This window comes from Lathyrus oleraceus, chromosome 2, assembly GCF_024323335.1.
Source record: "Lathyrus oleraceus cultivar Zhongwan6 chromosome 2, CAAS_Psat_ZW6_1.0, whole genome shotgun sequence".
Classification (NCBI taxonomy): domain Eukaryota; kingdom Viridiplantae; phylum Streptophyta; class Magnoliopsida; order Fabales; family Fabaceae; genus Lathyrus; species Lathyrus oleraceus.
This window is the reverse complement of record NC_066580.1, coordinates 107,150,071-107,222,159: the sequence shown is the minus strand read 5'-3', so window position 1 is coordinate 107,222,159 and position 72,089 is coordinate 107,150,071. Positions and strand designations below refer to the sequence as shown.

Genomic DNA, 72,089 nt, shown 5'->3' with positions numbered 1-72,089 from the left:
ATGTGAACAGGTATCACACTCTATATGCAAACAAGCGGCTCATACAAGACTGGGCTTTAGTCAAGGGGTCATATCAACCTCGACAAACAAACCAACAGTGTAGGGGTGTGCTGAGGCACTTAACCACTGACATTGACCGTTAGGGTGAGCAGATGAAAGGTAATGAGGATTAGACCTCATAGCTCTTAACCCTGGCCAGGGTGAGCTTAAATCAAAGAAGGTGTGGGGGTCCAGAAAGAGGGACCCTATTCCACTTGACTGACACTGTACAAGATCTTGGGTTAGGTTCAAGAGCATCAGCACGTAGTGGGAGCATAATGAAAGACACAACGACTAATAGGGGACTGGCTACTAGTCCCTTCTATCTGCCAATTGCCTCTTCACTTAGGAGGACTTAACAAGTCACATGCCTCGACAAGGAGGTCTTCAAAACAAAAGTAAACAATCACAGTCATTGCCTCTTAAGGAGGACTTCAGCCAAATGCCTGCCAAAAGAAACGACAGGGCTTCCAGACTACATGGAGTTAGAAGGCTAAGCTACCTCAGTGGTGTATCAACCACACTCCAAAGCAGAGCAAAGCTAGCTAGCAAGAGCTAAAAGCGGCTAATGTACCTGTACAAAAGCTACCCAGTCAGTATTGTATTCAGAGAAACAAACAGACAATCAACAGTGGGACATTTCCAATATGTACACAAGGATTCAAGTAATTCCATCACACTCAATGAACCTACAACACAATCAAAGTTAGTAAATCAAAGCAAATGACATCTCAAATGATGAGGCCACACCAATCATTAGAACTAGATGCTTGAACCTGAAATACAAAGCTCAAAAGGTGAGTACAAACCACTAGTACCAAGACTATGGTCGAAGGCAAAGCAAATAGTCAAAACAGAAGCTAATATTCCACATGAAGAACAATCAATCAAACAAGAAGAAAGCCTCAAAAGGACCAAAGCCAAATCATTAAGAAAAGCCATCACATAATCAAGATAAGGCAAAGGCAAGCAAGGTGGTCACAATTGGACATTAAACATAGAAAATCTACATTAAAACAGAAAAGCATCCAATGATCATGAAATTTTTTATGTGAGATCCACATGTTAAACACAAGCATCATGCAAAAAATTGGAATCAGAAGAGATCAAATGACATGTGTATGAAAATGAACAAAAGCATCATCCAAATGTGTGACACAAATTCTCACACCATATGTTTATGTGTCCCAAACAGAGATGGAGCGAAAAACAACCGGCGGGAAAAGACACAGAGCCGCCACCGTGCGTTATTTATCCCAAAGGAGGGAAAGGAAACGCTCGAAGTAAACCTGGAAAAGGGAAAGGAATGGTCTTACGACCAGAGATTGCAAGGTACGGGAGTCGGTTACGCAAGGGGAAGGTATTAGCACCCCCTCACGTCCATCGTACTCGACGGGATCCACGCTCAAAAGAATAGAATAAGGTTGCTAAATAACTGCTCAAAAAGAATGCACACACTGGAATCAAACACAGATGGAGAAAACGGAGGAAGCGGACTCGGCAGGATGTCGCATCCTGGGCCTACGTAGTTTGTCAGAAACAAACATCAGAGTCAACGTAGTTCGGGGAAAGGGGAAACATGCTCGCTAGGATATCGCATCCTATGCATACGTATCTTCTCTAACCAGAGAAAGAATCAGAGCACTCGTAGCTCGGCTAACGCACGCCAAAACAAAACACTGAAAAGAGACGCTGAGACGTCACAAGAAACACACAACAGGAAACGGAATGCCAATCAATGGTCTTACATCTAACTCCAAACAAACAAATACAAACAGGAAACCGAATGCCAGTAGATGGACTTACATCAGACTCCAAACACACAAACAAACAAACGGGAACCGAATGCCAATAGATGGACTTACATCAGACTCCGAACAAAGAAAGGGTGTACAAACACAGACACAAAACAAAAGGGTTGAAAAAGAAAAAAGGTGAAAGGGTGGTGAACACACACCAAACAAAACAAAAAGGTTGCCCGGAGAGATCTCGCTCAATCTCCTGCCTACGTATTGAAGGAGAATTGCGACCCAAAGCGCAGCGGAAATTAAAAATTTCTCCTTTAGAGATCCTTACGAATGGTCATGATCAGTGATAGAATATTTACCTCTTGTGACGGTTGAAACCTTTGGTGCAGATCTCTTGTGACAATCAAAAACCTTTGATGCAAATCCACGAGGCGATCACGAACGTTGAACGATGACAACGTCTCTACTCAGTCCACACGAACGGATTCCTTCAATCTCAGTGCTAGCTGGTACGAATGAAGGCTTTGAGTGAGAGAGAGAGAGAGTGAGAAAACGAAAATAATGCAACCGCCAACCAATGCTTTTGCACAAGGGTTCTATTTATAGAACCACTTGTGTGGGCTTCAAGCTAAAAGCCCACTTAAGTGTATTTTGGCCCATATCTTATAATATGCCCAAAATCACTTAAGCCCATGGTACCTTACCATATTTCATATTCTACTCAAGTACACCGTACCTTACGATGTTCTATAACTCACTTAAGGGCACCGTACCTTACGGTATTCCTTAGTTACTCTATCTCTCATCAATCCGTCCTTTGTGTGTGACCCTGTAGGTTTTCGTGACGTTGGCAATTATATTAAATCACACATTTAACATAATAAACAGTGAGCGGTATCTAGCAACACATCACTGCTACCCAAGACACGAAAATGTCATGTGATATGACAATTCCTTCTGTGATAATACTTATGTGTATAATTACCCTTTTGCCCTTATGTCTATATTGAACACAAGGCATAGACCGTGTCATCCTTGTCCAGTTCAATATTGGGCCCGTAGACATTTATCCTGTTATGCAGGATGGGCAAATTCCATCTAGGTCACTCATGTCCCTCAGCATGCTTCGTGGAGTACCCATCGACTGTCTTTATGGTTATCCAGTTACGGACAATGTTGGATCAGCAATAAAGCACTCGACTCTACACCTAGGATCCATAGTGGTTTCAGGTCGAAGAGTGGAATACACTATTATCACCATGAGAATAACTTATGACACTTTGCATAACGTTCTATATAGTATTCTCATAGCGGGTCAATCCGGTATAAATATTACTCTTAATATTCATACCTATGTTTAAGACTTGATAACTCCTTATCCATGATCCATGAGATGTAATCATCAGTCTACAAACATAATAGTCTTAATGCTTTAATGTTATCCCACTTCACACTAAAGCTCGACTACGGATACTTTAAGAATAGCGCCCTTATGTTTAATGTGTTCTCATGATTAAGTCACACTTAATACATTAAACGGACTATCTATTCTAGGGACTTTATTAATCAATCATAATAAAGAAAAAGCCTTTTATTAATTCGATACTAGTACCAAAAAAGTATTGGCCTCTAGGGCTTACACCAACACGTATCTCATCTGGTATGAGAATCAGGGCGACGTAGTTCCCCTTAACAGGGGAGAAACTCTCTCCTAACCAGAGACCGGGGAATAACAAACTAAAAGGGAGACTGACTCGAGCCTAATAGTTGTCATGCAATCCACAATAGCCCTAGGTTGAGGTATCTAAACAGAACCTAACTCGCACAGGAAGCAAGTCAATCACACAGCAAGTAAACATCAATCACATGTGAACAGGTATCACACTCTATATGCAAACAAGCGGCTCATACAAGACTGGGCTTTAGTCAAGGGGTCATATCAACCTCGACAAACAAACCAACATTGTAGGGGTGTGCTGAGGCACTTAACCACTGACATTGACCGTCAGGGTGAGCAGATGAAAGGTAATGAGGATTAGACCTCATAGCTCTTAACCCTGGCCAGGGTGAGCTTAAATCAAAGAAGGTGTGGGGGTCCAGAAAGAGGGACCCTATTCCACTTGACTGACACTGTACAAGATCTTGGGTTAGGTTCAAGAGCATCAGCACGTAGTGCGAGCATAATGAAAGAAACAACGACTAATAGGGGACTGGCTACTAGTCCCTTCTATCTGCCAATTGCCTCTTCACTTAGGAGGACTTAACAAGTCACATGCCTCGACAAGGAGGTCTTCAGCACAAAAGTAAACAATCACAGTCATTGCCTCTTAAGGAGGACTTCAGCCAAATGCCTGCCAAAAGAAACGACAGGGCTTCCAGATTACATGGAGTTAGAAGGCTAAGCTACCTCAGTGGTGTATCAACCACACTCCAAAGCAGAGCAAAGCTAGCTAGCAAGAGCTAAAAGCGGCTAATGTACCTGTACAAAAGCTACCCAGTCAATATTGTATTCAGAGAAACAAACAGACAATCAACAGTGGGACATTTCCAATATGTACACAAGGATTCAAGTAATTCCATCACACTCAATGAACCTACAACACAATCAAAGTTAGTAAATCAAAGCAAATGACATCTCAAATGATGAGGCCACACCAATCATTAGAACTAGATGCTTGAACCTGAAATACAAAGCTCAAAAGGTGAGTACAAACCACTAGTACCAAGACTATGGTCGAAGGCAAAGCAAATAGTCAAAACAGAAGCTAATATTCCACATGAAGAACAATCAATCAAACAAGAAGAAAGCCTCAAAAGGACTAAAGCCAAATCATTAAGAAAAGCCATCACATAATCAAGATAAGGCAAAGGCAAGCAAGGTGGTCACAATTGGACATTAAACATAGAAAATCTACATTAAAACAGAAAAGCATCCAATGATCATGAAATTTTTTATGTGAGATCCACATGTTAAACACAAGCATCATGCAAAAATATGGAATCAGAAGAGATCAAATGACATGTGTATGAAAATGAACAAAAGCATCATCCAAATGTGTGACACAAATTCTCACACCATATGTTTATGTGTCCCAAACAGAGATGGAGCGAAAAACAACCGGCGGGAAAAGACACAGAGCCGCCACCGTGCGTTATTTATCCCAAAGGAGGGAAAGGAAACGCTCGAAGTAAACCTGGAAAAGGGAAAGGAATGGTCTTACGACCAGAGATTGCAAGGTACGGGAGTCGGTTACGCAAGGGGAAGGTATTAGCACCCCCTCACGTCCATCGTACTCGACGGGATCCACGCTCAAAAGAATAGAATAAGGTTGCTAAATAACTGCTCAAAAAGAATGCACACACTGGAATCAAACACAGATGGAGAAAACGGAGGAAGCGGACTCGGCAGGATGTCGCATCCTGGGCCTACGTAGTTTGTCAGAAACAAACATCAGAGTCAACGTAGTTCGGGGAAAGGGGAAACATGCTCGCTAGGATATCGCATCCTATGCATACGTATCTTCTCTAACCAGAGAAAGAATCAGAGCACTCGTAGCTCGGCTAACGCACGCCAAAACAAAACACTGAAAAGAGACGCTGAGACACACCCCAACAAAACAGGTGAAAGGGTGGTGAACACACACCAAACAAAACAAAAAGGTTGCCCGGAGAGATCTCGCTCAATCTCCTGCCTACGTATCTCATCTGGTATGAGAATCAGGGCGACGTAGTTTCCCTTAACAGGGGAGAAACTCTCTCCTAACCAGAGACCGGGGAATAACAAACTAAAAGGGAGACTGACTCGAGCCTAATAGTTGTCATGCAATCCACAATAGCCCTAGGTTGAGGTATCTAAACAGAACCTAACTCGCACAGGAAGCAAGTCAATCACACAGCAAGTAAACATCAATCACATGTGAACAGGTATCACACTCTATATGCAAACAAGCGGCTCATACAAGACTGGGCTTTAGTCAAGGGGTCATATCAACCTCGACAAACAAACCAACACTGTAGGGGTGTGCTGAGGCACTTAACCACTGACATTGACCGTCAGGGTGAGCAGATGAAAGGTAATGAGGATTAGACCTCATAGCTCTTAACCCTGGCCAGGGTGAGCTTAAATCAAAGAAGGTGTGGGGGTCCAGAAAGAGGGACCCTATTCCACTTGACTGACACTGTACAAGATCTTGGGTTAGGTTCCTCCTCTGGGATTGGTTCCTCACAATCTTTCGATTTGAGAAACATGATGTCCTCATCAGGGAACTCAAACTTCATCGGTTGATAATCCTGAATGGGTTGATGGGCGAGGTAATCAGACAATACACTCCCCTTGATTGCCTTTTGAGAGGTATACTGGATATCATATTCAGTCAAAATCATTTTCCATCTCGCAACTCGTCCGGTCAATGCTGGCTTCTCAAATATATACTTGATCGGATCCATCTTGGAAATTAATAAAGTGGTATGAACCTGCATATACTATCTCAGTCGGCGAGCAACCCATACCAAAGCACAACAAGTTTTCTCGAGCAGTGAATATCTTGTTTCACAGTCGGTAAACTTTTTGCTAAGGTAGTAAATTGCATGCTCTTTAAGATCAGACTCGTCATGCTGCCCCAATACACACCCCATAGACCCCTCGAGGACTGTTAAGTACAGAATTAACGGTCGTCCCTCCACAGGAGGCATCAGAATCGGAGGCTCCTGCAAATATTCTTTTATTTTTTCAAATGCCACTTGGCAATCACTATTCCACCAGACCGTTTGATCTTTTCTCAACAACTTGAATATGGGTTCACACGTGGCTGTTAGGTGAGATATGAACCGTGAAATGTAGTTCAATCTACCTAAGAAACCACGAACCTCTTTTTCTGTTCTCGGTTCAGGCATTTCTTGTATAGCTTTTACTTTAGCATGATCAACCTCAATTCTTTTTTCACTTACAATAAACCCCAACAACTTACCGGACCGCACTCCAAAAGTGCACTTATTCGGATTCTCCTCTTCTGGTTGGGACTTTGCTATCATGTCATCAACATAACATTCAATTTCATGATGAATCATATCATGAAACAAAAAGTGCCCCACGGTGTGATGAACGTTGTTTTCTCCATATCATCTCGCGACATTTTGATTTGATTATAGCCAGAAAAGCCATCCATGAAGGAAAACACCGAGAATTAAGCTGTATTATCTACCAACACATCAATGTGAGGTAATGGGAAATCATCTTTCGGGCTAGCTCTGTTCAAATCCTGGTAGTCCATACACATTCTCACCTTTCCATCCTTCTTCGGCACCGGCACAATATTCGCGACCCAAGGCGGATAATTAGTGACAGCTAGGAAACCAGCATCCAACTGCTTCTGTACTTCCTCTTTGATTTTCATGGCCATCTCAGGTCGAGTTCTGCGCAACTTCTGCTTCACTGGAGGACAGGCTGCTCTCAATGGTAACCTGTGCACAACGATATCGGTATCCAACCCTGGCATATCCTGATAAGACCAGGCGAAGATATCAACATACTCTTTCAACAAGGCTACCATTCTGCTCTTGACATTTACCTCCAAAGAGGCCCCAACTTTCACTTCCTTTCTGACCTCCTCGGTACCCAGATTCACAATCTCGACTTGCTCCTCATGCGGTTGAATCACCTTCTCCTCTTGTTTCAACAACCTGGCTAATTCTTCCGGCAGTTCACAATCTTCTTCGCCTTCTTCTTCGGCATGATAGATCAGATTGTTGAAGTCATATGAGGGTGTAACAGGATTGTTATCAATGAGATCCGGAGAATGATCGCATCTGCATGAATGTTGATTCATGCATTGCTTTAGAGTCGAAGCGAAGCAAATCAAACAGATGGAAAATGAAAACAAACATTGCCCTTTTTATTTTTGTTTTTATTAAACTACAAAAATAAATGAAAAACAGGGAACACCGTTTTTAATACAAAAAACATCCATTTATTAATGATGCAAAATGTTGCAAGATGAAACACATGAGGTGGCCCTTACAATGGACCATTATGTTTCGGGCAAAACGTATGGTTTTCATGCAGACAGAATTGAAAAACAGAAATATTACTCTTCACGTAGAGTGACAGTGATGATCTTTTCGGCCTTCCAGTTCTGGATCTCCATTCCTGGTACGCACGGTTTTATCCACGAGTCGAGCTCGCAGTCACTGTCGATCTCTTCACCCACCATACAGATGCAATCTGGATCTAGCATTCTAGCACTGGTGAACGTGAATGGTTGACGGCGTCCTTTATTCTGCCCAGACGAGCCTCGGCTCGGCTGATAGCCAACCACAAACCTGTCTTCTTTGGCGGCGATGTTTATCATCCTTCCCCAACCTGGGGCTTCTCCATTCTTCACCACCTCGGCAGCCTGCTTGTAAGAAGAAATGGACGGCTTCTTCTCTTCCTTAGCAAAAATGGCATTCTCCACCTTAACGGTTTCGAATGCCTGACTTGGTGTTTCAAATATTTCACCGTCCATTTCCACGTACTTGAACGACGACAGTTGGCGGACAAAGATGTCTTCTTCCCCACACACCGTTACGACCTGCCCGTCCCAGATATACTTTAATTTCTGGTGCAAAGTCGAAGTCACTGCTCCAGCAGCGTGTATCCATGGTCGACCCAACAGGCAACTGTATGCCGGCTGAATATCCATGACATAAAATACAAACTTAAAAACCTCGGGCCCGATCTTCACGGGGAGCTCCACTTCCCCAAACACATCCCTTTCAGAGCCATCAAATGCTCTCACCACCAAATCCGTAGGCCTCAGCACTACTCCTTCACAATCCAGCTTCGCCAGGGCCTTCTTAGGCAACACATTGAGTGATGAGCCGGTATCCACCAAGACGTGCGAGAGCACTGCTCCTTTACACTCCATGGAAATGTGTAATGCCTTGTTGTGATTACGCCCATCCACCATAAGATCCAAATCAGTGAAACCCAACCCATGGCTGGCATTAACATTAGACACCACTGTCTCCAGCTGATTGATTGTTATCTCCTGGGGAACATAGGCTCTCTTCAATATTTTCAACAAAGCCTCTCTATGCCCCTTGGAGCTTAACAGCAATGACATGATTGAAATCTTGGATGGAGCCTGCTGCAGATGGTCAACAAGCTTATACTCAGACTTCTTGATGATCCTCAGAAATTCCTCAGCTTCATCATCAAGTTCTTTCTCCGACCCACCAGGCGCCGGCGTCGCCACAGGAATACCCTCACTCACCACCTGCTTCCCTCTTGCCCTGGCTAAAGCCTCAGCCTTATCTTTCTGTTCTTTTTCTCCTTCCCCACTCCTCAATGTGTCGGGTGCAAACAACCTTCCACTACGAGTGAAACCACTGGGTCCGGCATTATCCACCTTTGAAACGGTGGTTTCATCTGCAGTCTGATCTTCCTGCTTCTCCCCATTACAGTATACCTCTCCACCATAATCCCACGGCACAGCATCATCGCTTTCATAAGGAATAGGCCCCGGTACCGTGATGGTAACCGGAGCTGCATCTGCTGGTGCTGACAAATCGATCGGATCAAAGTATATGGTTATGGTGGAGATATCCTCCTTCCCCAAATCAACCTTTTCAAATCTGATGCTTCCCTCATCCATCATCCTCTGGACAACCTCCTTCAATAAAACACACCCATTAGGAGCCACGGTGCAAGCGGCACAACAATCATCACAGCCCGGAAAAACCCCATTCATCAGCAGTTGTCTCTTGACCTCAGCCAATGGAGTTCTCAACTGATCTATATTTATCAGCCCAATTGACCTCCTATCCTCAGAAATTGCATTCACCCCCATCTGACCATGCGTCGGCATGGGATTAGCATTAACATTTGGTGATGGTGCAAAATTGATGGCCTTAGAATCCACCAGGTCCTGGACAACATGCTTAAAACCTTTATAATTCTCAACATTGTGCCCGGAGGCACCAGAGTGGAATTCGCACTTGGCGTTCTCATCATAGTTGGCAGGCCTCTGGTCTGGTCTCAACGGAGCCAATGTCCTCAGCTGAACCAACCCCAAATCTTTCAACTTCTTCAGCAAAAAAGAATATGTCACAGGTGGCCTATCAAATTGACGATCAGTCATTCGTCCTCTTACCTGATACTCGGCCCTCTGCGGTCTCTGTTGAAATGGCTGTCGTTGCTGTGGTTGCGGTTGTGGTTGTTGTTGTTGATTATCAGCAGGAATTGTTACCACAATAGTGTGCTGGTAGTAACGATCCCTACCCTGTCCTCTTTGGGCGTACACAACACTTGTGTCACCCTCCTTCTTTCGCTGGCCATTACCAAAGGGTTTCTTCGGTCCAGACGACGAAGCGTTACCCTGTATCTTTCCCATCTTCAGCCAACTCTCAATTCTCTCCCCAGCCACTATAATGTCTGCAAAGTTGGTAACCGGGCATCCCACCATTCTTTCTGCAAACGTCCCCTGAAGGGTACCCATAAACAGATCAGACATCTCCCGATCTACCAACGGAGGTTGAACTCTGGCAGCCAACTCCCTCCACCTCTGTGCGTATTCTTTAAACCCCTCATTTGGCTTCTGAGACATACCCTGCAACTGGGTACGGCTAGGAGCCATATCAATATTGAATTGGTACTGTTTAAAGAATGCATCTCCAAGATCCTTCCAGCTCTTGATATCCGATGATCTCAGCTTGGTATACCATTCCAGAGACCCACCAGACAAGCTGTCCTGGAAGAAGTACATCTATAGTTTTTGGTCCATGGTATAGGCAGATATTTTTTGGACGAAGGCCTGGAGATGAGTTTCCGGGCAAGAACTCCCATTGTATTTATCAAACGCAGGCGCTTTAAACTTCTGCGGGATCACAATCCCCTCAACTAGCCCCATGTTTGACATGTTGACAACCCCAGGAGTAGCATAGCTTTCTAGAGCCCTGATCTTCTTGGCTAGCACCTGAATTTCCTTGTTTGGTGGTTGAACACCATACTGACCAAATTGCTCATTCAGCACGGAGAACTGGTCTTCTTCTCTATCCTCCTCGGCCCCAAAGAAAGGAGGAAACTGACTATCCTTCAGATTATTGCCTACAGGACCTAGCCCTCCGCCTACAGCAACACCAAAACCACCACCATTATTGATCACTACACTAGAGGTAGTTGCTTTTTTTCTGGGATCACCACCATCCCTAGAACCACCGAGACCATTGTTGGAAACACCCTCCTGATTATTACCACTGTTGGCAGCCGAAGCCCGCTCGAGCTTCTCTACTTTATCGGCAAGCGCCTTATGCCCCAAGGCGAACCCTTGCATGACGTTAATCAATTCGCTCATCTTCTCTTTCAGCTCGAGACTATCTGTGTTGGGTAGATCCATCAGCTTGGATTTGTTACGCCTGGTAGGATATCTGTGCGGGCGAGCTACGTGCAAGGGAATGATTCTGCGTGCGCGAGCAATGATTCCTGAAACAACCAAGCACGTTAGAAACCGACACCTGCAAAATAGAAGACAAGTTATTATGATTCATGCATGAATGCAATGTCTATCCATATGAGGAACACTCTGTCTTTCGATCCTGGTTTCATCGAGACAGATAATAATTTGACAGCAATATTCTGACATCAATCATCTGGTTTTGCCATACAGAGCAGAGAATTATGATTTAGCAAAGATGTCACCCGACCATGTGTGTGCTATGTGAGTGCATACAGGAAAGCAAATAAATCTTGAAGATCAATCACTGAATGATAACAACCACTGTATATCAAAAGTGCACTATATGTGCAAAAGTCATACATCATGTCTGATACAAATCAAATTACAATTCTCCAGAATCAGAAAGAAAATACAAGCGAGTGAATTCCGTCAACATGCCTGACGGTAATCCAACACATGATAATAACTGCAACAAAAGTCTAAACTGAAGAGGGTACCACAGAAGGCTCTGCATCATCAACCAGCCTGGTAAACTTCATAGCAAACCTGAGCTCAGTATTCTCCTGCTGAAGTCTTCCCATCTCCTTCTGGTGAATCTTCATCTGTCGGAAGTAATGATCCCTCTCAGCAAGACAATGATCTCTCTCAGCCATAATCTTCGCGTTCTCTTCTTCCTTAATCTTCAGCTTTGCTTCCCACTCAGCGGTAAGGACTTTGACTCTGGCTTCCCTCTGAGTCTTCACAAGGACCGGTCTCCTCTTCTCATCTTCAATGACTCTCAAATCTCTAGCCAACTTCCCCTTGGGAATGTCGTGCTCCTTCGTGGATGACTCCAAAGCTTGGCTGATCTTCCGATAATAAGCGGTGTCTATCTCAAAGCGCTTCACCTCCATGGCATGTCTCTTATCCTGGTCTTCTATTTTCCCTTTGACTTCCTGATTAGCCATTTGAATCCTAGCAACACTCATCTCCAACTCAGTCTTCTCTGCTTGTAGTTGATCTCTAGCCTTCTTCATCTCAAGAAATTCTTCCATGCTGACAGAAGAACGGGACTCCTCAATCACCGGATACCAAAGATCACCCACAGGAAATGGTAGACGAGTGAGCTCAACCCTCTTTCTGAGCCAATCATCAAATGGAGGAAAAGACCTTCTATTAGCTCTACCAAAAGGAATCTTGCCTTTCCTTTGAATATTACCCCACGCCTTAGACACTATCTCCAACGATGACTGGTTACTCTCAACAGGGAAGTAACAAGAGTCCTGAATCTCATACTCGAGAGGAGGAACCTCCATAGCAAACCCCCTTTGTCTCTTAAGAAGCGTCGGGTTATAATTAGTACACCCTTGAACTCCTATAAGAGGCACATTAGGAAAACTCCCACAACTGCAAATGAAATCTCGTCCAGCCTCATCAATGTGAGTCCAAGCTATGTCCTTGGCTCGCAAACCCATCAACTTGGTTTCCCAATTAATCTTATGGTCAAGAAGAACAAAGGCACCCCTGAAAGGCAGATATCCCATGAACCATTTGTATAACAATTGAGCACAACATCTGATCAATCCTCCACGCCGCTTCTCGTTCCGATTATGGACAGAGTAATAAACATCCCCAACCAAAGTAGGAATAGGATTCCTCTGAGCAAACACCCGGATGGCATTAATGTCTATAAAGTTCTTCTGGTTAGGGAACATGATGATCCCATAAATGCTCCCAGCAAGCAAAGCACAAACGACCTTCTAATTACCCAAAACAGCTGTAACACCTCAAATTTGCCCTCCTCTTCTTGGGACTAGTTTAGCATATTGCATTTCATGTTTTAGGACATTAGGCATTTGCATTTTGCATATCATATAGAATAAGAGAGGTCATCCTCCAAAGTCTTTTTCAGAAGATGGAGAGGTTAAGAGATTCAAGCTTGAGGGTCTCCATAAATTGATCACCAACCATCTGAGGGTTTGTGCTTCAATTAGGGTTTTCTTGGTTCTTCAAGGAGGTTGAGCATTATCTTGATTTCAAGGGTACATCACCTTCATCATGGTTATGTCATCTTTAAGGGCTCCATTGTTCATGCTCAGGTTCCTTTGGATTAGGGTTTTGACCTCTGGTCAACCCTAATCAATTGCATTTTTTTCAACCAGGGTTTCTCAGGGAAATGAGGTATTTGTTGATGATGAAGATCACATGGTTATGTGGAGAAGCTTATATGAGCTAGGGTTCCATTTCTGAGCCATTTCCCTAAGTGGTTGAGGCTCAAGCTGATCAGAGCATGTCAAGGTCATCTGAGGACCTATACAGTCAATTGTGCAAGAGCTGAGGGCTTTGAGGTGGGGAGATGAGTTGAGACACCTCATTTATGTTCAAAAGATGTTCATTTGTCATTACAAACATATATCTTGAAGATTTTGAAGTCAGAGCAAAAGTTTCCAAAAATGGAAAGTGACTTGTAATTGAAAGTTTCCAAAAATGGCAAGTTTTTGGTTCATATTCAACTTGACTTTCCAACATCAAAGAAGCTTCAAATGAGTTTTTGGTCAACATGAAAGTTGAAGATCTTTCTCTCCCAGTTCCAAAAAGTCCAAGATCATGAGCATCTGATGAATGGTTGGGAAGTTATGAGCAAATGATCACCAAGTGTGCATGAAACTTCAAAGTGACATAACTTTGGCTACAAAACTCCAAATTGGTCCACTCTTTTTGCAAAATGCTTCCAGTGACCAATATTTTCCAAATCAAACATTTAATTGCATGAAATTAATTCATATGATCATTTGTCCATGCATGTACATTTTGGAGGGAAAATGGAGAATTCAAATTCTATTGATCATACATGAAAAATACCAATTCCATTGTGTTCCTTGGATGATTTTAAGTGAGTTTGAGCCATGCATGTGCACTGTTCACGTGTAAAATCTTCATGCACCATACACTTGCCAATTTTGGTCATTCACCTTACATTTCATTAATCCCAATTAACCATTACAAATTTGGATTAGCAAAGTGATTAGCACATGGTATATAAGCTAAATCATAACAGAATTTCAAAGGAGAACCATTCTAGATCTGAAATTTCTCATTTCCCTCCATTTTTGCTCTCATCTCAAACTTCAAATTTCTTCATATAACTCATTGATTTTACTGCATAATTGTGTTCATCATGTGTTATTGAGTAGGATTTGGCTATTGATTTGAAGATTTGGATCAAGAATCAAGCTGCATAAGTATATGAACATGAAGATGGATCTTAAAGTTTGAGCTGGATCTAGGTGATTTCCATTGCATTTTCGTGCACAAAGCTTCAGGTCATCAACATAGGAGAAGATCTGGACATTGTTGGAGCTTGAATCCAAGAAATCAGTTCACTATTCTTCAAAGAGGTTGGATTTCGAATCTCATAATTTGCCATTTTATTGCCATGATTAGATAGGCCTTGACTCACTGATAATGTTGATATCAATAAATTTTAATTTGGTGAAGTATTGAATGAGATATGTTGAGTTGAAATTTTATTGTGCATTATGTTTTTGTTCGATTTGCCTTGTTCATGGAGTTTTAGCCTGAATTGATGTTAGATCCTTGTTCCTGGTGATGAGACGAGTCGAACCATGTATAGTATGCCAAAATCTGCAAAAAAAATTATTGAACGTTCATCATGCTCGCCGGAAAGCCGCCGGAGAAGATGACCGAAAGTCCTGTTCCGGTCATCTGGTTCAGATGGTTAGGGTTCCACTGTAGCGCCTTTCACCTTTGAATCTCCTGTTCGATTCCTCGCCTGGCCATGTTAATTTCCCTTGCTATGCCTTAAGCGCTGCGTTTTGATGCTAAGCGCTTGCAACCCTACGTTCCTCAGTTCGATACTTGGCTGCGTGTATTTTCATAATTCCATTTGTTTTCTCAAGCGCTCATGTAACCAACCTTACCCCAGTTCGATCCAGCGCTATGCATTTTTATTAATTCCCATTTGTTTTCTTTTCTGGAGCGCTCCTAACCTAGCTGTCCTGGGTTCAACACCCAGCTATGGCATATTTTCATTTTCCATTCTAATTCACATGGCATTCTTCACATGATTTTCATTTTTATGTCATTTTATTTCCCTAGTTTCTAAAATTCATAAAAAATAGAATATGTATCCAATTTAATTCAAATTTTTTCTCACATGTTTGTTGTGATGTCTTTTATTTTTTGATATTAATTGCCTGATTTTTGGACTTCTGAATTTTTAATTGAGATTGCTTGATTGAACATGATGCAAATGTGACATGTGGTGCCTATTGTTTTGTGAAATGCTCATATTTGATCCAATTGCTTTGAAATTTGACATGCTCATTCATAACATGTTACATGAATTTTGAGCTTTTGTTTGGCATTTTTAGCACATTTCATCCCTGTTTTAGACACATGGATGCATGGTGTGACAATGTGTGTCACACATTTTGATGTTGCTCTTGTTCATTTTCATACACATGCCATTTGATGTCTTCTGGTCCTAATTGTTTGCATGAGGCCTGTCTTTAACATGTTGATATCACATAAAAAATTTCATGATCATTGGATTCATTTCTGTTTTAATATGGTTTTTCTCATTTGAATGTCCAATTGTGACCACCATGCTGGCCTTTGCCTTATCTTGATTATGTGATGGCTTTGCTTAATGATTTGGCTTTGGTCCTTTTGAGGCTTTCTTCTTGTTTGATTGATTGTTCTTCATGTGGAATATTAGCTTCTGTTTTGACTATTTGCTTTGCCTTCGACCATAGTCTCGGTACTAGTGGTTTGTACTCACCTTTTGAGCTTTGTATTTCAGGTTCAAGCATCTAGTTCTAATGATTGGTGTGGCCTCATCATTTGAGATGTCATTTGCTTTGATTTACTAACTTTGATTGTGTTGTAGGTTCATTGAGTGTGATGGAATTACTTGAATCCTTGTGTACATATTGGAAATGTCCCACTGTTGATTGTCTGTTTGTTTCTCTGAATACAATACTGACTGGGTAGCTTTTGTACAGGTACATTAGCCGCTTTTAGCTCTTGCAAGCTAGCTTTGCTCTGCTTTGGAGTGTGGTTGATACACTACTAGGGTAGCTTAGCCTTCTAACTCCATGTAGTCTGGAAGCCCTGTCATTTCTTTTGGTAGGCATTTGGCTGAAGTCCTCCTTAAGAGGCAATGACTGTGATTGTTTGAATTTGTGTTGTTGCTTGTGAAGTCCTCCTAAGTGAAGAGGCAATTGACAGATAGAAGGGACTAGAAATCAGTCCCCGGTTAGTCGTTGATTCGTTCATTATGCTCGCACTACGTGCTGAGGCTCTTGAACCTAACCCAAGATCTTGTACAGTGTCAGTCAAGTGGAGTAGGGTCCCTCTTTCTGGACCCCCACACCTTCTTTGATTTAAGCTCACCCTGGCTAGGGTTAAGAGCTATGAGGTCTAACCCTCATTACCTTTCATCTGCTCACCCTGACGGTCAATGTCAGTGGTTAAGAGCCTCAGCACACCCCTATAGTGTTGGCTTGTTTGTCGAGGTTGATATGACCCCTTGACTAAAGCCCATCCTTGTATGAGCCGCTTGTTTGCATATAGAGTGTGATACCTGTTCACATGTGATTGATGTTTACTTGCTGTGTGATTGACTTGCTTCCTGTGCGAGTTAGGTTCTGTTTAGATACCTCAACCTAGGGCTATTGTGGATTGCATGACAACTATTAGGCTCGAGTCAGTCTCCCTTTTAGTTTGTTATTCCCCGGTCTCTGGTTAGGAGAGAGTTTCTCCCCTGTTAAGGGGAACTACGTCGCCCTGATTCTCATACCAGATGAGATACGTAGGCAGGAGATTGAGCGAGATCTCTCCGGGCAACCTTTTTGTTTTGTTTGGTGTGTGTTCACCACCCTTTCACCTTTTTTCTTTTTCAACCCTTTTGTTTTGTGTCTGTGTTTGTACACCCTTTCTTTGTTCGGAGTCTGATGTAAGTCCATATATTGGCATTCGGTTCCCGTTTGTTTATTTGTGTGTTTGGAGTCTGATGTAAGTCCATCTATTGGCATTCGGTTTCCTATTTGTATTTGTTTGTTTGGAGTTGGATGTAAGACCATTGATTGGTATTCCATTTCCTGTTGTGTGTTTCTTGTGAGGTCTCAGCGTCTCTTTTCAGTGTTTTGTTTTGGCGTGCGTTAGCCGAGCTACGAGTGCTCTGATTCTTTCTCTGGTTAGAGAAGATACGTATGCATAGGATGCGATATCCTAGCGAGCATGTTTCCCCTTTCCCCGAACTACGTTGACTCTGATGTTTGGTTTTGACAAACTACGTAGGCCCAGGATGCGACATCCTACCGAGTCCGCTTCCTCCGTTTTCTCCATCTGTGTTTGATTCCAGTGTGTGCATTCTTTTTGAGCAGTTATTTAGCAACCTTATTCTATTCTTTTGAATGTGGATCCCGTCGAGTACGATGGACGTGAGGGGGTGCTAATACCTTCCCCTTGCTTAACCGACTCCCGTACCTTGCAATCTCTGGTCGTAAGACCATTCCTTTCCCTTTTCCAGGTTTACTTCGAGCGTTTCCATTCCCTCCTTTGGGATAAATAACGCACGGTGGCGGCTCTGTGTCTTTTCCCGCCGGTTGTTTTTCGCGTTGCGACAACTGGCGACTCTGCTGGGGACAATAGAAGTTGACCTCTTGCTGGTCCATCTTCCCTAAGCGAGTCAATCCTAGCGCTCTTTAGGATAGTTTTGGTTGCTTTTATTGCTCTATTTATGGAATTTATGATTATTATACTGTGATTGTATATATTTGCATATATGTTTGCATGCATCATATTGTCATTGTGCTGGATTCTGTACAGGTTTGGTTCCTCTGATTTGGGGTGGGTGTTCTGAGTGGGGCTAAAACCCAGGCCCGACTATACACCTAGGATTAGTGTGGTCTCACGTCCCTCACATGTTGGTTTGGCATGATTGTTGTGATGTGACATACCACAAGTCGGACGAGGTTCTTCTGAGAGAGCTCTTCCTTGTAGAGTTTCCACTATGGTTGGGTTATCTCTCTTTTGAGCTGTTGACTTCGGTGACCGTTCTTTCCCGGATCTTTGGTTTAGATGATCTTATGAGAGCTGCAACAGCACACCCGAAAGGGCAAACCCGTTGAGTATCTTGTCCGATTGTCAAGACCATTATCCGCCTTAGGATAACCTTGTTAGAATTCACCTGTGAGGGGAGGGTTTGATTTTTACAGAGGCATGTTCTGATGGTGACTTTCTGATGGTGACTATTGGTTCAGTTATTGATCTGGGTCCTATTTATGATTTGGATTTGTGGATTTATTTCTGACACGCCGGAGTTCTGTCAGTGGTATTTATTAGCGGGTGTCGTTTATTTCGGATCCCCGGGTTGGATTTGAGGTCACTTGTTTAGAGGATCTTGATGTTGTCCGTTCAGTGGATTTCCTATGATGATGGTGATGTATTCTCCGGTTCCGTTTATTTCGGAACCCCGAGTCAGATTTGTGGTTACCTAGTCCCTCAGATGGTTGTGGTTAGTTCAGAGACCGGAACCCAGTGTAGTGGATGTTCAGATGACTTGGAGGACGGCACAGTGCATTGCATTCATGCATCAGCATCATTCCCATTTTACATTTATCCGCATCTAACTCATGTTTATCCATATGCAGGGTACATTTTTGATCGAGATCCTGGTTGAGAGACATCCCTGTTCCAGATATGAGGACTGACTTGAAAGCTGATGTTGTATACAGTTTCTTCGATCCAGAGATCAGCGTGCTTAAGGGTATGATAACATTGATTACGCCTGGCCATGTGGGGATGTTCCGTGAGGCTTATGGTGGTATTATGAAGATGGTTTTTAGGCTCACAGATGGGGGTAGGGACGCCATCCATACTCTTCTCCAGTTTTATGATCCTGGTTTGAGGTGTTTCGTCTTCCCGGATTACTTGTTGGGGCCTTTGATGGAGGACTATGCTGGTATCCTGGGTATTCAGGTCAGAAACCAGATTCCTTTCTATGTCACTAAGGAAGAACCTGATGTTGGTGAGATCTCTCGTGCTCTTTATTTGAGCCCAGAGGTGACTAAGGGGGGTTTGAAGGAGAAGGGAAAGTTGCCCGGTTTTCATTTGAGTGTCTTGGAGGCTAAGGCCAAGGAGCATGCTGTTTTGGGTAATTGGAAGGCCGTTTGTGCTTTGCTTGCTGTGAGCATTTATGGGATCATCATGTTCCCTAACCAGAATAAATTTATAGACATTAATGCCATCCGGGTGTTTGCTCAGAGGAATCATATTCCTACTTTGGTTGGGGATGTTTATTACTCTGTCCATAATCGGAACGAGAAGCGGCATGGAGGATTGATCAGATGTTGTACTCAATTGTTATACAAATGGTTCATGGGATATCTGCCTTTCAGGGGTGCCTTTGTTCTTCTTGACCATAAGATTAATTGGGCAACCAAGTTGATGGGTTTGCGAGCCAAGGACATAGCTTGGACTCACATTGATGAGGCTGGACGAGATTTCATTTGCAGTTGTGGGAGTTTTCCTAATGTGCCTCTTATAAGAGTTCAAGGGTGTATTAATTATAACCCGACGCTTCTTAAGAGACAAAGGGGGTTTGCTATGGAGGTTCCTCCTCTCGAGTATGAGATTCAGGACTCTTGTTACTTCCCTGTTGAGAGTAACCAGTCATCGTTGGAGATAGTGTCTAAGGCGTGGGGTAATATTCAAAGGAAAGGCAAGATTCCTTTTGGTAGAGCTAATAGCAGGTCTTTTCCTCCATTTGATGATTGGCTCAGAAAGAGGGTTGAGCTCACTCGTCTACCATTTCCTGTGGGTGATCTTTGGTATCCGGTGATTGAGGAGTCCCGTTCTTCTGTCAGCATGGAAGAATTTCTTGAGATGAAGAAGGCTAGAGATCAACTACAAGCAGAGAAGACTGAGTTGGAGATGAGTGTTGCTAGGATTCAAATGGCTAATCAGGAAGTCAAAGGGAAAATAGAAGACCAGGATAAGAGACATGCCATGGAGGTGAAGCGCTTTGAGATAGACACCGCTTATTATCGGAAGATCAGCCAAGCTTTGGAGTCATCCACGAAGGAGCACGACATTACCAAGGGGAAGTTGGCTAGAGCTTTGAGAGTCATTGAAGATGAGAAGAGGAGACAGGTCCTTGTGAAGACTCAGAGGGAAGCCAGAGTCAAAGTCCTTACCGCTGAGTGGGAAGCAAAGCTGAAGATTAAGGAAGAAGACAACGCGAAGATTATGGCTGAGAGAGATCACTGTCTTGCTGAGAGGGATCATTACTTCCGACAGATGAAGATTCACCAGAAGGAAATGGGAAGACTTCAGCAGGAGAATACTGAGCTCAGGTTTGCTATGAAGTTTACCAGGCTGGTTGATGATGCAGAGCCTTCTGTGGGACCTTCTTCAGTTTAGACTTTTGTTGCAGTTATTATCATGTGTTGGATTACCGTCAGGCATGTTGACGGAATTCACTCGCTTGTATTTTCTTTCTGATTCTGGAGAATTGTAATTTGATTTGTATCAGACATGATGTATGACTTTTGCACGTATAGTGCACTTTTGATATACAGTGGTTGTTATCATTCAGTGATTGATCTTCAAGCTTTATTTGCTTTCCTGTATGCACTCACATAGCACACACATGGTCGGGTGACATCTTTGCTAAATCATAATTCTCTGCTCTGTATGGCAAAACCAGATGATTGATGTCAGAATATTGCTATCAAATTATTATCTGTCTCGATGAAACCAGGATCGAAAGACAGTGTGTTCCTCATATGGATAGACATTGCATTCATGCATGAATCATAATAACTTGTCTTCTATTTTGCAGGTGTCGGTTTCTAACGTGCTTGGTTGTTTCAGGAATCATTGCTCGCGCACGCAGAATCATTCCCTTGCACGTAGCTTGCCCGCACAGATATCCTACCAGGCGTAACAAATCCAAGCTGATGGATATACCCAACGCAGATATTCTCGAGCTGAAAGAGAAGATGAGCGAATTGATTAACGTCATGCAAGGGTTCGCCTTGGGGAAGAAGGCACTTGCCGATAAAGTGGAGAAGCTCGAGCGGGCTTCGGCTGCCAACAGTGGTAATAATCAGGAGGGTGTTTCCAACAATGGTCTCGGTGGTTCTAGGGATGGTGGTGATCCCAGAAAAAAAGCAACTACCTCTGTTGCTGTAGGCGGAGGGCTAGGTCCTGTAGGCAATAATCTGAAGGATAGTCAGTTTCCTCCTTTCTTTGGGGCCGAGGAGGATAGAGAAGAAGACCAGTTCTCCGTGCTGAATGAGCAATTTGGTCAGTATGGTGTTCAACCACCAAACAAGGAAATTCAGGTGCTAGCCGAGAAGATCAGGGCTCTAGAAAGCTATGCTACTCCTGGGGTTGTCAACATGTCAAACATGGGGCTAGTTGAGGGGATTGTGATCCCGCAGAAGTTTAAAGCGCCTGCGTTTGATAAATACAATGGGAGTTCTTGCCCGGAAACTCATCTCCAGGCCTTCATCCAAAAAATATCTGCCTATACCATGGACCAGAAACTATGGATGTACTTCTTCCAGGACAGCTTGTCTGGTGGGTCTCTGGAATGGTATACCAAGCTGAGATCATCGGATATCAAGAGCTGGCAGGATCTTGGAGATGCATTCTTTAAACAGTACCAATTCAATGTTGATATGGCTCCTAGCCGTACCCAGTTGCAGGGTATGTCTCAGAAGCCAAATGAGGGATTTAAAGAATACGCACAGAGGTGGAGGGAGTTGGGATCCAGAGTTCAACCTCCGTTGGTAGATCGAGAGATGTCTGATCTGTTTATGGGTACCCTTCAGGGGACGTTTGCAGAAAGAATGGTGGGATGCCCGGTTACCAACTTTGCAGACATTATAGTGGTTGGGGAGAGAATTAAGAGTTGGCTGAAGATGGGAAAGATACAGGGTAACGCTTCGTCGTCTGGACCGAAGAAACCCTTTGGTAATGGCCAGCGAAAGAAGGAGGGTGACACAAGTGTTGTGTACGCCCAAAGAGGACAGGGTAGGGATCGTTACTACCAGCACACTGTTGCGGTAACAATTCCTGCTGATAATCAACAACAGCAACAACAACCACAACCACATCAACGACAGCCATTTCAACAGAGACCGCAGAGGGCCGAGTATCAGGTATGAGGACGAATGACTGATCGTCAATTTGATAGGCCACCTGTGACATATTCTTTTTTGCTGAAGAAGTTAAAAGATTTGGGGTTGGTTCAGCTGAGGACATTGGCTCTGTTGAGACCAGACCAGAGGCCTGCCAACTATGATGAGAACGCCAAGTGCGAATTCCACTCTGGTGCCTCCGGACACAATGTTGAGAATTGTAAAGGTTTTAAGCATGTTGTCCAGGACCTGATGGATTCTAAGGCCATCAATTTTGCACCATCGCCAAATGTTAATGCTAATCCCATGCCGGCGCATGGTCAGATGGGGGTGAATGCAATTTCTGAGGATAGGAGGTCAATTGGGCTGATAAATATAGATCAGTTGAGAACTCCATTGGCTGAGGTCAAGAGACAACTGCTGATGAATGGGGTTTTTCCGGGCTGTGATGATTGTTGTGCCGCTTGCATCGTGGCCTCTAATGGGTGTGTTTTATTGAAGGAGGTTGTCCAGAGGATGATGGATGAGGGAAGCATCAGATTTGAAAAGGTTGATTTGGGGAAGGAGGATGTCTCCACCATAACCATATACTTTGATCCGATCGATTTGTCAGCACCGGCAGATGCAGCTCCAGTTACCATCACGGTACCGGGGCCTATTCCTTATGAAAGCAATGATGCTGTGCCGTGGGATTATGGTGGAGAGGTATACTGTAATGGGGAGAAGCAGGAAGATCAGACTGCAGGTGAAACCACCGTTTCAAAGGTGGATAATGCCGGACACAGTGGTTTCACTCGCAGTGGAAGGTTGTTTGCACCCGACACATTGAGGAGTGGGGAAGGAGAAAAAGAAAAGAAAGATAAGGCCGAGGCTTTAGCCAGGGCAAGAGGGAAGCAGGTGGTGAGTGAGGGTATTCCTGTGGCGACGCCGGCGCCTGGTGGGTCAGAGAAAGAACTCGATGATGAAGCTAAGGAATTTCTGAGGATCATCAAGAAGTCTGAGTATAAGCTTGTTGACCATCTGCAGCAGACTCCATCCAAGATTTCAATCATGTCGTTGTTGTTAAGCTCCGAGGGGCATAGAGAGGCTTTGTTGAAAATATTGAAGAGAGCCTATGTTCCTCAGGAGATAACAATCAATCAGCTGGAGACAATGGTGTCTAATGTTAATGCCAGCCATGGGCTGGGTTTCACTGATTTGGATCTTACGGTGGATGGGCGTGATCATAACAAGGCATTACACATTTCCATGGAGTGTAAAGGAGCAGTGCTCTCGCACGTCTTGGTGGATACCGGCTCATCACTCAATGTGTTGCCTAAGAAGGCCCTGGCGAAGCTGGATTGTGAAGGAGTAGTGCTGAGGCCTACGAATTTGGTGGTGAGAGCATTTGATGGCTCTAAAAGGGATGTGTTTGGGGAAGTGGAGCTCCCCGTGAAGATCGGGCCCGAGGTGTTTAAGTCTGTATTTTATGTCATGGATATTCAGTCGGCATACAGTTGCCTGTTGGGTCGACCGTGGATACACGCTGCTGGAGCAGTGACTTCGACTTTGCACCAGAAATTAAAGTATATCTGGGACGGGCAGGTCGTAACGGTGTGTGGGGAAGAAGACATCTTTGTCAGACAACTGTCGTCGTTCAAGTACGTGGAAATAGACGGTGAAATATTTGAAACACCAAGTCAGGCATTCGAAACCGTTAAGGTGGAGAATGCCATTTTTGCTAAGGAAGAGAAGAAGCCGTCCATTTCTTCTTACAAGCAGGCTACCGAGGTGGTGAAGAATGGAGAAGCCCTAGGTTGGGGAAGGATGATAAACATCGCCGCCAAAGAAGACAGGTTTGGGGTTAGCTATCAGCCGAGCCGAGGCTTGTTTGGGCAGAATAAAGGACGCCGTCAGCCATTCACGTTCACCAGTGCTGGAATGCTAGATCCAGATCGCATCTGTATGGTGGGTGAAGAGATCGACAGTGACTGCGAGCTCGACTCGTGGATAAAACCGTGCGTACCAGGGATGGAGATCCAGAACTGGAAGGCCGAAAAGATCATCACTGTCACTCTACGTGAAGAGTAATATTTCTGTTTTTCAATTCTGTCTGCATGAAAACCATACGTTTTGCCCGAAACGTAATGGTCCATTGTAAGGGCCACCTCATGTGTTTCATCTTGCAACATTTTGCATCATTAATAAATGGATGTTTTTTGTATTAAAAGCGGTGTTCCCTGTTTTTTATTTATTTTTGTAGTTTAATAAAAACAAAAATAAAAAGGGCAATGTTTGTTTTCATTTTCCATCTGTTTGATTTGCTTCGCTCCGACTCTAAAGCAATGCATGAATCAACATTCATGCAGATGCGATCATTCTCCGGATCTCATTGATAACAATCCTGTTACACCCTCATATGACTTCGACAATCCGATCTATCATGCCGAAGAAGAAGGCAAAGAAGATTGTGAACTACCGGAGGAATTAACCAGGTTGTTGAAACAAGAGGAGAAGGTGATTCAACCGCACGAAGAGCAGGTCGAGGTTGTTAATCTGGGTACCGAGGAGGTCAGGAAAGAGGTAAAGGTTGGGGCTGCTTTGGAGGTGAATGTCAAGAGCAGAATGGTAGCCTTGTTGAAAGAGTATGTTGATATCTTTGCTTGGTCTTATCAAGATATGCCAGGGTTGGATACCGATATTGTTGTGCACAAGTTACCATTGAGAGCAGATTGTCCTCCAGTGAAGCAGAAATTGCGCAGAACTCGACCCGAGATGGCCATGAAAATCAAAGAGGAAGTTCAGAAGTAGTTGGATGCTGGTTTCCTAGCTGTGACTAATTATCCGCCTTGGGTCGCAAACATTATGCCGGTGCCGAAGAAGGATGGGAAGGTGAGGATGTGTGTGGACTACCGGGATTTGAACCGAGCTAGCCCGAAGGATGATTTCCCATTACCTCACATCGATGTGTTGGTAGACAATACAGCTCAGTTCTCGGTGTTTTCCTTCATGGATGGCTTTTCTGGCTATAATCAAATCAAAATGTCGCCAGATGATATGGAGAAAACAACGTTCATCACACCGTGGGGCACTTTTTGCTATAAGGTAATGCCATTTGGTCTCAAGAACGCCGGTGCTACTTATCAGAGAGCTATGGTGACTTTGTTTCATGATATGATTCATCATGAAATCGAATGTTATGTTGATGACATGATAGCAAAGTCCCAAACAGAAGAGGGGCATTTGGTAGACTTGGCCAAGTTGTTTGACCGCTTGAGACAATTCAGAGTGAGGTTGAATCCGAATAAGTTCACTTTCGGAGTGCGGTCCGGTAAGTTGCTGGGGTTTATTGTAAGTGAAAGAGGAATCGAGGTTGATCCTGCTAAAGTAAAAGCAATACAAGAAATGCCTGAATCGAGAACAGAAAAGGAGGTTTGTGGTTTCTTAGGTAGATTGAACTACATTTCACGGTTCATATCTCATCTAACAGCCACGTGTGAACCCATATTCAAGTTGTTGAGAAAAGATCAAACGGCCAGGTGGAATAATGATTGCCAAGCGGCATTTGAAAGAATAAAAGAATATTTGCAGGAGCCTCCGATTCTGATGCCTCCTGTGGAGGGACGACCGTTAATTCTGTACTTGACAGTCCTCGAGGGGTCTATGGGGTGTGTATTGGGGCAGCATGACGAGTCTGGTCGAAAAGAGCATGCAATATACTACCTTAGCAAAAAGTTTACCGACTGTGAAACAAGATATTCACTGCTCGAGAAAACTTGCTGTGCTTTGGCATGGGCTGCTCGCCGACTGAGACAGTATATGCTGGTTCATACCACTTTATTGATTTCCAAGATGGATCCGATCAAGTATATCTTTGAGAAGCCAGCATTGACCGGACGGGTTGCGAGATGGCAAATGATTTTGACTGAATATGATATCCAGTATACCTCTCAAAAGGCAATCAAGGGGAGTGTATTGTCTGATTACCTCGCCCAGCAACCCATTGAGGATTATCAACCGATGAAGTTTGAGTTCCCTGATGAGGACATCATGTTTCTCAAATCGAAAGATTGTGAGGAACTAATCCCAGAGGAGGGGCCTGACCCTGAATCCGAATGGATTCTGATGTTTGATGGGGCCGTTAACGTGAATGGTAGTGGAGTTGGTGCTGTTTTGGTTACGCCGAAGGGATCCCACATTCCTTTTGCTGCCCGGCTGACATTTGAATGCACCAACAATGTGGCTGAATACGAAGCTTGTATTTTGGGTATTGAAGAGGCGATTGATTTGCGGATCAAGAACCTTGTTATCTATGGAGATTTAGCTTTGGTTGTGAACCAGGTTAACGGAAAATGGTATACGCATCAATCTCATTTGATTCCATACCGGGACTATACGAGAAGATTGTTGACGTTCTTCACCAAGGTGGAATTGCACCATGTGCCGAGAGAAGAGAATCCTCTGGCAGATGCTTTGGCTACTCTGGCCGCCTTGATTAAGGTGCGGTGCTGGAATCAGTTCCCTAGTGTTGAGGTGGGGCGACTGGATAGACCGGCTTATGTGTTTGCTATCGAAACAACGCCTGATGATGAAAAGCCGTGGTATTATGATATCAAACGCTATCTGGAAACCCAAGAATATCCTGAGGGAGCATCCAAGAAGGACCGAAAGACTCTGAGGAGGTTGGCCATGGTGTTCTATCTGAATAAGGATGGGGTTTTGTACAAAAGAAATTTTGATTGGGTTTTGCTCAGATGTGTCGATGACAAAGAAGCAAGCCAATTAATGAAAGAGGTGCACGAGGGGTCGTTTGGTACCCATGCCAGTGGGAATGCAATGGTGAAAAAGCTGCTGAGGGCTGGATATTATTGGATGGCGATGGAGGCCCAATGTTTCAACTTCGTGCGGAAGTGTGATAAATGCCAGATTTATGCTGACAAGGTGCACGTGCCTCCAAATCCGTTGAGTTTGATGTCGTCTCCGTGGCCGTTTGCTATGTGGGGCATTGATATGATCGGAAAGATTGAGCCTACGACTTCGAATGGGCACCGGTTCATATTGGTGGCTATTGATTACTTCACCAAGTGGGTGGAAGCAGCCTCTTATGCGAACGTGATGAAACAGGTCGTTGCCAGATTTCTGAAAAGAGACATCATTTGCATATATGGGGTTCCCGAGAGAATCATTACTGATAATGGTTCTAATCTCAACAATAAGATGATGGCAGAACTATGCCGAGAATTAAAAATAGAGAATCACAATTCTTCTCCTTATCGTCCGAAGATGAATGGGGCGGTCGAGGCAGCTAATAAGAATATAAAGAAGATTGTGCAGAAGATGGTCGTGACCTATAAGGATTGGCACGAGATGTTGCCGTTTGCATTGCATGGGTATCGAAGCTCGGTGCGTACATCTACTGGGGCAACGCCTTTCTCGCTTGTGTATGGGATGGAAGCCGTGCTACCAGTTGAGGTTCAGATTCCGTCACTGAGAGTCCTTATGGACGTGAAATTGGAAGAGGCTGAATGGGTAAGGACTAGGTATGAAGAGTTGAGCCTGATTGAGGAAAAGAGGCTAGCGGCCATTTGTCATGGGCAGTTGTACCAGCAGCGAATGAAGCGTGCTTTTGACCGAAAGGTGCGACCTCATGTGTATCACGTGGGAGATCTGGTGTTGAAAAGGATCCTTCCTCCTCAGAACGATCGTCAGGGCAAATGGACACCCAATTATGAGGGTCCATTCGTGGTCAAGAAGGTTTTCTCTGGCGGAGCCTTGTTGTTGACGACCATGGATGGTGAGGATTTTCCATCCCCTGTGAATGCGGATGCAGTTAAAAAATATTTCGTATAAAGAGACCCGCTGGACGAAAAGAATAAAATAGTCCAGGCAAAAATGGGCATCCCGGCGAACCGAAAAAAAATGATGAAAAAAGGTTCGGGCAAAAATTAGGGATAAAAAGAAAAAAAACTGTACACACGGCAAGTCAAAAACCCCACAAGGGCGGCTTGGGCAAAAAAGGGTATCCCGGTGGACTGAAAACCCGAAAGGGCGGTCCAGGCAAAAGAGGGATTGAAACGAACAACTGCGTCTAGCATGATCGTTTGTACTTTGGGTATGACCCATGGATAATCACCGGCAGGGATCAGTCGGAAGCGTCTTGTTCAGAAGGCAGAAAGCACGGAGAGTCTTGAGGACATATGGGGTGTAACCGAGTTGGAACTCGATGAGATCACGGGTTCACATTGCCATTAAGATAGATTTTCCTTTTGTGCGCAATTACCTCTTTTCAGGGATTGCTTCCTGTGTATTGCTTAGCTACGAGCCACTTCTTTTTCAATCAATAAAATGCATATTCAGTCAAATAATTTTGTTTTTTGTTTTCACTACCGCTTTGATTGCAAAAACATCTGTTTATTTTGATAAAAAATCTTTGCATTTTGAGACATAGAGATCCCTTCCAGTGCATGTTTATAAGATTGAAAACCTGAAATCTTATTCGGAAGGTTGAGTGACCTAGGTGTTGAAATTTTGGCACGCCTGGGGCATGTTTTTATCTAACGATCTCTTTTACAGGTGCTGTTAGATATTGTCACTCACTTGCAGGTTATGACGCGAAGCGTTTCCTTTTGACAAAAGATCCCCGTGGAGTCCGATCAGGGACGAGGGATTGAAGAATGGTGTAAAGACGGTGAAAGACGTGCGACGATCCTGGAAGGTTAATCAAGAAGACTCTTCAAAGTCTGGAAAAGTGGAAAGCTGACATTGTGGTTAGATGGTGAATACCAGTGTTCGACGAGTCGACAGGCGTTCCGTGTCAAAAATTCCGTACCTCCCCAGCGGATTCAAGGTCTGTGTTTTCCCTAGCAGGGTCGGGATTGTTATCTCCCCAACGGGTTCGAGATCGATGTTTCCTCAGCAGCCAGGCTTGGAGGCTTGTTGTTGCCCCTAGCATGGTGGAGCTTATTATTTCCCCAGCAAGTTTGAAGGTTGCTGTTTTCCCAGCGGAGGTGTGCGTTGGTGGTTGTTCCCCAGCGAAGTCCCCAAGCGGATCGGGTTCAATGGAGGTCATCCCGGGTGAGGGTTGTCCTTTTCCCAGCAGCAGTACTATTCCCCAGCAGGGTGGAGATTGGAGTGGTATCGGGTCCCTCAGCAGAGTGCCTCGAGCTCCCTAGTAGAGTCCCCTAAGGGGGATACTTTTTATGCATTCATCATTTAGAGAAGCATAGCATATTGCATAGTTAATTGCGTAGCATTTCCATGGTTATGGAGCATTACGCTAAAAAAAAATTCATGCATCAGCATTGCAAGCATAAGCTAGTCTCAAGCTGTGGTTACCGTTTGAGATTTGGTTTCGCCGGTTGGTGAAGATGTTACTCAAGCCGTGGTTACCGTTTGAGATTTGGTTTCGCCGGTTGGTGAAGATGTTACTCAAACTGTGGTTACCGCTTGAGAATTGGTTCTGCTAGTTGGAAGATGTCACTCTGAAGAGTTCGGCATCGTGATTCTGGATTAACAGTATTCCCCAGTAGCGCGATACTGGAGGAGATTTCTGTCGTGCGAGATGGAAGTTGGAAGATGTTACTCTGAGGAGTTTAGCATCATGACGTTGGGTCAACGGTATTCCCCAGTAGTGCGATACTGGAGGAGATTTCTGTCGTGCGAGATGGAAGTTGGAAGATGTTACTCTGAGGAGTTTAGCATCATGACGTCAGATCAGCAATGTTCCCCAGTAGCGCGATATTGGAGGAAAATTTTCCGTCGGGCAGAGATGGAAATGAAGATCAGAGAACGTTACGCGATCAGCACGAAAATCGGAGAATGGAGAAAAGGAAGTCCTGGGCATTTTCTGGAGAACGGGTTCAAATGGAGATTGGAGTTGAAGATGATATCCGGGATGAGGTCCTCAGGATTGTCTTCTGATCATGTGTCACCTTAGACTTTGGCGAGGCCAACAACAGTCGTTACGGGTGTTTTCGGAGGAAGAAATGCACATGATTACCTTCCTGTTGTGGAGGTGTACCCTCTGATATGTCGCCATCAGAGTGGTGTTTGGTGTTATTTCCGACGTTGCCAGCGAAATTATCACAAGAAGATGGAGAGCGGGGTTCAAATGGAGAAAGGAAGACACGGGGTGTTTTCTGGAGAGCGGGGTTCAAATGGAGAAAGGGAGACACGGGGTGTTTTCTGGAGAACGGGGTTCACAACGACGATCGCGAGTTATCGTCAGGCGACTGAGGTTCAAAGGGAGAACGAGGTTCATGGTTTGGCAAACAAGAGTGACAGTCGGGGTTCAAATGCGGTGATCGGGGATCATCCGCGCAGATCAAAAAATTTTGGGGTTCAAGAAAAAAAAATCATCAATCAATCAAAAAGTTTCGGGGTTCAAGAAAAACAAAAGAAGAAAAATCAAAAGTTGTGGGGTTCAAGAAAAGCAAAAAAATATAATAATCCCCAGCGGAGCGCAAATTGTTCGTCTGTTCTTGGTATTTAACCACTCTTCACCCGATCATCTGAAAGCCGAGGCTGTTCATATCGACAGGTTCACAGTGGATTGAATAGGGGCAACTGTAACACCTCAAATTTGCCCTCCTCTTTTTGGGACTAGTTTAGCATATTGCATTTCAGGTTTTAGAACATTAGGCATTTGCATTTTGCATATCATATAGAATAAGAGAGGTCATCCTCTAAAGTCTTTTTCAGAAGATGGAGAGGTTAAGAGATTCAAGCTTGAGGGTCTCCATAAATTGATCACCAACCATTTGAGGGTTTGTGCTTCAATTAGGGTTTTCTTGGTTCTTCAAGGAGGTTGAGCATTATCTTGATTGCAAGGGTACATCACCATCATCATGGTTATGTCATCTTTAAGGGCTCTATTGTTCATGCTCAGGTTCCTTTGGATTAGGGTTTTGACCTCTGGTCAACCCTAATCAATTGCATTTTTTTCAACCAGGGTTTCTCAGGGAAATGAGGTATTTGTTGATGATGAAGATCACATGGTTATGTGGAGAAGCTTATATTAGCTAGGGTTCCATTTCTGAGCCATTTCCCCAAGTGGTTGAGGCTCAAGCTGATCAGAGCATGTCAAGGTCATCTAAGGACCTATACAGTCAACTGTGCAAGAGCTGAGGGCTTTGAGGTGGGGAGATGAGTTGAGACACCTCATTTATGTTCAAAAGAGGTTCATTTGTCATTACAGACATATATCTTGAAGATTTTGAAGTCAGAGCAAAAGTTTCCAAAAATGGAAAGTGACCTGTAATTGAAAGTTTCCAAAAATGGCAAGTTTTTGGTTCACTTTCAACTTGACTTTCCAACATCAAATAAGCTTCAAATGAATTTTTGGTCAACATGAAAGTTGAAGATCTTTCTCTCCCAGTTCCAAAAAGTCCAAGATCATGAGCATCTGATGAATGGTTGGGAAGTTATGATCAAATGATCACCAAGTGTGCATGAAACTTCAAAGTGACATAACTTTGGCTACAAAACTCCAAATTAAGCCACTCTTTTTGTAAATTGCTTCTTTCGACCAATAGTTTTCAAATCCATCATTGCATTGCATGAAAAAATCTCACATGACCATTGGTGCATACATGTGCTTTTTGGAGGGAAAATCCATAATTTGAAATTGGTTGATCACATGAGTCTAATTCCAATCCTTTCATGTTCATAAGTTGATTTTGAGTGTAATTGAATCATGCATGTGCACTGTTCACGTGTAAAATCTCCATGCACCACACATTTTGCATTTTTGGTCATATACCTCATATTTCATTAATTTTTCATTAGCCATGCTTAAACTTAATTACAACATGATTAAGGAGGAGTATATAAGGCTAATCATAATAGAATTGGATGGGATTACACATTCTAGATCTAGAAATTGGTTTTCCCTCCAAAAATTCTCTCAATTGAAATTTGAAAATTCTTCACATAACACATCAATTTTCTTGCATATTCGTGTTCATTGATCATCATTTAGTAGGAATCAAGCACTGGATTGAAGAAATTGGACAAGAATCATGCACACACCAAGCTTGAAGATGAACATGGAACTTGAAGTTTGAGCTGCATTCAAGTGGATTTAAGCATCAATTCATACATAAAGTTTCACCACAAGGTTGATAGAGGAGATCTGGATCATTTGAGGCCTTGAATCCACAGTTTCAACTCACTGCTCTCAAAAAAGGTTGGAATTCGAATCTCATAATTCTTCATTCTATTGCCATGATCTTGTAGGTCTTTGAATGCTGATGATCCTGATGTAAATAGAATTTGATTTGGTGAAGAATTGCATGAGATATGATGAGTTAAAGTTTGTATGTGCAAAATGTTTTCAATCGATTTGCCTTATTCATGGAGTTCTAGGCCTAGATAATGTTAGATCCGTGTTCTACGCAGCAAGACCTTTCCAACGGTGTATGCCATGCGAAATTCTGAAAAAAAATTAGGAATGTTCATTGCCGTCGCCGGAATTCCGTCGGAGAAGATGACCGGAAGCACTGTTCCGGTCATCTGGTGCAGGCGCTAGGGTTTTACTGTGTAATACGCATGAACGTATGAAACCTCTGTTCGATACCTGGTTCCAGCGATTGAAAAATCCATTTAATTCCTCATGTACAGTGGAACGCAGCGTTTAGCTTGTTAAACACGCTTGCAACCATACAAACGTTGGTTCGATCCTTGCTTGTGGTATTTTGGTTTGTTATAATTGTTTTATGCTAGCGCTTGTTTGACTGTACAGACCTTGGTTCGAGCCTTGCCTAGTGCATTTTTGAACATTATTTTCCAGCGCTCTTGTAACCATATGCTCCTGTGTTCAATCCTTGCCATGTGCATTTTTCTAATTCCCATTTTAATTTCCATTTTCCATGATTTTCATTATTTCCATTTATTTTCATCAAATTGAAAAATTTATAAAAAATAGAAAACTACTCCAAATTAATCCAAATTTTTTGTCACATGTTCATTTGAATGTCTAGTTTTTTTGAGAATTTATTTCCTGATTTTTATATTGCTGGAATTTTGAATATGCTTGCTTTATTGAACATGGTGCAAAATGTGACATGTTGTGCCAATTGATTTGTGAAATGCTCATATTTTACCCAATTGCCTTGAAATTTGACATGCTTATTCATAACATGTTACATGATTTTTGAGCTTTTGTTTGGCATTTTTATCACATTCCATCTCTGTTTGGGACACATAAACATATGGTGTGACAATTTGTGTCACACATTTGGATGATGCTTTTGTTCATTTTCATACACATGTCATTTGATCTCTTCTGATTCCAATTTTTTGCATGATGCTTGTGTTTAACATGTGGATATCACATAAAAAATTTCATGATCATTGGATGCTTTTCTGTTTTAATGTAGATTTTCTATGTTTAATATCCAATTGTGACCACCTTGCTTGCCTTTGCCTTATCTTGATTATATGATGGCTTTTCTTAATGATTTGGCTTTGGTCCTTTTGAGGCTTTCTTCTTGTTTGATTGATTGTTCTTCATGTGGAATATTAGCTTCTATTTTGACTATTTGCTTTGCCTTCGACCATAGTCTTGGTACTAGTGGTTTGTACTCACCTTTTGAGCTTTGTATTTCAGGTTCAAGCATCTAGTTCTAATGATTGGTGTGGCCTCATCATTTGAGATGTCATTTTCTTTTATTTACTAACTTTGATTGTGTTGTAGGTTTATTGAGTGTGATGGAATTACTTGAATCCTTGTGTACATATTGGAAATGTCCCACTGTTGATTGTCTGTTTGTTTCTCTGAATACAATACTGACTGGGTAGCTTTTGTACAGGTACATTAGCCGCTTTTAGCTCTTGCTAGCTAGCTTTGCTCTGCTTTGGAGTGTGGTTGATACACCACTGAGGTAGCTTAGCCTTCTAACTCCATGTAGTCTAGAAGCCTTGTCGTTTCTTTTGGCAGGCATTTGGCTGAAGTCCTCCTTAAGAGGCAATGACTGTGATTGTTTACTTTTGTGCTAAAGACCTCCTTGTCGAGGCATGTGACTTGTTAAGTCCTCCTAAGTGAAGAGGCAATTGACATATAGAAGGGACTAGTAGCCAGTCCCCTGTTAGTCGTTGTGTCGTTCATTATGCTCGCACTACGTACTGATGCTCTTGAACCTAACCCAAGATCTTGTACAGTGTCAGTCAAGTGGAATAGGGTCCCTCTTTCTGGACCCCCACACCTTCTTTGATTTAAGCTCACCCTGGCCAGGGTTAAGAGCTATGAGGTCTAACCCTCATTACCTTTCATCTGCTCACCCTGACGGTCAATGTCAGTGGTTAAGAGCCTCAGCACACCCCTACAGTGTTGGCTTGTTTGTCGAGGTTGATATGACCCCTTGACTAAAGCCCAGCCTTGTATGAGCCGCTTGTTTGCATATAGAGTGTGATACATGTTCACATGTGATTGATGTTTAATTGCTGTGTGATTGACTTGCTTCCTGTGCGAGTTAGGTTCTGTTTAGATACCTCAACCTAGGGCTATTGTGGATTGCATGACAACTATTAGGCTCGAGTCAGTCTCCCTTTTAGTTTGTTATTCCCCGGTCTCTGGTTAGGAGAGAGTTTCTCCCCTGTTAAGGGGAACTACGTCGCCCTGATTCTTATACCATATGAGATACGTAGGCAGGAGATTGAGCGAGATCTCTCCGGGCAACCTTTTTGTTTTGTTTGGTGTGTGTTCACCACCCTTTCACCTTTTTTCTTTTTCAACCCTTTTGTTTTGTGTGTGTGTTTGTACACCCTTTCTTTGTTCAGAGTCTGATGCAAGTCCATCTATTTTCATTCGGTTCCCGTTTGTTTGTTTGTGTGTTTGGAGTCTGATGTAAGTCCATCTATTGGCATTCGGTTTCCTGTTTGTATTTTTTTGTTTGGAGTTGGATGTAAGACCATTGATTGGTATTCCGTTTCCTGTTGTGTGTTTCTTGTGACGTCTCAGCGTCTCTTTTCAGTGTTTTGTTTTGGCGTGCGTTAGCCGAGCTACGAGTGCTCTGATTCTTTCTCTGGTTAGAGAAGATACGTATGCATAGGATGCGATATCCTAGCGAGCATGTTTCCCCTTTCCCCGAACTACGTTGACTTTGATGTTTGTTTCTGACAAACTACGTAGGCCCAGGATGCGACATCCTGCCGAGTCCGCTTCCTCCGTTTTCTCCATCTGTGTTTGATTCCAGTGTGTGCATTCTTTTTGAGCAGTTATTTAGCAACCTTATTCTATTCTTTTGAGCGTGGATCCCGTCGAGTACGATGGACGTGAGGGGGTGCTAATACCTTCCCCTTGCGTAACCGACTCCCGTACCTTGCAATCTCTGGTCGTAAGACCATTCCTTTCCCTTTTCCAGGTTTACTTCGAGCGTTTCCTTTCCCTCCTTTGGGATTAATAACGCACGGTGGCGGCTCTGTGTCTTTTCCCGCCGGTTGTTTTTCGCGTTGCGACACCGTTCTTGGATAAGTTTGTTATGGTATTCATTGATGATATTCTTAGTTACTATAAATTAGATGAAGAGCATGCATTTCATCTCTGTATTGTACTTTGGGTTTTAAAAGAAAAGAACTTGTTTGTGAAACTATCTAAATGTGAGTTTTGGTTGCAGAAAGTCAGCTTCTTGGGTCATGTGATTTCCAGTGGCAGTGGGAGGCTCCTAAGATGATTACTGACATTAGAAGTTTTTTTTGGCTTGACTGATTATTACCGGAGATTTATTGAGGGTTTCTCAATGTTGGCCTTACCTTTGATGCAATTGACTCTGAAGGGTCAATCTTTGGTATGGGATCTACAATGTGAAGAAAAATTTCAAGCTTTGAAGAAGAAGTTGACAACTGCACCAGTGTTGATTCTACCTAATCCTGCATAATTATTTGTTGTTTATTTTGATGTATCTAAGATTGACTTAAGTGGAGTGCTTATGCTGAATGGGCAGGTGGTCGCTTATGCTTCTCTACAACTGAAGATTCACGATAACAATTATCCTACACATGATTTGGAGTTATCTGTGGTTGTTTTTGTTCTGAAGATTTGGAGGCATTACTTATATGGTTCCAGATTTGAAGTTTTATGTGATCACAAGAGGCTTGTAGAGGAAGCATTTGAAATTCTGGTATCAGATATAAAATGTCGAAGGTAATGTTACGACACTAATATCTGTTAACACACAATGGATAAAAGATACAGAATGGTAAAGCAAATAACACAAGCAATTGTTAACCCAGTTCGGTGCAATTCACCTACGTCTGGGGGCTACCAAGCCAGGAAGGAAATTCACTAAAATAGAATTAGTTCAAAGACTCTCCGTACACTTCAACAAGTTACAGTCTTTCTCACCTAATATCTACCCGTGTAATTTCTACCTAAGCACTCTTAGATATGAGAACCCACTCACTTCCCTACAATCACACACCAATGATTTTAAACAACAATCCCTTGTGAAAAGAAAATACTTTTCAATTACACACTCTTGATTTTACTTCACAGTTTTAATCAAGAAGACACACTCTTGATCTTGCTTCACAACTTTGATCAAGAAGACACACACTCTTGCTTAACAGCTTTAGAGTGACAAATTACAACCACAAATCTGTCCAATTCAATCATCAATGGATGACTTGAATGACCTACAAGTCTTACGACTAAACAGACACAAACCCTAGCTCTCTCTCTATATTTCGCTCAGTCTTGGTTGTGTGTTCAAACAGGTTTTCTAAGTCCCTTTTCATAAAAGCATCCAGTTGGGCTTGGACATCTTGAAAACCCTAAATCTATTTTCCAATCAAATCTTTTTATAACAGCTGTTTTATATCTCCTTGGAAAATAAGTAAATCTGGTTGTAATCCATGATTGAAAGCGCCAGCTAGCCATATCTTCAATCATCCAAAGATTGCCATTAATTGTGCAATCACAAAACACCAGACATTCATACTGAATGTTCTGTGTACAGGATGTCATGACATCGGGTCTGACATCCTGGAAAAATCCTGCATAATCCAATAATTCCTTTTAAAACTTCCAGCAGGTACAGCCATATCAGATGTCATGACCTTGTGTATGTCATCTAAAACAATCCTGCATGAACACGTCTTTCATTTAAGCTCCAACAGGTACATCCAATATCAGAAGCCATTGCAATGTATGTGGCATTCTGAAACAATCCTGCATGAACATGTTCTTGAACTCTAGCAGGTACATAGGATATCTCATGTTAAGACATCACACATGACATCTTGTGAACACTCTTTGTTTTACCAAAATTGCTGCCAACTCTTAGAATCAACAAACTCCCCCTTTGGCAAATTTTGGCTAAAACATATATCTGTCCTTTTTGTTCACAAGGTAAACTATCAGCAGTTAAATAACATAACTGTAGTTTAATCAGTAGCAGAAGCAAAACAATTACTAGCTATGGCTACTAGTAATACACACATGCACAAGGGTACTTCTCCTCCCCCTAAATCTGTGCAACAAAAACAGAATTACTAGTTATGGATGCAACTAGTAAGACACACAAATGCACAAGGGTACTCCTTCTCCCCCTAAATCTATGCACACAACAGTCTCCATGAACATAACAACTACTGTAACTCCAGCACCTGTACCAGCCAGAATGTCATTCTGACATCTACTTCAATCAACAACACCTATGCACCAATATCAGACATCCTCTTTGACATCTGTAAATAGAGCAACATTCTGTTTTAACACATGTGCACTCCTTTTAATAATAGCTACCCTCCAGCATCTCACAACTTCCACATCAGCATCAACACTTCTTCTCCCCCTTTTTAGTCAAAATTGACCAAAGGTGAAATTTTTCAAAATAAAACTTCAATCTTTCAAACATCAGCAACAGAATAGCTTCCAGCCACACAGTCTAGTCCTTGCCACAACATAGTTTTCCCAGTCAGAAATATCCTCTGGGACAACCACGAACTCCTTTACTTGCTATAGGTTCTCATGAACACAGATCCCCAACTTCCCCCTTAAACATTCAAATTGATTGGCATCCAAAGCTTTAGTGAAAATGTCTGCTAATTGCTTTTCAGTAGTAACATGCTCCAGAGTTATGATCTTCTCTTCTACGAGTTCTCTGATGAAGTGATGACGAATGTCAATGTGCTTTGTCCTGCTATGTTGAATAGGATTTTTGGAAATATTTATGGCACTCAGGTTATCACAGTATAATGTCATGACTTCTTGTGTGACATTGTATTCAGACAACATCTGCTTCATCCAGACCAGTTGAGAACAACTACTCCCAACTGCTATGTATTCAGCTTCAGCAGTGGATAGAGATACACAGTTTTGTTTCTTGCTAAACCATGAAATTAGATTGTTCCCCAAAAAGAAGCATCCCCCAGATGTGCTTTTCCTATCATCAGCACTTCCAGCCCAGTCAGCATCACATTAACCAGTCAACATGGATCCAGATCCATGAGTATACAACATCCCATAGTCACTGGTGCCATTGACATATTTCAGTATTCTCTTCACTTGGTTTATGTGACTGACTTTTGGTTCAGCTTGATACCTAGCACAAACACCTACAGCGAATGTAATGTCAGGTCTGCTTGCTATGAGATATAGCAGACTTCCTATCATGCTTCTGTATAGACTCTGATCTACACTGACACCATTTTCGTCTTTGGAGATTTTCACATGAGTAGGAGCAGGTGTCCTTTTATGGCTTGCATTTTCCATTCCAAACTTCTTCACAATGTTCTTGGCATACTTGCTTTGAGATAGAAAGATAGAGTCTTCCATCTGTTTGACTTGTAGCCCAAGAAAGTAGGTCAGTTCTCCAACAAGGCTCATCTCAAACTCAGATTGCATCTGTCTAACAAAATGTTCAACCATCTGTTCTGACATCCCACCAAAAACAATGTCATCTACATATATTTGTGCCACCATGAGCTTTCCTCCTTCATTCTTCACAAACAGAGTTTTGTCAATACCTCCCTTTTTGTATCCATTGTCAGTGAGGAACACTGTGAGTCTCTCATACCAAGCCCTGGGAGCTTGCTTCAACCCATAGAGGGCTTTCTTTAATCTGTACACATGTTGTGGAAGATTTGGATCTGTGAATCGTTTAGGCTGTTCAACATATACTTCTTCATTTAAGTAGCCATTCAGGAAGGCACTTTTTACATCCATTTGAAACAGCTTGAATTTCAGAATGCATGCCACTCCAAGCAATAGTCTAATGGACTCAAGGCGAGCAATAGGGGCAAATGTTTCATCAAAGTCCACTCCTTCAACTTGAGTATATCCTTGAGCTACTAATCTAGCTTTGTTTTTAGTAACAACCCCTTGTTCATCAGATTTATTCTTATAAACCCACTTTGTTCCTATGACATTTACTCCTTCAGGTCTAGGAACCAATTCCCATACTTCATTCCTCTTGAATTGGCCTAACTCCTCTTGCATTGCATTGATCCAGAACTCATCAGTCAAGGCTTCCTTGATATTTCTGGGTTCAATCTTTGACACAAAGCAGCCATGTGAGATTACTTCCCTTGATCTAGTAGTGACTCCTTTATCTGGATCTCCTATGATAAGATCTTTGGGATGATCCTTCTGAATTCTGATAGAGGGTCCCTTGTTTATTTTGTCATCTTCAGGTTCGACTTGAGGAGGTTCTTCTTCCTTATTTTTGTCTGAGTGGTCAATTGGAGAATCATTCAGAGATGTCTCAACATCGTCTGTGACATCCGTCTGTTGGTCATCAACCACAACATTTATGGATTCCATCAATACATTAGTTCTGAAATTAAAGACCCTATAGGCTCTGCTATTTGTTGAATAGCCCAGAAATATTCCTTCATCACTTTTGGGATCCATCTTCCTTCTTTGCTCACGATCAGCCAGGATATAGCATTTGCTACCAAATACATGGAAGTATTTGACTGTGGGTTTTCTTCCTTTCCAGACTTCATAAAGGGTTGTGGGAGTTCCTTTCTTCAATGTCACTCTGTTGCGAACGTAGCAGGCTGTGTTCAAGGCTTCAGCCCAAAAATGATAGGGCAATTTCTTAGCATGAATAATAGCTATGGCTGATTCTTGAAGAGTCCTATTTTTTCTTTCCACCACACCATTTTGCTGGGGAGTGATGGGGGATGAGAACTCATGATGAATTCCTTCTGAAGGGCAGAATTCAGCAAATTTGTTGTTCTCAAACTCCTTCCCATGATCACTTCTAATTTTGACAACAGGACTTTCTTTTTGCCTTTGAAGTTTCAAATAAAGCTCCTTAAAGACTTCAAATACATCAGATTTTTCTCTTATAAAATTGATCCAGGTGTATTTGGAGAAATCATCTACCACCACATATGCATATTTCTTCCCACCAAGGCTTTCTACTTGCATGGGTCCCATCAAGTCCATATGAAGTAGCTCCGGGACTTTGGTAGTTGTGTCATGTCTAAGCCTCTGGTGTGATATCCTTGTTTGTTTTCCAATCTGACATTCTCCACAGATTTTTTCCTCATCAATCTTTAAGTTGGGAATTCCTCTAACAGCTTCAACAGATATGATCCTTTTCATACCTTTAAGGTGCAGATGGCCCAATCTTTGATGCCATATCTTCACCTCTTCTTCTTTGGCTAAGGTACACATTAAGGAGTAGCCAGTTTCTTGAGAGCTCCACATGTGGCAGTTGTCTTTGGACCTAACTCCCTTCATGATTACTTTATTTTCTTTGTTAGTAATCAGACATTCAGTTTTGGTGAAGTTTACATTCAGACCTTGATCACACAGTTGACTGATGCTTATAAGATTAGCAGTTAATCCCTTAACAAGTAGGACATCATCAAGGTCAGGGACTCCAGGGCAATCCAGCCTACCCATTCCCTTGATTTTCCCCTTTGCACCATCACCAAAGGTAACATAACTCATGGCATGAGGATGAAGTTCAGTTAGCAGATTTTTGTTCCCAGTCATATGTCTAGAGCAACCACTGTCAAAATACCAATCTTCTTTGGCAGAAACTCTGAGGGAAGTGTGAGCTATGAGACTTGTGAACTTTGTCTTAGGAGCCCATTGCTTTTTGTTGACAGTCTTGGGATGCTTGGACCTTGATTGGTATTGAGACTGAACAGGGCCAGGATAGCCACATAGCTTATAGCAAAAGGGCTTCAGGTGGCCAAATTTTCCACAGTATTGGCATTTCCATCTTTGATGCTTCCCTTTTTGCAATTGTGACATCTGATGTGACATCTCAGGTTTGCTTTTAACATGGCTGCACTTAGGTTTGGATTTTGGTTTGCAACCAGTGTAACTGTACTCAGCCTTGAATCCAATACCAGATTTGTTTTCTGTTATTTGGCCAGTCTGGAGAATCTTGTCTAAGATGGTAGATCCATTGTTAAGCATTCTTACATACTTAGTCATCTCATCTAGTTTGGAATTCAAGAATACAGCTTCCACCTTTAATTTTGAGATGGTTTCCACAAGCTCTTCCTTTTCATTTTCCAGCTGAGCTATTACTTTCTTCTGGCTTTCAACTTGTCTGCACACTCCTACCCTTCTATGGCACAACTCTTTAAGGGTTCTTTCATCATCAATTGACTCTTCCTCAGACCCCCATCTTCCTGTCAAAGCAGTCACATGGTTTGTGGCTTCTTCTGTTTCACTTCCATCAGACCAAGAGGCCACAAGACTCCTCTTTTGTTTCTTGAGGTAGGTCCCACATTCAGTTTTAATATGACCATACCCATTACACTCATAGCACTGAACTTCTTTGGGCTTTTCTTCAGACTTTGGTTTCTTACCAAAGCTGTTGGATTTACTGATGTCAGATGTGATGTTCTTGACATTTCCCTTTGCTCTCATATCTACCTTTTTATCAGTCTGTTGAACTGTCTTCCCGGCATTGCTATCTCATTTGCCAGGTCTTCATCAATATCTTGACCACCTTCCTCATCTTCCTCTTCAGTGTTTGACATAAATGATATGCTCTTGGCTTTCTTTTCAGCTCCATCACATATTCCCATCTCAAATGTTTGGAGGGATCCAATTAGCTCATCAACTCTCATATTTGAGATGTCTTGAGATTCTTCTATGGCTGTTACTTTCATAGCAAATCTCTTGGGGAGTGATCTGAGTATTTTTCTTACTAACTTTTCATCTGACATCTTCTCACCCAAGGCTCCAGAGGCATTGGCAATTTCAAGGATTCTCATGTAGATTTTATGAATATTTTCATCTTATTTCATTCTTAAGTTTTCAAACTTGGAGGTGAGCAGCTGAAGTCTAGACATCTTTACCCTAGAGGTTCCTTCATGAGTGGTCTTGAGAATGTCCCAAGCCTCTTTGGCCACTTCACAGTTGATTACCAGCCTGAAAATATTCTTGTCTACCCCATTGAATATTGCATTCAAGGCTTTAGAGTTTCCAAGAGCAAGATCCTCCTCCTCCTTGGACCATTGTTCTTCAGGCTTCTTAGTGGTGGCTTCTCCTTCTTTAGTAATGACAGGATGTACCCAACCTGTTAACACAGCTTTCCAAGCCTTGTTATCAAGGGATTTCAGAAACGCTACCATTCGAGGTTTCCAATAGTCATAGTTAGAATCATCCAAAATTGGTGGCCTATGAACAGATCCTCCATCTCTCTCCATTGTACCAGAAAGTATTGCCCTTAGATCTCACCCAGAACCAGAGTAGGATGCCTGCTCTGATACCAATTGAAATTCTGGTATCAGATATAAAATGTCGAAGGTAATGTTACGACACTAATATCTGTTAACACACAATGGATAAAAGATACAGAATGGTAAAGCAAATAACACAAGCAATTGTTAACCCAGTTCGGTGCAACTCACCTACGTTTGGGGGCTACCAAGCCAGGAAGGAAATTCACTAAAATAGAATTAGTTCAAAGACTCTCCGTACACTTCAACAAGTTACAGTCTTTCTCACCTAATCTCTACCCGTGCAATTTCTACCTAAGCACTCTTAGATATGAGAACCCACTTACTTCCCTACAATCACACACCAGTGATTTTAAACAACAATCCCTTGTGAAAAGAAAATACTTTTCAATTACACACTCTTGATTTTACTTCACAGTTTCAATCAAGAAGACACACTCTTGATCTTGCTTCACAACTTTGATCAAGAAGACACACACTCTTGCTTAACAGCTTTAGAGTGACAAATTACAAACACAAATCAGTCAAATTCAATCATCAATGGATGACTTGAATGACCTACAAGTCTTACGACTAAACAGACACAAACCCTAGCTCTCTCTCTATATTTCGCTCAGTCTTGGTTGTGTGTTCAAACAGGTTTTCTAAGTCCCTTTTTATAGAAGCATCCAGCTGGGCTTGGACATCTTGAAAACCCTAAATCTATTTTCCAATCAAATCTTTTTATAACAGTTGTTTTAGATCTTCTTGGAAAATAAGTAAATCTGGTTGTAATCCATGATTGAATGCGCCAGCTAGCCATATCTTCAATCATCCAAAGATTGCCATTAATTGTGCAATCACAAAACACCAGACATTCATACTGAATGTTCTGTGTAGAGGATGTCATGACATCGGGTCTGACATCCTGGAAAAATCCTGCATAATCCAATAATTCCTTTTATAACTTCCAGCAGGTACATCCATATCAGATGTCATAACCTTGTGTATGTTATCTGAAACAATCCTGCATGAACATGTCTTTCGTTTAAGCTCCAGCAGGTACATCCAATATCAGAAGCCATTGCAATGTATGTGGCATTCTGAAACAATCCTGCATGAACATGTTCTTGAACTCCAGCAGGTACATAGGATATCTCATGTTAAGACATCACACATGACATCTTGTGAACACTCTTTGTTTTACCAAAATTGCTGCCAACTCTTAGAATCAACAGCATTGTTGAGGTTCTGACCTAGTTTGCCTCCCCATTTGGTTTTTATGCACTCTAGAATGGAAATGGAGGGGCAAGGGTGGTTCAAACATGGTTGTGGTCCCTTTTACTTTTAACCATTTTTGGAAATTTGAAATTTTTTCACATGGCCCGGGTTCTTTGGTTTGCGACCCTCTTGCATCCAAGTTGACTTCTAAACATATCTCACTATGATATGCAATGTGTTAGAGGTAAAATGGAATTTGAAAAAAGTGATTTGGGGACCTGGTGGATCAAAATGCAAATTCTGGCTGACTTGGTTTGGTTTGTGCATCATGACAATTGCCTATTTTTGAACTAAGAAATGAAATTAGCTCGTGAATTTTGCATGAAATTTGTGCCAAATGTTCCTTGCCATGTCCTTGATCAGGTCCAGAATAAACCAAGTCAAAAGGAGTTGTGGTTTGGAAATGGAAATGTGGTAAAGTGGTGGTTTTGGTCATGTTTTAGGAAATGCTAGGCACATTGGACCAACTTGGCCAATGTAAAAATTGAAGTCCTTGCTCAATGAATTAGGTCTTGGACCTTGAAACAAAGTTGAAGAGGAACTAAATTAGGACATTTGGCTCAAAGAACATCTTGATATCTTGCAAGATGAAAAACTTATGGACTTTGGACCAAATCATAGGCCATTCTTGGCAAAATGTGACCAACCAACATGATCTAAAATCATAGGCCATTCTTTAAGGAACAATGGTGTATGTTTGAAGCTCATATGATCATATCATGATGTAAAATGAGGCTTGGATCTTTGTGGAGTGATTTTAGGTCAAGTTCATGGGTAAAATCAAGGCATTGAAAGTCCAAAGTTCATGATCAAACCAAGCACTTGTCACATGAGTTGAGTGAGCGTTTGAATGGTGAATTATGGTTGAAACTGACTTAAATTGATGTTGAATGAGTAGTGGTGCGATAGGATGATCAAATAAAGAAAAGCCAATGATCAAAGGATGCCCAAATCAGGGTTTCTTGAATCATAAGTTTCATCAAGAACCATGGTCATACAAATTAGGGTTTGGTGATGCAAGGTATGTATTGAGATATTTAAAAGGATTGGGATATGAACAAACTTTGGATTTTGAGAGTCCTCAATGACACGATCAAGATTCAAGGTGAACCATGAATTGTACAAGCCAATGAGGGTCAAGAGCTAGGGTTAGGGTCATTGAGTGAGTAGATGAATCTTGATATATCTTCAAAGGGGTCTCACCATACAAATTGGGTTTGGAGAGTGAGTGAGATGACTTGAATGATCCTCCAAGCTTGTTGGATGCCTGAGGATAAAGATTAGGGTGAAGGTGGCTTGGGCACACCTTAACATGATTAAAGGGTCTTGAGCTTCACAGATGAATCTTATGCCTTTGGTTTGTGGGACATTGTGGGTCATTAAGTACAAATTCATATGAGATGACATGTATGGGATGAAGGCTCAAGAAATAGGGTTAAAGAGGGCGATATGGAGGTAAGGTAAATTTGAGGGTATGACATATACTTATTCAATATATATTCTTTCTTATAAGTATAACCATTAAAATTTGCATTAATTACCAATCACATATACATGAAAGGTAGTTAAAATATTGAATGAATTAGGATTAGGCCTTAACAAGGGGTCTTGGTTGATGTCTTTGTTCTTTCTAGTTTGTGTTCCCTCGATTTGTTTACTCGGATAATCTAGTTTTTTTTTAATTCTCAAAATAACCCATATTTTAGATATTTTCCCAAAATAACCAACTTTGAAGCATTAGTGTCATAATAATTGACGATTTCTCTCTAATTTAAAGAGGTGGTGCCAATTGGATTGGCTTCTGCACCTAGTGCTGCCAATTCAATTGGTGTTTATGTGTAAGTTTTAAGTGCAATCGCCAATTGGATTGGCACCAGTGTGTGTTATGTTATTTTTAGTATAAATAGATGTGTGGTGTGATTCATTTTTTCATATCTCTTCTCATTTATTGCAAAGATGGTTCATCTTCGTCGTCACAAAAGAAATGTGATTTATTCGAGAGACAAGTCTCCGATGGAGATGCTCTTCTAGAACATCTGTAGTTTCGAGCAACTACATAGGGAGTTGATTCGTTGGTTAGACGGAGACATACCTGAAAGTAAAAAAAATAGAAGTATTGAGAGACACGATACCCTACGTGGGTGGGTGCGAGTTAAAATTGATAAGGATGTGAGGGAAATGATGTTTGGACCAAATGATATCAGTTCGATTGTTGTAATTAGTTAGAAATATTGTGTTTAAATGGTGTGGTTAAGTATTTTTATCTGTTTTGATATTTGTTGTAAGTGTTGTTTATTTAGACTTGTCGTTGTTCGTTTTGTGATATTTGGTTTCTTATTGGAAAGTGTTGTTGTTTTTAAGTGTGTTTAACTTGGGGTGGTGCTTGTTGTTAACATTGTTGTAACAAAAAGTTATTAAATATACAAAGTTTAAGGTTACAAAAATTGAAAGGAGAAACTAAATTATGATGCAGAAGGTGCTCTGACATTGGAATAATTTTTCCGATTGTATCCGGGCTGACGACATATACTACATTATCTTATCATTTTATTAGCCGTATCCATTTTTGATACACATGCTGTTTTGGCGTACTTTTTTCTTTCTTCGCATCTCATCGTTTTGCCAAACTATGTCCCTTTGATATGGAGGTTAATATTCCACCATTGTTAGCACTGCGAAGCTTTCGTTGTAGATATTCATAATGTTAATGACTTTGTAAACATCAGATAGATGGTTGTAAGCGTCTTGTCGAGTATGTGCGCATGTCGCTATGACTTGGGAGAATGGTATATGGAAGGCCTGGAACTTGCCACAGTTGCACCAACTTCAGTTTCGTCTGACATCATAGGATAAATTTGTCCCCCTTCATTGTGGTCCATTATTTCATGTACACTCAACGATCATTTAACACCAATCGTCCCTCTTACTATAGCCAAGAAGCCCAAACCTTACAAAACCAAAACATGCAACAACCAGATGGCTACCAAACACCACAACAACCATTTTAATCTTTCCTCAACGAATCATTCACACCAATGCCATCCTTCAATCGTCCTAGTCGCACCCCAATAACCCAAACAAACCCTGACTACTTTGGCATGGGTCACGAACTCAGCTATGGCAGTAGCGCTTCATTGCATACACATTGACTGAATATCTTAGGGAATCTACTGCAGGTGGTGGTGATGTTCCTGGGTCCTCAAATCCTTAAACACCTGGGATGAATCAACAACGTGGCTAGGGCCACGCTTTCAAGTAGCTAAGAGATGTGGAACCAGAGGTCGGTTGGGTCATCCCGGTCAACGACATTAGTATTTTTGGTTTTCGTATGTAAACGCAACCTAATATTAATATAAATATTTCCAATTTCGAATTTTATATTAAATGCCAATTATTATAAAAAAAAATAAAACAACACATACTAGTGGCAATCCAATTGACGACTGCACTTAAAACTTACACATAAGCACCAATTGGATTGTTAGAACTAGGCGAAGAAGTCAATCCAATGGACGCCACCTCTTTAAATTAGAGAGTAATCGACAATTGGTCTGACATTTACGTTTTGACGTGTTTTTCTTAAAAGTGTGGTAGTTTGAGAATTTATCTGAAAATGTGAGTTATATTAAAAAAAAAATTGAAAAATTAAATTATTTGGATAAAAGTTCATTTATTTTAATCACTGTAGTTAGTGTTATATAAATATCCTTTAATGTGTGGGGATAATTATTTAAAGAAAATATCTAGTGACTAAAGATTTTTTAATATGCATTACAGAAACCATCATTTTTCATCCTATGTAAAATTTTACATAAAATTAATCAAATGAAATGATGATACAAACTTTAATATATATATATATTATATATATATATATATATATATATATATATATATAATATATATAATTGTTAAGCATGGTGTCTAATATAATAAAAATAATCTAGAGATAATGTAATATGCCTTTTTTGTTGAAGTAAAAAATTATTATAGGGAGTAGAAGGGGTGTGCATGGATCAGAAATCAAACCAAATTGAACCATATATATGCTTCGGTTTGGATCTTAAAACCCTTTTCATAAAATTAATTTATTTTTTTAAAACCAGTCTATAAGTGGATCGGTTCGGTTTTAACCCGGTTTTTAACAAAAAAAATAGTTAGAAAAAAACCATTTTAAATCAATTTCTTTAAAACCAATTTTTTATTTTCTTAAAAAAATCAATTTCAAAACCAATTTTATAAAAAAAACAGTTTTTAAAACTATATTTTTAAAAAAGCAATTTTATATCAAAAATAATTTTATTTTCTTTTAACTAACATTTTTATTTTCACTAGTTAAAAAACTATTTTATATAAAAAAATATTTATTTTAAAAAATTACTTTAAATTTGACTTTTATAATCACCACAAATAATATCTCGATTAAAAACAATCCTGATGTTTTATATAAAAACGGTCATAAAATAAAATAATTATGAATCATATCTCTATAAATCATAATTATTCATAAAATAAATAATTCATCAAAAAAATTGTTCAAACTTCTAAAATCTCTCATAATTGTTCATAAACAAATTCTATGAGGTTTTAAAATTTTTTTTTTTAAAACTTAAAAAACAATCTTTTTTAGAAAAAAATAACAAATATTCAGAAAAAATTGAAAATAATAAAATTATATTCTGAAAAAAATTCTTAAGAAAAAATTATTCCAAAAAAAAAATTGAAAGAAATTTATTTTAAAAAAATGAAAATTGAAAATAAAAAAAATTTGAAAATAAAATAATAATTTATTTTAAAACATTTTTTTACTAAAAAAATACAAAATATTTTTGATAAAAAATATCTTTTTTATTTAGAAGAAAATAATAATTTTATTTGAAAAAAAAATCAAATATAATTTTTTTCGTGAAAAGAAAAAAAATTTCTGAATTTTATTTTTAAAATAATTTTTTATAAAATTTTAAAAAATATAAAATATAAAATTGATTTATCATGTGTTAAAATATTAAAACATACAAACATAAAAATTTAACGCACAGTAAAATTTGGATATCCAATAACAAAACCAAATTTTTATAAGTAGAACAATTTGGATACCAATTTGATTATGGATAACCGGTTTTTTTGCACACCCCTAAATGCATATCAAACCATTTCGCGGACAAAACACTATCATGTGTGTACACACCATATTGTTACTAAAATTGAAGAAGCAAGAGGTTGATCAAATAAAACAAGAGAGAATAAAATTTGGATATAATTGAAGAAAGTGAAAAATTAATAAAATTTCTTTTTACGGATCACTATCACAATAATATCTATTTTATTTTAATCAATAATTTTTTTTTGTTTTAGAGAACTTTTTTTTTATTTTTAAATGTCAATTTTTTTATACAAGTAAAAAATAGATATTATTGATAAAAATATTTTTATATATAGAAAAAATTATATTTATATCCAAATATCATCTTAACTTTTTTTTTTTTTTTTAAATTATACTTATTACAATTTACAACAAAAAAAATCGCGTCCAGAATCATTTCCCATCAAAAATCATATTCTATGGATACCCGCGGGTTTGTTAATAGTTTTTAATACGTGGCAATTGTTAGTTGATGTGGCATGTGCCATGTGCCAGTTGGCCAATCATATATAAATTTCATATTTTATTTTATTATATTAAATTAAAATAAACTAAAATTTGAGTAAAATTATATAATAATAGCAAAAATTAGTTTTTATGGCGAGAGAATCCTAATCTTCTATATTCATTATTGCATATCTGAAAAATATTTTAAAACTCATTCAATCAAAATAATACCCATTTAATAGAAATAGCTACAAATCAAACCAACTCAGACTTAGACCAACAATAGAAGTAACCATTGTAGAAGCATGCACCACTGCAATTGACGCATGAATGTAAAATATAGGAACATGCGCCACTGAAATTGACGCATGCATGTGAAGTGGCGGAGCCAGATAAAAAAATTTGGGATGACCGCTAACGTAAAATAAAGATTATAAATAAAATGTAAATAGTATTTTAAATAAAACATTAAAGTTAAAATAAATACAAAGTTAATTACTAAAAATTTAAATTACATGACTTAAAACTACCTTAAAGTAATGCTTTACGCGTTCCGAGTGACTTGAAATCGTCAATAATTGACTCCGAACTAATGCTTGCACTAATCTCCCTTTCAATATATACTGTCATGCTATCTCCAAGAAACCCATCATCCATCTTGTTTCTCAACTTAGTCTTAATAATTTTCATTGCTGAAAAAGACCTCTCAGTTGTGGCCGTAGAAACAGGAAGAGTCATGATAAGACGAAGTAGTCTATCAATCAAGAAGTAAGTTTCAGCTTGTCCAGATGCAACCAAACATGAACATAGTTCTTGAATAGTTGATAAATTATTCAAGTTTGATGCTTGACGAGCAACAAATAGAAAATGTCGGAGTTGAAATTGCAAATTATTCTTCTCTTGATCACTAAAATCCATAGGATAATATTTTTCAACTAAAGAACAAATAGTATCAATGCTAAAAGCTTTATATCCATCCTTAGGAGATAAAGAACAAGAAAGAGTTAACGAATCCATTGCCTGCTCATTGAATCTGCTATTCAACTCTTGTAACTGTTTGTCAATGGTAGTGAAAAAGATTTCAACTTTAAAGTAATGTTGAATTGTGACTTGATTCTCTTCAAGACGGGAGCGTCCAAATCTTGTTGTTGAATGAACATCATTAAGATCAGGAATCTCAATACCATGCTTTTCACAAAAAGATACCATTTTAGTAAACAATATATCCCAACCATTTTCTCTCAAACCTTGAATAAGATGTTTTGTTGAACGAACCAAGTGAAGGAGAATTGCCATCCAAGGCGCAGTGGAATTTAAAAATTTCTCCATTTAGTGATCCTTACGAATGAGCATGATCAGTGATAGAATCGTTACCTCTTGTGGCGATTCAAACCTTTGGTGCAGATCTCTGATAATGATCAAAACCTTTGATACAGATCCACGGGGCGATCACGAACGTTGAACGATGACAACGTCTCTACTCAGTCCACACGAACGGATTCCTTCAATCGCAGTGCTAGCTGTTTGTGAATGAAGGCTTTGAGTGAGAGAAAGAGAGATACGAAATTCCAACTCTTCAGTTGTGTTGTATTCCCATACAAAGCTTCTGCACAAGAGCTCTATTTATAGAACCACTTGTGTGGGCTTCAAGCCAAAAAGCCCACTTAAATGTATTTTGGCCCATATCTCATAATATGCCAAAATCACTTAAGTATTTGGTACCTTACCATACTTCGTATTCTTCTTAAGTACACCGTACCTTACGATGTTCCTTAATTATTCTATCTCTCATCAATCCGTCCTTTGTGTGTGACCCTATAGGTTTTCGCGACGTTGGCAATTATATTAAATCACGCATTTAACATAATAAATAGTGAGCGGTATCTAGCAACACATCACTGCTACCCAAGTCACGAAAATGTCATGTGATCTGACAAAACCTCCTGTGATAATAATTATGTGTATAATTACCCCTTTGCCCTTATGTCTATATTGAACACAAGGTATAGACCGTGTCACCCTTGTCCAGTTCAATATTGGGCCCATAGACATTAATCCTGTTACGCAGGATTGGCAAATTCCATCTAGGACACTCATGTCCCTCAGCATGCTTCGTGGAGTACCCATCAACTGTCTTTATGGTTATCCAGTTACGGACAATGTTAGATCAGCAACAAAGCACTCGACTCTACATCTAGGATCCATAGTGGTTTCAGGTCGAAGAGTGGTATACACTATTATCACCATGAGAATAACTTATGACACTTTGCATAACTTTCTATATAGTATTCTCATAGCGGGTCAATCCGGTATAAATATTACTCCTAATATTCATACCTATGTTTAAGACTTGATAACTCTTTATCCATGATCCATGAGATGTGATCATCAGTCTACAAACATAATAGTCTTAATGCTTTAATGTTATCCCACTTCACATTAAAGCTCGACTACGGATACTTTAAGAATAGTGTCCTTATGTTTAATGTGTTCTCATGATTAAGTCACACTTAATACATTAAACGGACTATCTATTCCAGGCACTTTATTAATCAACCATAATAAAGAAAACGCCTTTTATTATTAATAAATAATTCGATACAAGTACCAAAAGTATTGGCCTCTAGGGCTTACACCAACAATCTCCCACTAGCACTAGAGCCAATCAGGCATACCCCGTATGCCCATTGATCTAGTATGGCCATCATGCTTCTGCTGCGCAAGAGGCTTTGTCAGTGGGTCAGCTATATTGTCAAGTGTAGGTACTTTACATATTTTCACACAACGCTTAAGTATGTGTTTGGATCGTTGGTGAGATCTAGGCTCCTTAGCTTGTGCGATAACACCATTGTTATCATAATAGAGACCAATGGGATCCACAATGCTAGGGACTATGCCAAGTTTATTAATCCAAACAGCTTCCTTTGCTGCACTTAAGGCAGCAATATACTCGGCCTCAGTTGTAGAATCAGCAACTGCATCTTGCGTTGAACTTTTCAAGCTCACAGTGCCACCATTTTAAGCAAAACACATAACCAGATTGAAATCATTCATATTAAAGCGTCTCAGCACTTTGTCTATGTATGTACTCTAACTTAGGCCAAGCAGTTTTGTGATCTATCTCTATAGATTTTGATTCCTTATATATAGGCTGCTTCACCTAGGTCCTTCATAGAAAAGCATTTCCCTAACCAAGTCTTTACTTGTTGCAGGGTAGGGACATCGTTTCCAATGAGTAATATGTCATCTACATATAACACCAGGAACACGATCATGCTCCCATTAACCTTCTTGTAGACACAAGGCTCTTCTTCGTTCTTGATGAATCCATACTGTTTTACTGTTTCATCAAAATGAAGATTCCGTGAGTGGGTCACAGGCTCATCTTGATCCATGAGTAATACATCACCTTGATCAGATATCCATATATCTCAGGTAGGTAATGTATCCTGCCTGACCTACGCTGGTCTTGTTCTACTTGAGCAGGTTGCTCTTACACAACTACTTGTGTTTCCTGCTCTAATTCCTCCATAGGTGTATCGATACTTTGTGATTCTTGAATTTCTTCAAGTTCTACTTTCCTCCCACTGATTCCTTTGGAAATAAAATCCCTTTCTAGGAAAACTCAAGTTCGAGCGACAAACACTTTCCCTAAGAAGGATTGTAGAAATAATATCCTCTTGTTTCTTTAGGATACCCCACAAATAAGCATTTGTCAGATTTGGGCTCAAGCTTAGTTGAAATTTGTTGTTTCACATAAACTTCGCAACTCCAAATCTTCATGTAAGACATATGTGGTCTCTTACCACTCCATATCTCATATGGTGTCTTTTCAACCTTTTGGATGGAGCACGGTTAAGTGTGTAAGCTGATGTCAATGGTGTATGTCCTCAAAAGGAGTTTGGAAGATTGGTGTGACTCATCATGGATCGGACCATGTCCAACAGGGGTCGATTTCTTCTCTCAGATACACCCTTCCATTGGGATGTTCCAGGAGGAGTAAGTTGGGATAGGATCCCACACTCTTTCAGATGGTCATCAAACTCTAGGATTAAATACTCATCACTTCGATCTGATCAAAGAGTTTTAATATTCTTACCTAGTTGGTTTTAACTCGTTAGGTTTCACCCTTTTGTATTAATGTTATTAATAGGCATTTTAAGATCAAGGACATATAGTCCATTGTTCATTTGTGCAGTAGCATAGAATATATCATTCAAATAAATTGAGCAACAATTGTTCTTTATTATAAATGAAAAACCAAACTTGTCCAAACAAGCAATGGAAATAATATTCCTGCTAATTGCAGGTACATAATAACAGTTCTCTAACTGAATTATTAAACCACTAGGTAAAGTCAATACAAAAGTTCCTACGGCTAAAGCAGCAACCTTTGCTCCATAGCCAACTCGTAGGTCGACTTCACCTTTTGCCAAATCTCTACTCCTTTTTAGTTCCTGCACATTTGTACAAATGTGAGAAATGCATCCAGTATCTAATACCCATGATGCAGAAGTAGATAAATTAATAACAAAAATACCTGAAGTTGAAGTCTCTACTCCATTCTTCTTATCTTCCAGGTACTTTGGGCCGTTCCTCTTCCAGTGTCCGGTCTTACCGCAATGGAAGCAGGTGCCTTCTTTTGCTATGCCTCCACTAGGCTTCAAAATAGCAGTGGGTTTGGGATTGGCAACTTCCTTGCCCTTCCCCTTATCACTCTACTTAGTGGGCCTTTTGTTCTGTCTCTTTCCATTTCCGATCATCAGAATGGACTTCCCTTTTGACTTCAGATTCTGCTCGGCAGTTCTTAACATGGCGAGCAGTTCAGGAAGAGATTTGTCCATATCAATCATATTGAAGTTTAGGACAAATTGACTGAAACTATCTGGCAACGATTGCAAGATCAAATCAGTTGCAAGTTCCTTTTCGAGGGGAAAACCCAATCTCTCAAGGTTTTCCACATACCCAATCATCTTGAGTACATGGGGACCTACAGGGGCTCCCTCAGCTAACTTGCTTTGAAAAAGGGCTTTTGAAACTTCAAACCTCTCATGCCTTGCTTGCTCTTGATAGAGCAACTTCAGGTGTTCGATCATATCGAATGCTGACATGTTCTCATGTTGCTTTTGCAATTCTGAGTTCATGGTAGCCAGCATGAGACAAGCAGTTTCATTGGCATCATCGACATGCTTCTTATAAGCATCTCTTTCTGCCTTAGGTGCAGAACTAGGAGGTTCCTCTTCAGGAACAGGTGTCTCCAAGACATACAACTTTTTATCATGTTTGAGGACAATCCTCAGGTTTCGGTGCCAATCCAGAAAATTTGTCCCAGACAATTTTTCCTTATCAAGGATTGATCGCAGGATGTTGTTAGAGGTGTTTGCTGTCATGGTAATCTACATAAGGATTAATGAAAATATAAGTATCATTGACATATTCAATTAGGCCTTTAATTAAATATGCTCCCACTATTTTACTCAAAACAAATGACCCTCATCATCTGATTCGGAAAATCCCGTTGGAAGATTTTCTAGTGGGTCGAGATCCATATTTCACTTCGTTCTAAGTCCGCGTAGGAGGATTACACAAAACTAGGTTATTTAGGTAGGAACTCCTTCCAATTGTATCTCATACAACTCTCGAAAATTTCAGTTGGGTGAATAACTCCTTATTCCAATCCATCATATGGATCATTCCCAACTCTTGCTTCTAAACATATATATAATCTTATTATAATTTGTTTAGTTAAGTTTGACCCATTGTTTTAACAGTTGGATATTACAATTATCCCATCACACCTTACTAATATAGAACATGCACCTCGCGTAGGCGAAACTTACATTATTCGATACTAGTCTTGATGAGTGTTAAAACTTGGAAAGCTTAAACTTAATATTTATTTTGAGGGAATTGCAATTTTTCTGATATCACCGGCTTGTTTATCATATAAACCGTCTCTCACATGCATCAACATACATTCACATGCATCAACATACATACAAACAAAATGAAACAGTTATGGCCCCTAGCGCAATTGTTCTCCCAAGCCAATGAGAGAACCTAAGCTAACCTACAACGATCTAAGCTTCTCCAAGCAAGATCTTCAAGGTTGTCCTCCTTTGGTACTGACTTCTTTGCTTTCTTCATATCATTACATTACATGAAAGAAACTCGTTTTACATACGAGGGAGTGAGATGAGAAAAGAAGTTACATTTGGGAGATTAAGAGAGAGGCACGACACGCAGGTCGTATTTTAAAAACCCAAAACAAAACAAAGGAAAACTAAGGCCATAACCGATCACCACAAGACAATAATAAACACTTTATTATTATTATTATTAATTCCTTTAATTAATTAAAATCAAATTAAATTTCGACGACCGATCACACTACGCAGAGTTAGCCGGGGGTCCGCTGCCCGGACAGCGGGAACGGGTGTTCCGCTGCCCGGTCAGCGGACGGTGGTCAAGGGGGCAGCGCCCCTTGCGGGGTCGAAGTGAAGGAGAATTGCGACCCAAAGCGCAGCGGAAATTAAAAAATTTCTCCTTTAGAGATCCTTACGAATGGTCATGATCAGTGATAGAATATTTACCTCTTATGACGGTTGAAACCTTTGGTGCAGATCTCTTGTGACAATCAAAACCCTTTGATGCAGATCCACGAAACGATCACGAACGTTGAACGATGACAACGTCTCTACTCAGTCCACACGAACGGATTCCTTCAATCTCAGTGCTAGCTGGTATGAATGAAGGCTTTGAGTGAGAGAGAGAGAAAATGAGAAAACAAAAATAATGCAACCGCAAATTTTTGCTTCTGCACAAGGGTTCTATTTATAGAACCACTTGTGTGGGCTTCAAGCTAAAAGCCCACTTAAGTGTATTTTGGCCCATATCTTATAATATGCCCAAAATCACTTAAGCCCATGGTACCTTACCATATTTCGTATTCTACTCAAGTACACCGTACCTTACGATGTTCTATAATTCGCTTAAGGGCATCGTACCTTACGGTATTCCTTAGTTACTCTATCTCTCATCAATCCGTCCTTTGTGTGTGACCCTGTAGGTTTTCGTGACGTTGGCAATTATATTAAATCACGCATTTAACATAATAAATAGTGAGCGGTATCTAGCAACACATCACTGCTATCCAAGACACGAAAATGTCATGTGATCTGACAATTCCTTCTGTGATAATAATTATGTGTATAATTACTCTTTTGCCCTTATGTCTATATTGAACACAAGGCATAGACCGTGTCATCCTTGTCCAGTTCAATATTGGGCCCATAGACATTTATCCTGTTATGCAGGATGGGCAAATTCCATCTAGGTCACTCATGTCCCTCAGCATGCTTCGTGGAGTACCCATCAACTGTCTTTATGGTTATCCAGTTACGGACAACGTTGGATCAGCAATAAAGCACTCGACTCTACACCTAGGATCCATAGTGGTTTCAGGTCGAAGAGTGGAATACACTATTATCACCATGAGAATAACTTATGACACCTTGCATAACTTTCTATATAGTATTCTCATAGCGGGTCAATCCGGTATAAATATTACTCCTAATATTCATACCTATGTTTAAGACTTGATAACTCTTTATCCATGATTCATGAGATGTGATCATCAGTCTACAAACATAATAGTCTTAATGCTTTAATGTTATCCCACTTCACACTAAAGCTCGACTACGGATACTTTAGGAATAGTGTCCTTATGTTTAATGTGTTCTCATGATTAAGTCACACTTAATACATTAAACGGACTATCTATTCTAGGGACTTTATTAATCAATCGCAATAAAGAAAAAGCCTTTTATTAATTCGATACAAGTACCAAAAAGTATTGGCCTCTAGGGCTTACACCAACACGAAGGGGCAGCGCCCCTGCTCGAAAATTTTAATGAACAATTCATTTAAAATTGACGTCGTTTTTCGTATCAACACTTGATACTTCAAAGCACTCTTTCTAGCCGAACGGGTGAATTTTTCCTTGCGTTAACCGGTTAACCATATGCGTTAACCGGTTAACACTGTTTGAAAACTTTTAGAAAACTCTTTTCTGCCTTGCGTTAACCGGTTAACACTGTTGAAAAATTTCTTGGAAAACTGTTTTCCGCCTTGCATTAACCGGTTAACCAAATGCGTTAACCGGTTAACACTGTTTGAAAATTAAAAAAAAATTATTTCGTATTGCGTTAACCGGTTAACCATATGCGTTAACCGGTTAACACTGTTCCAAAAATGTTTAGCAGGCTGTATTCAGTTTCTCGTTAACCGGTTAACCCTATGCGTTAACCGGTTAACACTGTTCGGAAAAGTGTTTAGAACGCACAACTCTTGTGCAGTCAAACCCCAATCGCATAACTCTCTGACAACACAATCCTTGTGCCGTCACTAACCCTGATGCACCAATTTCAGACCGTCAAACACATCTCGATTGTTAATTCAGTATGATTGATCAACACGTCATTGCTTCACCATACTAATGTCGGATCAAGAAGCAAACGACCATTGATCGCTCAAAGGAAAATAATCATTGAGGGTTTGAATGAACGAAACGAGAACACTATATCATATATAATGTATTTTGCATCAGGATTACATATATCACATATATGTAACTTGATCGATCTCAATTTAACCTTTGATTCATTCTGTCTTTAATCATATTATTACAGAACAAAAACAGTTATCAGATTCATGGTTTCGTAAGTGGCTCTGATACCACTGAAGGAGAATTGCCATCCAAGACGCAACGGAATTTAAAAATTTCTCCATTTAGTGATCCTTACGAATGGGCATGATCAGTGATAGAATCGTTACCTCTTGTGGCGATTCAAACCTTTGGTTCAGATCTCTGATAATGATCAAAACCTTTGATACAGATCCACGGGGCGATCACCAACGTTGAACGATGACAACGTCTCTACTCAGTCCACACGAACGGATTCCTTCAATCGCAGTGCTAGCTGTTTGTGAATGAAAGCTTTGAGTGAGAGAAAGAGAGATACGAAATTCCAACTCTTTAGTTGTGTTGTATTCCCATACAAAGCTTCTGCACAAGAGCTCTATTTATAGAACCACTTGTGTGGGCTTCAAGCCAAAAAGCCCACTTAAATGTATTTTGGCCCATATCTCATAATATGCCAAAATCACTTAAGTATTTGGTACCTTACCATACTTCGTATTCTTCTTAAGTACACCGTACCTTACGATGTTCCTTAATTATTCTATCTCTCATCAATTCGTCCTTTGTGTGTGACCCTATAGGTTTTCGCGACGTTGACAATTATATTAAATCACGCATTTAACATAATAAATAGTGAGCGGTATCTAGCAACACATCACTGCTACCCAAGTCACGAAAATGTCATGTGATCTGACAAAACCTCCTGTGATAATAATTATGTGTATAATTACCCCTTTGCCCTTATGTCTATATTGAACACAAGGTATAGACCGTGTCACCCTTGTCCAGTTCAATATTGGGCCCATAGACATTTATCCTGTTACGCAGGATTGGCAAATTCCATCTAGGACACTCATGTCCCTCAGCATGCTTCGTGGAGTACCCATCAACTGTCTTTATGGTTATCCAGTTACGGACAACGTTAGATCAGCAACAAAGCACTCGACTCTACATCTAGGATCCATAGTGGTTTCAGGTCGAAGAGTGGTATACACTATTATCACCATGAGAATAACTTATGACACTTTGCATAACTTTCTATATAGTATTCTCATAGCGGGTCAATCCGGTATAAATATTACTCCTAATATTCATACCTATGTTTAAGACTTGATAACTCTTTATCCATGATCCATGAGATGTGATCATCAGTCTACAAACATAATAGTCTTAATGCTTTAATGTTATCCCACTTCACATTAAAGCTCGACTACGAATACTTTAAGAATAGTGTCCTTATGTTTAATGTGTTCTCATGATTAAGTCACACTTAATACATTAAACGGACTATCTATTCCAGGGACTTTATTAATCAACCATAATAAAGAAAATGCCTTTTATTATTAATAAATAATTCGATACAAGTACCAAAAGTATTGGCCTCTATGGCTTACACCAACACCAAGTTCATAGCATTAACTACATCTTGATTTTTTTTGTAAGGCTTGACAAAGCATATATGTTATTCCCATGATTTCTTTCATCAAGTGCAAAATAAATATAAAATCAAATGCCTTCAAGTAATTGTAACAACTATCTGCATCCCCACGTGTAGCATAACTCACTTTATCTTTTGCAATTTTTTTTAAAACTAAACAAGTTGCTTCATACATGTTTATCAAGCTATAAATTGAATCGTAATATGACCCCCAACGAGTATCTCCAGCTCGTTTCAATGTACCAACTTGATTTGCACCTTTACCAGTTACAATCTCATCAATCTCTAACAAATAAGAAATTTCTTCTAATTGGGCAACTTGTAACTCATCATGACGCGTTGTAGAAGAACAAACAACATTCACAACAAAGATCAGCTTCTCAAAAAATTTACGAACAGGTTTGACTTCTCTTGATGATGTAACTAATGCAAGTTACAATCGATGAGCAAAACAATGAACATAGTATGCATAAGGACAATACTTCATAAAGAGGGCTTGTAAACCATTCCATTCTCCTCTCATATTGCTAGCACCATCATACCCTTGGCCATGAATGTTAGAAACATCAAGGTTATGTCGAGAAAGTATATCACATATTGCTTCCTTAAGAGTTAAAGATGTGGTGTCTTTAACATGTGCCACATCAAAAAATCTCTCTTGTATTAAACCAACTTTATCAACAAATCTTAATACAAGAGCCATTTGTTCCTTTTTTGACTCATCACGAGCTTCATCAACAACGATACAAAATTTGGAATCACCAATTTCCTCATGAATACTCTTTTTCACCATACTAGAAAGAATTTGCAAGAGCTCTTTTTAAATTTGATGTGAAGTATACTTGCAATTTTGTGGAGCATTTTCCAACACAACTTTTGCAACTTCATCATTGTAGGATGCTAAAAGTTTCAATAACTCAAGAAAGTTACCTTGATTTCTTGATTTGCTACTTTCGTCGTGACCCCTAAAAGCACAAGCTTATAGTGTTAACCAACGAACAGTGTCAATTGAAGTCTTGAGTCGTAACCGATTATTCATTCTTTGACTTGCACATTGCACTTGAATAACATTTCTAATATGACCATCTTGATTCAACAAGTCTTGACAAGCTTTCATTGCATTGTTGTGTGGTGAGCAAGGATCCTTCCCTATGTGTTTAAGAAAGGAACAATGTTTTCCATTCTTAACTTTCTTCCAATTTCAAAAACCCATAGAAATAAAGACAAGTGATCCGGGACATCCACTTAGTTTTTTGCTAAAAAAGTAACATGGTAAGCAATATGCGGCATCTTCAGATGGTGAATATTCTAACCATGATGGAAATATGCTAAACCAAGTATGTTGAAACCTTCTCGGATGATCCTCGTTACCAGACAAAGGATAGTTTTCTAAATGAATTTGATATGGACCCCATTTTAGATAAGCTCTTCGTATTGCATCCACTTGATTTGGTGGATATTGCCAAATCGGAGGACGCTTTCCAGGATCGCGTTCCAAAGAATTTTCAAAACCATGATGCTCTTCAATTGTTGGATTCTCAAGAACTGTTTCAAATTCAGATGTCGGGATTATAATTTCTTCATCTCTCTCTTCTCTTTCAATTTCACATGCTTTCCTTTTGAAAAAAGAATCAATTTTCCTATTATTCATCTTTACTCTTCCTATAATATCATATCAGATTCAAAAATCAATTTAGAGAACATAAAAATTAAAAGAGAAACAAATTAATAAACTTGATTAATCAACTTTAATCCGTTTACAAATACCGGTAACTTCACTATTAGAAATTAGCAGCAACAATGATTAAATAAACCTTATTACAGTGTATAACTATATTTGTAAATTACAGTGTTATGAATTGGCTTAATAAACCTCATATAGATTATTTTAACACATCAAGAAAGAAAAACCCTAAAAATCTCAAAAACACAAATCAAGCAATCACTTTAATTTGTTACTTTTTATAAAAGAAGAATGAATAAAGTTTTTTACTTGTTAGATGCCGATCAGTTTAATCTGTTCCGATTCCGGTGCCGGTAGCAAACCCATATGAGAAAGAAAGGAAAGGTAGGAGCTTTTTACCTTATCTGTATTTTAACCTAACTTTGAATGAAAAAGAAAAAATAAAAATTAATTTTAGTTTAAAATAAGGATGTTTTTAGTAATTTAATATATATGAATTAAAAAAAAATAAAAAGTTGAGGGGTGGCCGTGACCTTCCCACGTCACCCCTCAGTTCCGCCACTGCTGCATGTGCCAATTGCAATGGCGCATGCTTTTACATTTTACATGCATGCACCAATTGCAATGGTGCATGCTCATAAATATGGTTAGTTTGATAAATAAATTGAAAACATGATTATTTTAATATATAATTTTAAAAAATTGGTTATTTCAAAAAAAAAATCACAATAATATCTTGATCTTCTCTTCTCATATGAAAAGAGAGTTACGATGCATATGGAAGAATTTATAATTATCAATAATTTTATTTAAATTAAAATTACGAGTTAAATATAATTTTAGTTCATATAAAATATAATCATATTTTAATTTTTATGTAGTGTAAGAATTTAAAAAATATTAAAATTAAATATTAAGTTGGTATTATAATTATATAGATAATAAATTCTTTTTTACTCAATAACAATTAAAGTATTAAAAGCACTTTCCAATTAATAAAGAAATAATTTTTTACCTTGTTAAAAAAACAATGTTTGAAAAAACAAAACAAAAGAATAAAAAAAGCTATTAGTTTTAGTAGAAATAATAAATAATAAAACTGACTTTTATAGCATTACTCAATATAAATTTAAGTATTCAAATTAATTTACTAATTAATAAAGAAATAATTTATTTTTCTCGTTAAAATACAAAGCAATGTTTAGAAAAACAAAAGAATCCGAAAAGCTATTAATTTTAATAGAAGAAATAATAATAAAAAAAGGATTTTTATATATGCACCAAATTTGATCACAAAACCTTCTAAATAATCAGCTATTCCCATGCCAGCTGAGTTAAGCAAACAATTAGATATAGAATTTTTATTGTAAAAACAGTACTTTAGGGAATACAATAATAATTATTCTACAAATTAAATTCCAAACACGTACTTTATTATTGTATTAGGTCATTTTTATATGTTTCTATCGTTTGAATCTTAGCTATAAAAGTATAGAAGATTAAACATTTATGTGCTATTAGGTAATTTCTATGTTTCAAGATAATTGAATAAAAAATGATCAATATATTATTCTTGTTCATGTGTTTGGTGGAAGGTATTACCGGCCGTATATTTGATACCATGCAAAGCACATTGATGGAGGATTTAGAAATCGAGAAAGAGCTTAAACTTATTAACAAAGCTCCTGTCAAGACTATCTATGTATTCCTCTCACTCTTCCTATTTGATATGTCATTTTTGTTGAACTATATCTTTATCAGAATCTTGATTATTTTTCTATTGTTTGAGGATGTTTTTTATAGACAAAATTTGGATACATTCTTGATTGCATTGATATTAACAATCAACCAAGTCTTGATCATCCTTTATTGAAGAATCATAAGTTGCAGGCATGTATTCAATCAATTAATTATAATATTATGACAAAAATATCAATACATTTTGTTTTATTTTAATTTTTATTTATTTTTCTTGTATTAATTATAGAAATACCCCAGCTTTAGAACTAGTAAGAAGACTTCATCAACTAAGGCTATATTGGGGATACAAAAAGATGAGTGTCCAATTGGAACTGTTCCTATAAAGAGAACAACCAAAGATGATTTAATCAGAGGAAAATCATATTTTAACAATGGTTTGATTGACCATATGCATGGTAACCATGTAAGTTTTTGTTTGTACCTACAAGTTTTTATAATAGTTTTAACTATCGAATATTTATATGAGAATATTGTATTTGTAGTATGCAGAAGTCATATCTGGATACTTTCCATATTATAATGGAGTTCATGGAACAAGTAGCATTTATAATGTTAGTGTTACAAATGATCAATCAAGTTGTTCCGTGATGTATGTTCGAAATGGACCTGATAGTACAAATTATATTGGTATGGGATGGCATGTAAGTTCAATTTTTAAAAATATATATTTCACATTAAATGTCAGTTTATACGATTTATTTATTTGATATTATATGTTTATTTATTTGTTTTTATGCGTTAGGTGGCTCCAGAATTATATAACGATTATGCACCTCATGTTTACATAGTATGGACGGTATGAATTTTTATCTCTCTTATTTATTTTTTTACAATTAAAGTTTATACATTTAATTTCAAATGGGACAACCCTATTTATATTTCTACGCATATCTTTCCAATATGTTGTGTTGCTAATGAGATTAAGTAATGTTTTTTTCATTCTTTTATTTTAAGTTGATTACAAGAATACAAGTTTTAAATATAAAATTTATAATTTGATTTTGAAAAATGACAGAATGATAATTTCAACAATACTGGATGCTTCAACTTACTATGCATGGGATTTGTTCTTACAACGCATGTAAATTACGTTGGTGGACGTATCACGGATTCATCTACCTATGAGGGAGACATATTTAAAATGACATTATCTATTACTCAGGTCATTCTTACTTCATGCAATTCTATAAGAAGAAAATATTAAACTTATTTTTTGAAATAATTGTGCTCAATATTTTACAATAAAATATTTTATATGAAGTGTTTGAAGACAAATTATAGCATATTCACTAATGTATTTTTTTTTCTTCAGGATCTTGAAACAAAAAATTGGTGGCTAAATATGCAAGATGAAATGCTTGGTTATTTTCCAGCATCATTATTCTCCGACTTGAACTATGCCGGTGAAGTAGGATGGGGTGGCAGAACATCAACTTCTCTTAGCAGTCCTAGTCCTCCAATGGGTTCTGGAGTGTTTCCTGATAACGTATATAATCATGCAAGTTATTTTACACATGTTTCATTTCAAATTAACTCTACAGAAAGGCTTGAGCCTGAAACTTATACGGTAAAAACATTCAATGACAAACCTGATTGTTTTTTTGCTGAATACTATGGATTTCTAGATGAAGAGTTTAGATATTCTCTTCAATTTGGAGGACCGGGGGGCAATTGTGGTGATTAATTCATGTTATTTCTCAATGTTGTTTAGAAAATTTTATTTTCCAATCTTTTTCATTTTTAAATTAAATTTGTCATAGACTGTGTTATTTATTTAGCTTGCAAAAGATTTATTTAAAATAAATTTCTCTCAAATTGAATTTTTGTATTGAAATTTTTAGGATAAGCAACACTTTTATACAAATAAAATAACACTTATACAAATAAAATGATTCTTATAATTGCACTCGTAAATACAAATAAACAACCATTTAAAAATCGTTTCCATATCGTTTCATGTAAAATGAATATAAAAAAAGTTCAACCTATGACTATTGCTAAGAAATTTATCACAGAACAAGTTAAAAATTAGGATTAATCAAGTTTGGTAGAGATGCGCCAGATGAATTGACGCACCCTCATACCAATAAGAGGAGGCGCCAGAAGCATTGACGCACATGCACTGGCGTGCCTTAGTGTGTTTTTAAAGATGCTTGTGAAAAGAAAACTTAATTTTGAACCCAACAGGAATCAAACCTGCAACCTTTTGATTTGGAGTCATATGTGTTACCATTGAGCCACAAATCATTCTTGTTAATTCATTTCATCATATATTTAATATACCGTGTATAATTACAGTAGATTATTGAAATTATATCCAAAGAAAAATACTCAAAAGATTTAGACACAGGCTTTTATTCTTGAAATTTAGTATTAAAGTTTGAATTATAAAAAATCAAGGAATTATTTTTATTCTCTCAACGTTCTAAGCTAGGTAGGCGGAGTTTCATAAATATTTTGTCACCTTGCTCCCGAATTTATTGAAATTATTGAGATATTAAAGTCGTTGTCTCATGTCAATGAAAATGCTGCAAACAAGGAGTTCTTTGATGAAACCTAGTAAAAATATAAATATAAAATTGTACATCATTCATAATTTATTAGTATTTATTCTATCATACCATTTAAGTTATACTTTGTAAAAAATATTGATTTAAAAATTATTTCTTTCTTAATAGGATTATAAAATAGAGCGACATCTAGGATTATAAAATGGATAAAGTAATTGTTAAAAAATTGATTTGATGTAGGGTTGGAATTGTTAAGAAATCTTTTTTTATAGTATTTTAAATATTTTCGAATGTTTTAGAATTCTTATGTAGAAATATTTAAAATAATTTATATTTTTCACATTTGGATAAGATAGATGAAAAATTGAGTGTAGTGAAGAGTGCCTAAAATTTATTTTAGAGGATATACATTTTTGTTATAATTTTCTGAATTCATAATAAAATATTCATGTCATATTAGCGTTGTTTCATGCGACCCTGAAACAACTTTTTTTAATAAAAAATTACATGTGTTTATCAAAAGTTATATGTTTTTATCAAAAGTTACATACTTTTATTAAAAGTTATAGTGTTTTGCTCATAACAACACTATTCAAGAGTTGCTGCAATATTTCACAAATATTATTTTTAAATTTAAAAAATTAATATTTAATTGCATATTTTATTGTCATTTTAAGACACATTTAAAATTATTAATTATTCATAATTTATAACACTTTTAATCTACTGTAATTATACACGGTATATTAAATATATGATGAAACAAATTAATATAAAGGATTTGTGGCTCAATGGTAACACATATGGCTCCAAATCAAAAGGTTGCGTGTTTGATTCTTGTTGGCTTCAAAATTAAGTTTTCTTTTCACAAGCACTTTTAAAAACACACTCCCCCATCCTCTACCAAACTTGGTTATTTTGGTTTTTTTTTTGAAAAGTTGGTTATTTTGGAATTTTTTTTGAAAAATTTGGTTATTTTAAAAAAAATCCTAAATTTTTTATTATTAATATATTTTTTAAAACATTTACTACAACCAATTAAATTTCATGTTACAACACTCGTCATTTCATTTAGTTATTTATATATTTTAATAAATATAATTTAAAACAAGTAAATTTCTAAAATTTATTTTTGGATATTTTAAAATGAATAAAGTTGAGTATAGGAACTATTGGAACAAGGAACCACAATAAGGATGATTTTTAACGTGGAGAGTGTGAGGCGGAGAGAATGAAAGAGAATAATGGTCGAGGGTGAAAAATGGGGAGCTATCATTATTGAGATATTCAAAGGATTTATATACAATTATATTGAATGAGACACAAATAGCAAACAAATAATAAGAAAATTCTACCATTGTAGTCGATTAGAGACATAGTGTAATCGGTTACTAAAACATTATGTTTCTATTATAACCAATTACTGATAAAATGTAATCAAATACATTAACATTCTAATTCTTTTTTAAAAGGGATGTAATTGGTTGCACCTTCTTAGTAACCGACTACAGGCACATGAATTACACATTATCACTTAACACACCACCTTAGTTCATGTGCTCCATGTATTTTATACTCATATGCTTCTTCAATCTCTTGAATACTTCAATTGATACTCCTTTGATCAACAAACCGGTCACTTGGTATTCACTTCTACAATACCCCAACCCCAATCTTCCTTCACCAACAAGCTCTCTCAAATAGTAAAATTTCATCTCAATATGTTTGCTTCTCCTATGTGTAATGAGATTCTTAATAAGATTTATAGCAGAACAATTATCAGCCATGAGCGTTGTAGCCTCACCCGCTTCCCTGCACAACTCCTTCAGTATATTCATTAACCATAGGATTTGACGTACACACAACGAAGCTACAATATACCTGGCCTCACAAGAACAGAGTGTCACTACCGGTTCCTTCTTCGAATACCAAGAGATTGGTGTTTCTCCGAACATAAAGACATGTTTATCTGTATATTTTCTATCTTTTTTCTCCACACCAGTTCGAATCGGTGTATTAGAGTAAACTGCATTTTCTTCTCTTTTTCATTGTGGGAAACCAAATTCCATAGCCAATAGAATATTTGATGTATCCTATAGTCCATTTGACTGCTGTCAAGTGAGACACCTTCAGTCTCTCCATGAATCTACTCACAATTCTGACATTAAAAGCCAAACTCGGTCTCGTATTACATGGGTAGAGCATATCGAATTTGGTGCATAGATAGTTCATTCTTAAACTTATAAAACACAATGTCAAGGAAGTATGTCATATGGCTAAGGTCGGTCATATCAAATTCCTTCACAAGCTTCATCTTGAACTTAGAAATGCACCATTCATCGATGAATGTAATCAACAAATTATCCACGTATAGACAAAAAATTATTATCCCTTTCATTGCATCATTCTTCACATACAAGTCATATTCTCATATAACTTCCCCATTCTAACTTGATATGTTTTCTATAAGGGCATATCTATTGAGAATGAGTAAGTTATATGCAAATGTGAAAATAAATAAGAGTCATCCGATTAAAAGGAAGGATTGAGATTAAACTGTAGCTTTAACTTAATCATGTTTCAAAAATCCAAATTATAAGTGCAATTATAGAGGAAAGAGAAAAAACGCTTTTAAAAGGAAAGAGAAATCACTAATCATATTTTAAAATTATATTTTAATTACAACCTTTAATTTATATTCAATGGTTGTTATTAAATTCTCTCATTTTCATATAACCTAGTCATTCTCATTTGACATAAAAAAAGGGTCTCAACAACAAAATATACATATGAAATCATATTGTTACCGACAGAGCAATTTCAGTCCCCTCTTTTTAATTAAAGCTCGAATACTCAAAAAAATAATTTTAATGCAAAATAAATTTAAGTTTTTAAATGACGAATATTATTTTAATGAAAAAATTTAATGCTCATAAAAAAAGTTTTGATGGTGATGAAAATTATTTAATGTAGATTAAAATTATTTGATTAGATGAAAACTAATGTTATGTATATGATGCAATGAGAAATGATTGGACACATTACACAATCCAATAATCACACATACTAGATAAAGGATTTCATATGAACAACATATCTAACAAATTAATAATTAAGATAAAAGATCACATAAGAAGATTTAGGAGATTAGAATGATTACACCAGTTATGATAATCTAGAACGAAGCTTGTTGCAGAAGTAAAGTTAGCATATAACACAACTCATAGAAAAAATAAATAATATGATGAAAAAAATATGATTAGATATGTCTTTCATTCACTTATCTTGAGGATCTTCTAACAATATACATTTTCCTTGTTTCTGATTCTCAAACACTCATGCACTAGATATCAATGAAGTAACAATAGTACTCAATTTTGGTTAGGTTCTTTAAGGGTAGTACCAGAGTCGACCTTGAGCAAGGGCAAGCTAGTCCTTATCCCAAGACCTCCAAATTAAGGGATCTCGTTTTATTTTAAGAAAAATAAATTGTATATTTAATATTATATTAAATAAATTATAAAATAGAAAATAAATATCAATTTATTATTGACCAAATGGTAGAAAATTGTTTTTTAAACATGGTGGTAATGGTTGTGGGTTCATTCTCCTGTTATATTTTTTAAATTATTGTTGCATATTTTCTTTTATTATTATGATAAATGTTAATGATTTAAACTATTTAAAGATGAATAAAAATATAAAATGTAAAATGAAATTAAATAATTAATGATTTTCTTTATTTTGTGAATGTTTGCTTCTCCTATGTGTAATGGGATTCTTAATAAGATTTATAGCAGAACAATTATCAACCATGAGCGTTGTAGCCTCACCCACTTCCCTGCACAACTCCTTCATGTAAGACCCTAATTTTGGCCTTAAGATCCCTCATGGAATCATATCATTGCTCATTGCATTTGCCTCAAGGATCATAGCATCTTGGCTCCTTAACCCTTGGGTTGGGACTTGTGTGAGTTGGTTTTAGACCACCAAACATGCTTGAATTGTATATTATTGCTTTTCTTATTTTGATTACTAACCAAAAGCACAAAAATATGTCACTAACTTGTTTTGTTTTGAAGCTTAAGCAATCATGAGATCCCTTGCTCCTAGGAGGCTCTTATGCTCAATGAAGTGGCCAGATGAAGATGAAAGCAAGCATGACAATGGTTCCCAAAGCTCTAAATCATCATATATGTCTCCCAAGTATCTCAATTTATCATTTTGATCAAGATAAACCAAAGGGCTTGAGGATTGCTTCCTAAGGAAACCCTAATTCAGTTGTGCATTGAATGTGCCTTGCTCATGAAGCAACCTCAACTTATGATCAAATACAATCAAGAGAAGTTCTTTCATTCACCATTTTATGCATATATGATCCTATGTGAGTATCCTCAATCATTCACTCATCAAGATTTGAAGTTTGGACTTGAGAAGTTGACCAGTCAAGTCATCTGACTAAATTGAAATCCACTGAGACCTAACTTTTGATGTATTTGTCAAATTATGATGACCCCAAGAGAAAAAATGTTCTTAATAACCATATGAACAACTTTAATGTTCATCAAAAATTCATTTGAAACTTGGAATATCATCATTCATTTCAAAACATTATAGGTCATTTTGACTGAAACCCTAATCTTGGGTCAACTTCCCAAGGACGTAACTTCTTAATTTTTTATGATTTTGAGGTGATACCAATTTAATTGGAAAGCTTAAGATGTATAATTCAAATTTTATGTTGGACAAAATTTCATAATCCTAAAAGAAACACATGTGATAATACAAAATATTATAGGTCACTTTGGACCAAAGCCATTGAATCTTGAAAAAGTCCAACTTCAAGTGCCCATAACTTCCTCATCAAAAATCCAAATGATGCAAAATTTAAGTCCAAATTGATTATCTTGAAACGATATACAACGTTTATGTTGGAGTTTTTTCCATTTGAGGCTTTTATCATTGAAACAGAAGGGCTTGAAGTTGGTCACTTTAGGCAAATTTTTCAAAGACATGTTTTGTACATCAAACTTCATGGCCAGTTTTCACAATTTTCCAAACTCCAAATGGATTTTTGTCCAACATAGCTTTTGTTCCTTATGTCAAGACCTTTCCAACCATTACTCACATGCCTATGTTTGGAATTTCTATGTATGACTTTTAAAGAGAGGAACATTTATGACCATTTATGCATTTCATGATGAAACTTCATGCACAAGCAATTGTAATGCAAACCACATGTCCAATCAATTCATCATGCTATCAGCTTGCAAATCCACCAGCTTTTGGGCCTCACATGCGCCTGTACAGGCCCATGCATGGAGGACCCAATGATCATGCACACGAGTTTCTTCTCACATTGCCTTGCATTTCAGCTATAAATAGGAACCTTGCTTAATTCAATTATCAACCTGAAGGCGCCTAAGGCTCTGCTGAAATCCATACCCAACCTCACACCAAAGGAATTTTGAATTTTCATTTCTCTTTTCAAGTTTGAATTTCAACAAAATCAGTTGATCTTCAATACTTATTCCTTAGCCTTGCACTCATACCATACCTCAAGATCAAGCTGCAAGCAAGAGTTTAGTTGAATCATGCTCATCAAAGATGCACTTCAAAGGTTTACATCTCAACTGTTTTGATCTGAATCTCCCTATATGATATGATTTGCTTGTGTTTGTTTGGTTCTCTGAAGTCCTCGTGTGAGAGGCAAGCCAATGGTGGCTTTAATTTCATGAATTGATGCATTTCAGATTGAACACCTGGATTTTCCATCTCAGATTTCTCCTTCCATAGAGATCTTGAGAACAATCCAAGGTTACAGGGGTGATGTACATCACCCTAGCTTTAATTTGGTATAAGGCACGTGTAGTTTGGTTGAGGTTGCAAAACCTGCAGCTGGTGGCCGGAATCCGTTTGCTCACCGGAGAAGACGGTGGTTTCCACCATCGTCCCCACGTGGAACCACTCCGAGCCATTGGATGGTGATTAAGTGATCTAATCCTGGCCATGCTTTTATTTGACTTTTTTTAATTCGTGGTGTGATGCACTTAACTAATGATCACCATGCGTACGCGCTTCTGGACCTTTGGATTGTCCACGTTAATTAATGAATGTTGATCTAAGCGCTG

At 38.8% G+C, this 72,089-nt stretch overlaps 2 protein-coding genes across 2 annotated transcripts; both read left to right on the top strand.

The window, feature by feature from the left end:
- The first annotated feature begins 22,896 nt into the window (after positions 1-22,896).
- LOC127122107 (uncharacterized) lies at positions 22,897-64,250 on the top strand. Its single transcript, XM_051052506.1, has 6 exons — positions 22,897-23,089; positions 63,283-63,389; positions 63,491-63,577; positions 63,675-63,851; positions 63,931-64,089; positions 64,191-64,250. The coding sequence occupies exons 1-6, from the start codon at positions 22,897-22,899 to the stop codon at positions 64,248-64,250; spliced, it is 783 nt and encodes a 260-aa protein (XP_050908463.1).
- A 222-nt stretch (positions 64,251-64,472) lies between these two features.
- LOC127121185 (uncharacterized) lies at positions 64,473-65,137 on the top strand. The gene is made up of 2 exons (XM_051051764.1): positions 64,473-64,610; positions 64,761-65,137. The coding sequence occupies exons 1-2, from the start codon at positions 64,506-64,508 to the stop codon at positions 65,130-65,132; spliced, it is 477 nt and encodes a 158-aa protein (XP_050907721.1). The 5' UTR covers positions 64,473-64,505; the 3' UTR covers positions 65,133-65,137.
- The last annotated feature ends 6,952 nt before the right edge of the window (positions 65,138-72,089 follow it).

Excerpts from the sequence above, each read along its gene's own strand:
- LOC127122107 (XM_051052506.1), top strand. The coding sequence starts at position 22,897 with ATGGATGAGGGAAGCATCAGATTTGAAAAGGTTGATTTGGGGAAGGAG. Across the intron at positions 63,390-63,490 it reads CTCCTGTCAAGACTATCTAT|ACAAAATTTGGATACATTCT; the intron begins GTATTCCTCTCA and ends TGTTTTTTATAG. Across the intron at positions 64,090-64,190 it reads ATATTGGTATGGGATGGCAT|GTGGCTCCAGAATTATATAA; the intron begins GTAAGTTCAATT and ends TTTATGCGTTAG.
- LOC127121185 (XM_051051764.1), top strand. The coding sequence starts at position 64,506 with ATGGGATTTGTTCTTACAACGCATGTAAATTACGTTGGTGGACGTATC. Across the intron at positions 64,611-64,760 it reads TGACATTATCTATTACTCAG|GATCTTGAAACAAAAAATTG; the intron begins GTCATTCTTACT and ends TTTTTTCTTCAG.